Consider the following 72,089-nt stretch of genomic DNA (forward strand, 5'->3'; position numbering starts at 1 on the left):
CTGGAAGCCAGGGGTTGGCCGTGTTTCTGCAGCTGGTGCCATTTTTATTTGCTCATTCTCTCTGGAGAGCAGGATGGGATAGCCTTCAAGAGTCCCCTTTAAAAAGATGCTGGTATTTCTGGGAAGAGGTTCCTTCTCAATCTTTCCCAAAGAGCATTTGTTCACCGAGGACAGTGGGGTGGGGAGAGGGGAGAGGAAAGGGCCAGAGGATGGCGAAAGACAGGAGGATGAGAGGAGTGATTACTAGGAGGTACTTAAGCTCATGTCTCAATACTGAAGTCTCTTCTTGTGTCCAGGGGAAGACCATAGAATAATAAATTGATCCTTATAAAGAGTCAAGACATGGTTAACAAAGGCAATAAACAGAACACATGGGCACCAGTGTCGTTGATTTTATTGCCTTGCTAGAAGAAAATGCGGCATAAGCTAAATGTTACCCATCCCATGCTGTGTTTCTTAGGAAACTTCCTGGCTTGTCGTCAGCTTGTAAGGAGAGTATTTCCAGTCTCCATTTGGCATAGACTAAGCACACAATAATCCAGGACTTCGTTTGTGTAACTCTTCTTCACCCCCTGGGTCCTCAGGGCACCCTGACCTGCTTTTTCTGGCGGTGTATGCTGCTCTGACCCAGCCCTCAAGCTGCCCAGATAGGGGCTTCCTGTCTCTATTCCCTCAAGGTACTCTTGACTCACAAGTTACTCCCAGACTCAGCAGTAAAGACGTTTTCAGGTTGCCATTTCCCAACCTCAGCTTTTTGGGAGTAGTTATTTCCTGGTGTCTCCCTACCAGCCTCTGAAATAGACCATCCCAGATCAACTCCCTTTATTCTCTCTTCTTCTCAGAATAAAATATTAAGGAAGTCTTCCTCAATCACTCATTTACTTTTTATTCCTTTCTAGATACTCAACTTATTATTTTGAAAACTGAGAAATTAAAGGAAAGAATTAAGTCCCTGACCTCCTTATATGAACTGTGCCTCAAGGTCACTGTGACTTCCCCGGTGGCTCAGATGGTAAAGCGTCTGCCTACAATGCGGGAGACACGGGTTCAATCCCTGGGTCAGGAAAATCTCCTAGAGAAGGAAATGGCAAACCACTCCAGTATTCTTGCCTGGAAAATCCCATGGATGGAGGAACCTGGTAGGCTACAGTCCATGGGGTTGCAAATAATCAGATACGACTGAGCGACTTCACTTTCACTTTTTCAAGGTCATTGAATAATTTAAAAGGGTCATTTTCTCTCTAGAGAAACTATTTTGCTAATAAGTGAGAAGGAACGAGAGAGTTAATAGGTTAATGGGTCTAGGTAATGCTTATCAGTGCTGCCATAATCACAAAATAGGGATAGCCAGACCTTATGTGATGGAAGTATACACCACTACTTATGAATTAATCTTGATAAGATATGAACCCAAATCTGATTAAGCCTCTAGATCTAACTAATTTACAGGAAATGCAGGGATCAGTGACTCTACAAGAATGCAGTCAGGAAAACTTGGGAAAGTTGTTGGACAAACAACTCTGATTTTTTATTTCAAGAGGAAAAGAGGGGAGTGAAGAATCTGTAGATTAAAAGAGACTTAACAAGCATGCCAACCAATTGCAAAGTATGGACATTATTTTGATTCAAATTCAAACAAATGAATGCACTATGAAAAAAATTTAAGATAAGCAGAGGAACATAGACATTGACTATTTTTAATGATATTAAAGAATTATTGTTACTTTTGTAGTGGAATAATAGTACAGTTATTTTTTAAAAGAAACCTTATATTTTAAAGATGTTTTATTTTAAAAATATATTAAGTGTTATGGTATCTTGAATTTCTTTCGGTATAATCCAGAGGTCCACGGGGGAAATAGGGCACACGTGTAAATAACAGAAGATTAGGTAATGGTTTAAGCTGAATGATAGGTACATAGAAATTCATTATGCTGTTTACTTTTGTACATAATTGAAAATTTCCACAACAAAATGATAAAACCTGTAAGATAAACCCCTGGAAGAATGGACATGGAATGTGTAACTTCCCAACCCTTAGAAGAGATAAAAATGAATAAGAAAACAAAAGGCAAGAAAAGGGGAAAAGTAGGGGAGGAGCGGGAATCTAAAAAACATTTCAAGGAGAAAACACAAAACAAGATAGCAGAAACATATCTAAAAGTGCCAGTGATGATAATAGATGGAAACAGCTAATTAATCTATTAAAATATAGATTGGGGAATTCCCTGGGGGTTCAGTGGTTAGGACTCCTCATTTCCACTGCAGAGAGCCTGGATTCAATCCCTGGTTGGGAACTAAGGTCCTGTAAGCTAAGCGGGCTGCCTTCCCCCACACCCAAAAGACATATTGGGTTAAAAAAATTCAACTTTGTATATACATATACATATATATGTATATATAGATACACACACACACACACATATATTACAAGAGAAACCCTTAAAAAATGAAAAGGAGGAAAATGAAGAGATAGAAAACTATCTACTAGGCTAAACAAATGATAAGAAGCTGAAATTAGGTAAAACAGTTCAATAAGGTAAGAATGAAATGCATTGAAAGGAATTAGTAGCAAAGTGGCCATTGGTGATCGTGACAAAAATGGTTTGGGGTCACAGTGGGGACTCAATCAGATTGTGTGTGACATGCAGTGAATGGCAAAGAAGTAGAAAGGCAGAAGGAACAGAAAGGGCAAGCGGAGGAGGCACATTCCTAGTTGGGGAAGAGGGGTTACTTATCGTTTGTTTACCAGTTTGAGCCTGTGTAAATACTGATGCCATGAAGCCAGAGGAGAGAGCCAAGGAAAAGAAATGGGAGAGAACTGAGGGGAAAGCAATTGTGGGGAGCCAGGCTGAGATCCAAAGCACCAGGAGAGACTTTAGCAACAGACAAGAAGAAAACATCTATTTTATTTTATTTCTAATTTATTAATTGGTCCATTACACAAACAATACATGAATGCATACTCAAAAACATCAAACATTACAGGTAAAGCTAATGCACTCCACCAAACTACTGTGAACAGTTTGGTTAGTACCCTTCCAGACCTTCTCTATACATTTTTATAATACACAATTAGGTACTTAAGATGTACACTATACAGTATTTGTGTGAATGGGTGTGGTATGTGTTTTAACATCAGTGGTACCATGTGTATTTCATGTATTAGCCTTCTATTTTCCCCTAAACTTTTAAAAAACTTAACATTGTATCTTAAGAGATCTTTCCATGTCAGTGCATGTAGGACTCTCAATTCTTTTTCACTGACGCCTATCTATAACATGTACCATGTATAACACGTACCATGCTCCATTCCCTAGATGCATATTTTGGTTTCTCCAGTTTTATAGTTACAACCAAAGGAACAACAGACATCACCGTAGAAGCTACATTATGAATAAAAGTGTGTAAAGTGTGTTTCATTAAAAATGGAAAAATATTGGGTCATAGGGCATGTGAATTTAAAATTGTAATGGATACCATTTGGTTGTCTCTAGAAGTGGCTGTGCTAGTTTATATGCTCCCTGGTAAGGTAGGAATCCTGTTTCCTCATACTCTTGATTTATATTTTAAATATTTTGCCAATTGGATCTGAGATAGTCTCTTGTGTTTTAATGTGCATTCCCCTTATTTGTCTAAAGTTGGGCATCTCTTCACAATCTACTTGCGAAACTTCTTGCTTACGTATTTTCATAGGGATATTTCTAAATATGTGTATGTGACCAAAAAGCGTGAGTCCTACTGGAATTAATTTTTGTGAGTTAGAGATCTAAAATTATTTTTTACCAAAAGGTTATGTTATCTTAGTACTATTTGCTGAATAATCCATTCTTCCCTTATTGATTTGAAATGTCACTTTTATCATTTACTCAACACGTGTGTTTCTTTCTGGATTCTCAGCTTTATCAGATTTAATTTTGGTATTAGGTACCTGAGTTATTATTAACTTGGTTCACTGAATGGTAGCTGATTTTGTCAGCTAAGATAATGAATGTGTTGTTTATGAGACAATAGAGGATTTAATTCATGATACAAGAATTCTTTTTATTTAAATCAATTCTGTTATCTACAAACTTAGAGCATTAAGAAATGTGTAAACTTCTCTTTCAGACTAGTTCCTTTCTTAGGGGATACCTTGCAGGCTAAATATAGAGATGGAAGGTCTTTTCACCAGGTCCCCTCTTTATAGAAGTATTTGATGTTAAAGCTTTTTGGTGATTTCAAGTTGTTTCCTGGTAATGTCAAAGGGTTTCACATGGCATGGCAATATTACTGTTCATTTATAAGAACGTTTCATTCCACAAATGAAATGAGGTCCACAAATCATGAGATATACTTTGAAAAACAATGTGATGCTCTTTTACTTTTACATTGGACCATGAACTCCTGAAGTGTTTAAATCATGCCTCGTTTTTCTACTCCCAAACATTCCATTCAGGCTGCAGGCAGTGCCTGACTTGAACTAGAATTGAATTGCATTTCAAGAGTGTTCCTATAAAATAAAAAAACAAAACTCAAGTTTCTAAAAAAATAATTTAGGGGCATAACAAAGTTATGCATATTTTTTTCTGTCCATCTGCCACTTGATTATATATATTTTGTGAATTTTTATTGTTTTCTTAAAGTAGGAACACTAGAATTAGACACTGACCTAACAGTTCACACCCAAATGTGAGAAAAATGTTCCCTTGCTGTTCATGGACTGCCTCAGGTATGATCTATCTATAGATACACTGCTTGCCTGCTAAATGACAGCAAGAACTGAGATCTGGAAAACATTCTGAATTTAAGTGGGCAAGCATACTTTATGGTTGTTATACAGAAAAATATCAGGCGTGCAAAAGAATGAATTAAGAAGGTAAATTCAACTTTTTATGGGAAAGTAAAAGTGTTACATGTGCTATATTTTAAAATTCAGTTATTTTTAGGATCAAAGTTAGCACACCTTTTCCTTCTTTCAGAGGAGTGACTTTGGCTCTCATGGGTAATGCCTTAGTTCATAAACTTCAATGCTCTGTTTAATAGCTCAACGTAAGACATTAGACCTTGGGAAAACTCCCTGAACTATTTAATCTATCAGTTTCCCTGATGAGGAGAAGGAAAAATAAATCTAACTTACATGGTCCAAGAATGTTGAACAAGTTCTATGAGCCAAGTAGATTGTGCCAGTGGAAAATAGCAGCTTCTTACTTTACCATTATCAATCCTGAAAGGCTGTCTTACTTTTATTTTTGATGATTCTGCTAAAAACAAAAAGGCCATCTAAGACCTTTAACTTTCTTTGTATAGTGCCCCGCTTACCATTTTTATTTGTGAACACGTCAATCCAATTGCAGTGAACTGAAGGAAATCATTAAGAAGCACTTTTACAAGAATCTCTCTACTGATGAAAGGAATACATGCTTATAAAGAGCTGATCTTACCATAAAAATTCTGAAACCTGCTAGAGAAATCAATGAAACTGGAATGCATTCTGGAAAGTCAAAAAAGGGAAAAAACAGGATGCAAATATACATCTCTAAATAACAAACTATTAGTATTGCTAGAATATAGAAACACGGATTACTAGCCAGGAGGTGGAAGAAAATGTCCAGTTTTGCTTAGGCAGGGGCTCATAGGGCAGAAAGAAACCTGAACTGAACTGTGTCAAAGAATGAAAGGCTACAGCCTAGCAGAACCCATTCTGATTTGGGTTGTCAAATGTCTGCAATGGAGGTAGAACCCATATTATCCTTTCTGGGGAGGAAGAGAGAGCTCTGAGGGACACACCTTGAATTCATCCTTCTGGGCCACTCTAATCCCTAGTCACTATAAAAGGGCTAAATTCGGTTTACCTTTAGGACTGGATTTACACAAAGGCATTAAAAGACAGCCAAGGCTGGTCTAGTCCCCCCTACCCTTTATTTAACTTCTTGAAATTCCTTAAACAGGAAACAGACTTTCATTTCATAGAGATATATGGAAGCAAAAGTCTTACTCAAACTAAGACTTAGAGTTCTCTCTGATCTTTCCTTGGCGCAAGAGGCACCTGATGCTAGGAATGTAATGTTCATCATGGAGGCAAAGATGATACAGACAGACTCACGACCAACTTCCTTCATGAATGTCAGAAGATGGCCTATGCAATTTTGCCTATCCATCATTTCTTTTACGTAGTACTACTGTCCTTCCTAAATTATGTCAGCTTTTAGTTTTACCCCTCAACGACCTCTTATGCACTGCTGGAATGATTAATTTTCCTGAAATGAAATTCTAATTACAATTCAATTGCTTAAATTCACTAAATCATTCCTGCTTTCCTAATCGATGCGACTACCCAGGTGAGTGAGGCAGTCATTGACTGCCTGCCTCCTAGGAAACAAGCCTTGCTTATACTCTTTGAGCACTGTTTTACTTTTGTGACCTTCAAGACTAAGGTGTCACCTTTTTGAGAAATCTTCCCCAACAAAGCCATCCTTGATGGTGCATAACAGATCTTTATTATTGCCATTGTATCTCTTGGTTTATCTATATCCTTAAACTCTGAATGTTGAAGGGTGGGCTTTGTCCTTTTCAATTGAATTCAATTATTAAAAAGAATTGAGTCACATCACTAAGTGCCTGCCACTGAGCTATAACTTCCTTAAAAAAAAACCAACTTCATCTTAAAAATTTGCTTCCAGAAAATCCAGTGATATTTTAATTTTGGTTCTACAAAGAATTTTCATGAACAGATATTTTGGTTACTATAATCTGAAGTACACTACACCTTTTCCCCCTTCCATTTTTTTTTAAAGGTCCAGAAATGACTAGTGTTTAGAACTTGGAGAAATACCCTCATCTCTGACCCATGACAGAATAATGAGTTTTAATTGGCCATCATTGAGGGCTTGATAATAAAGCATTGCTGTCTTTATGCTTGTTATGCTTAGTTCAGAACACTGGAAATAGAATTGGCAATATCCAGCTATTTTTGAACAAAAAATTATGAGTTAAAATAACCATGTATATCTCGCAACCCCTTTTTTGGGGGGTGGTATAGTAAGCTATAAAGTAACATTGTAGCTACCTAATTTTTGGGGGGAGGGCAATAAAGTTTGTACATATTGCCATATCAGAAACAAAATGTCCTATGATTCTGCAGTTGGCTAAAGTAAATAAACAGAAAACCTCTGTGGTACCCTGGCCTATGAGCATTTCACTGAGAAAATTACAGATGGCATTCATACAAAGACTGTGCTCCTAAACTAGCATCTTAGTAAATTGATATTCCAGCTATGTGTTAATTGGAGACCCTAAATATCAGAGGTAAAACTGAAATTTAAAGATTTAATCAATTGGAGGAATGCTTGATGTTGCTTTAAAATACAGTCTATCTGATGCAGACAAGCATATAGATTTTCCACGCTAAGTTGTCCCTGACTTTGGAGTGGGGGACTCATGAGAGTAGGTATGGATATACAGGTTTCCTTTCACAGGTCCAAAGGGAAGGCAGGGGAGTTGGGAAGCAAACAACAGGCACTACTATAGTTTTGCATTTTCTGAACATGGCACCATTAGTTATCTTCTCATGTCATTAAATTGAAGTTTGTTAATATTTAAGGCTCAGTACATTTTTGCCAACTTACTTTTTAGACATTCACAGAAAGCTTGCCTTTCTACATTAAGTCCTGCTATTTAAAGACAAATAATTTTGTTAAATATTAATTTGTATTTTTTAGATTACTAGAGGTTAAACCCTTAGAAACTGCCATTTATTTCTTCTGTGAACTATTCATGTATTCTACTGTGATTTAAAAAAAATGTAATCGGAATAATTGCTTTTAATTACCATTTTAAACATATGAATCATTTCCTTTATGACTATTACTTAGGAATTATAGCGTTTTTCTACTCCCAACACCAAAATTGATATTTTCACAAAAATTCCAACTTCTTCTAATACTAGTTTTTCTCCACCTGTATTAAATATACTGTTCGCACTTCAGGGGCACACCCGGAGAGCCTTTTGGTAAACATTCCAACACGGAAGTTTCACTTCCTAGATCATCTGATACAGCTCTACTTAGCAATCTTACTCCATATCTTCGGGTTGCTTCTTCAAGCCTAAGGACGTAAGTTCCTTTAGTTATTTCTATTAACATTAAAGTTCTGTTTTTGCTGAATATATCCTGCAGCATAAGTAGAATATAAAATAACTGGAAGTTCCATGTACACTCTGATTTTATGCATTTAGTTTGTGGCTTTTTATTTTAAATAAAGAACATTTGTCTTCTTTTAATGCAGAGAGCTAAGTATTGATTCTCAGTAACTCCTGATTAGCTAGTTGGCTATAGATATAGAGCATCTTAATTTCTACAGGCACCTTTCTGAATTCAAGTAAAAGTTTTGGTAGACAAGGATTTCCTACTTAAATGTCACTGACATAATATGAGTATCGAGTACAAATATTGCTCACTGTTCTTGCATTCTTTAAGTTATTTTACCTTGAAGATTTAAGAACCATCCTTAAGTCATTAGTAACAGGTTTCCATTGAAGGAATATCTGGAACTGTGAAAATACAAATCTAATCAAATTAAATTTTGAACACATATAGAGCCAAATATTTCAACAAAACTGCAGTTTAATTTCAGAAAATGTGTTAAAATATATATTTATACATCAATTTCTGACATACACTTAATGTGTTAGTATACACAAAATGATGCTTTCTCTTGAAACTGTATTTATGAAATGTACATTTTAATTTAAATACTCAGTATACACTGCACTTAATCTGCATGTTGCATTTATTAAATACATTAAAATCTGCAATGTAACAAAACGTTTTCTGCATACGAAATTCAAAACACCATTTTAAATGAACAAAAGATGGCTCACTTCATTTTTATTTTTACAACTAGTGTATAATACACTAGCTCAGCTCCACCACACTACCTGTTCGTTCTTTTTTATTTGACATTGTTCACAGACTAGTACATATTACAATAAGAGTGCTGGATAAAAACATGAGGTACGAAAGTGGTTCAAAGATTATAGGTCATGCAGATCATGCTAGACAGCAAAGAAAATTGTGACCGAGAAAACACTAAATAAAAATACATAAAGAATGTGCATTATAAAAAAAAAAGAAAACAAACAAAACTCCATTACACAGCTTTGCTTCTTTGGTTACAAAGTAGGTTGAACAATTTCACAGCTTTTTATTCCCACCCGAAAAAAGTCATACGAAATGTCAAAAAGCAGAGGAATCGTGGCAATTTCTATTAGAAAGTAGAAACAAATGAACAGTTTTCTTCATCAAAATAGCCCAATTATTTATTATATCACAATAACTGGTGACTACCTGTACAGTTGCACTATGTTCTTCATACTTACACTATACAAAATTTACATTCAAGCTGGGTCTTTACTACTGAAAATAAATACCGAAGGTAAATTGCCATTAGTGTTAGAAATATGCCAGGATTCTTTTGTTCAATTATTGCCTAAACGTTTTATCTATTAAATGCAATCCTGTCTTTCAATTCCTTTACTGATACTTATAATTATTCAAAAAAATTAAAAAAGTTCTGTGACATTGTTCATGTACATTATGAAAATAGCAGCCCTGTAATAAATAAAACACAAATAAATGAAAACTTATGTAGGCAAATGTTACTGATATTGAAAGAAAAGTGGCTCTTTAGATGAACTGTTATTTATAATATGATAGAAAGGCTCAGGGTAAATCCATGGGTAATAGGAAACATGGGAGAGCCACCAAAGCTCTTAAAAGACCCTACTCGTGTGCACCAGGTAAAATGCAAACTCTGCTCACTTTAATACACCTCATCTATTACTCTCCTTGTGTACTGATGACAGAAACTGGACACCAACAGCGCTGCATGACATCTCAGAGAGGAAAAGCTCTTGTAGAATGATTGTCTAATACTGAAAGGGCCAAACACACAACTGAAGCATGGCTACTTGCTTTCGTATAAAGTGGAAAGAACACCAGTGGCACACAAGGATAGATTGCTTTCAGTTTTTTTCTTAATGAGGCAAGAAAGCTTTATGCTGAGGAGACATTCGGCTGCTGTGGAGGTTGCGTTGGCTGCGGAGGCTGTGCTATCACTGCTTGCTGTTGAGAAGTGCTACCAGGATTGGCCTGTTGGGCTGGGAGTTGGGATAATTGATCATTGTTTGAAAGAGATTTTAACAGTGCATTTTCTCGTTCAAGTAAAGAGTTTCTTTCAACTAATTCTTTTATTTGTTCCTTTAGAACTTCCACTTCTTCTCTTACTGCATACATCAAATGGCTTTTCACCAGATCCTGTGAAAAACAAAATTAGGAATGTCAAAAAGGGTGAAAGGGGAAGGAGTTGCTATCTGGTTCTCCTTATAAACACAAGACGATTGTGTTGTGCCTTATAAACACAAGATGATTTTATGCTGATTTTCCTGCTCTTGCTTTTTATGTTTCTACTGTTTCCTGACCAACCCTGAGGAAGATGGGGTGGAAAAATATCTAGTTCCCAACTGGGGCAGCAAGTCCAAAATTTTCTTTTCAAAGTCTGGAGTGATTAAAAAAAAAAAAATACCAGCTCCTTAAATTTTCAATTAATAAAGCTTAGAATTAAAAAAAAGTTTAAAATCATGTACTTAGATGTCAGATGAAGAGAACAAAGGAAACTAAACTGCTATTAAACTAGTTATAGTAATGCTTTAAAAAATAAAGTGACCTGCAATTTCCAACTTCAAAATCTTAGGATTAAAAAAAAAAGCAGACTAATGGCCTTTATTGACAACCTATTTATAGTTTTAATAACTTGAATCAAAATACTTTTTATAATGTTGAATATAAATCTTTAAGAAAAACTGAAAGTAACAAGAAATCAGAACCAGAGTCAACAGAAACAAGTCTATTTTTTAAAGCTGAGTAATACACTCTCTGTCCACTGGACCACCAGAAAAGTCCAGGTCTCTAAGTTATTCTTGATGCTGAGATATTTAGGGGATCAAATGCACGTTGATTATATATATCCCCCCAAATGGTCCTTATCAATAGCGTAACATGAAATGTAAGATATTCAAGTAGGAAAAGTATTTACTCCAGTGGTATTTCTAGACTAAAAATTCTCAATGTTTTAGCATTTTCAACTAAATCTTATTATTGAAAAATATACTTTGGTCATCTTGGTTTAAAGAAATTAGATACTTGTTTTTTAGGACTGATAAAACCCAAGAATGTATGAAATGAGAAGACTATAAATTTTTACTTACCATTGCTTGTTCTATTTTGTTGTCAATGGCTACACCACCTCCCCCAGATGCACTGGAAAAAATTAGAATATTTCATTAAATTATTCTAAAAAAACGTAAGCTCCCTTCCAACTCTTAAAGTAAATAAAAACATTTGTGTTTTACTTAAAACCAAAATAGTAATTTAAAATAGACTATTAGTCTATTTTCAGAATTTCATACTCAAAGCTCTCACTTTGAAAATGAGGATCTCAGCAAATAGGTGATTTCTAAAAATCCTTTGTAGTTTCAACATTTCCAACTTGCCTATGAAATATATATGCTACTTTAAAAATTAACTCCCAGTTCTATCCAGGAGTTCTCAATTCAGTGACCTTAAGATATATTTCAAATGAGCAGTATCTGCTCCACATCTCTTCATTTACTAACTGTATGTTCTAATTAACTTTCATGCAAAAATTTCAGTGGTTACTTATTGCAGTAGATTCAGATGATTACTCCTATATATTTTTATATTTTTAATATCTCATTTTTAAATTTTAAAAACTGGCTTGTAAAAATTATTCAGAGGGCTTTTGGGCAAACAGTACTTGGAGGGTTGGTTAACAAGGAACTCAACTGTCTGGCAGACCTGCATGCTTTGACTGTAGCTTGCTACCTGGCAAAAATCACCAACTAAGGTATGTGGTTTAGACCAAATTTTCCTAGCAACAATTGGAAACAGTTTAGCTGGTAAGTATATCTCAAGTTCAAGTATCATTTTAGATGTATATGATAATGACACAGAAGGCTGAATAATTATCCTCTTTGGCAGTTTATATTTTCCTATGTATAAAGCAAGGACCTATATCCTTTTCTTGCTGTTTTTGTAAATTTTAAAGAACAGTTATTAGATATTTCTAAATCTGATATATTAATCTACTGTTTCAATACAGGAAAAGGTCTTTATTTTTATATAAAACTTTACTACACATTCTTCATTTAATATTTAGTGATAAATTTAGGTACTAATATATCTGAAGACTATTTTACTTTAGATGATGGGGACCCTCAATGTTATATCAGATTGAGGCTCAGAAATATCCTATCTGATGTAGTGGTACGTTTTATATTGTAATCTAAGTAGACATGGTTACAATCCTGGTTTTGTTACTCACTACCCTACATCAGTAAATCATCTATTTAGCTTCCTTGGGTCTCAGTTTCCTCACCTGTAAAATGAAGGGGTTGGTATCTATGCCTCAGTGGCCTTTGAACTTTTTAATCCTCTAAACTCTTGAGTCAATGCATGGAAAACACTAAGCTTGTTTATCTGAGCATTTACAATATTAATAATAGGATACTACTTCACTTCCTGCTATTGCTAAGATGAAAAGGAGCTTCTGTATACCTAATAACTGGAAAGGATATATAGATCATTAATACTTATATATGTTAGACTTTAAATGCTTGTAGAGACTAAATATGGCTTCATGTAACTATAAACTACAGAACTATATAAACTTTAATGTAAAGTTCAGTTCAGACACCATACGGATAAAGTCACCAATACTGGCCATAATTTGGCAAAAAAGATGGTAATAGTTGGACACGACTCAGTGACTTCACTTTAACTTTTCACTTTCATGCATTGGAGAAGGAAATGGCAACCCACTCCAGTGCTCTTGCCTGGAGAATCCCAGGGACGGGGGAGCCTGGTGGGCTGCTGTCTATGGGGTCGCACAGAGTCCGACACGACTGAAGCAACTTAGCAGCAGCAGCAGCAGGCATTTAGATTAGAATTTGCCTGAGAATCCCAGATTATACTTTTTTATTCTGTATCAAGGGATAACTGAAATCATTTCATGACTTAAATAAAATCAATTCTTTTAATATGTCAGTTTAAAATAGACTATTGTAAATGCTAACTTTAATACCAGTTTTACATACTAATGAGCAAACAAACAAAAAATCTAAATAAATCTCAAACTCTTAAAAGATATCTTTTCTGACAATTAAAATAAAACCTAATCAGTTTTCAAACCATTTCCTCAGCTAAGGAACAATAATTAGCATCATACTCTTTGTTGATAAAATAACCTCAAGTTATTTTAACCCCAGTCCTGACATATATATCCTCGCACAGTTCCAATTCACCTGGCTTTCTTCTACTTGTTTCTTAAGATGTTCACTGCCATCTCGTCTTGAATGCCTTCTAGTTTCCTAAGGTGAACCAATATTCCATCCCTTTTGTGGTTTCACTAAAATAATCACAAACTTTTTACAGTGCATAACCATGAAATTCTGGCCCCTCTATATACTCACTGTGAATTCTAGGAAATTATTTAACCTTCCTAGATCTCAGCTTTTTTTTTTTAATCTAAAATAAGGATGGTATCTTCAGGATTCTTGCCTGGGAAATCCCATGGACAGAGGAGCCTGGTGGGCTACTGTGCACAGGGTTGCAGAGTCGGAGGTGACTGAGCAAGGAGCAAGGATTATAAACCCCAATTCACAAAACTCCTGTGAGGATTAAGTGACTTTAAATAATACTACCACTGTTAACTCTATCAGACTGAGCTCTCTGAGTGAGGTTCATTATCATCTTCACCTCTGTGAAGAGAACAGTGCTTGGCACATAGGAGCTCAGGTGTGTACAGAAAGAGTCAATATGACAACAGTTACTGCATATATTAGAAACAATTACTGGTTCATATTAGGAAGCCATTATATTTTTTTGAGTTTAAATAAATCAGTAGTTCTCCGTGTGGTCCCTGAACCAGGAGCATCATCAGCATAATCTGGGAACTTGTTAGAAATTCAAATATTCCAGTCCACTCAGACCTACTTTTGAGGTGGGATTAAAAAAATCTATTTTAATAACTCCTCCAGCTGATATGCAAGAAACTAAAGTTTGAGAACTACTGCTTTAAAAATAAAGATACAAAATGGGCTTCCCAAGAGGCTCAGTGGTAAAGAATCTGCCTGCAATACAGGAGACTTGGGTTCAATCCCCTGGACATGAAAATGGCAACTCACTCCAGTATTCTTGCCTGGGAAATCTTGTGGACAGAGGAGCCTGGTGGCTCAAAAGAGTTGGACATAGTGACTAAGCAAGCAAGCACCAATATGGTAGTTTTAAATAAAAACAAATAGGAGGGTATTCTATTTGATGATCCCAGAACATGGGATCAATGAGGGTAATAAGGTGTTTTCTATTGTGTTCAAAGTCAACATAGTGGTTTGGGGTTTACAATCTTTTAAAATGAGAATGATTAGCTGCAACAGAATGAATAATTTTCTTTTATTTGCTTCCTTGACCTAACATTACAGTATTAGGCCTTGTTTTCTTTCTTACTGCATTCACTACACTAACTGGGCGATTAATAACCAGTTTCCGAACTTGAGTTCCTTAAGAGAAGGCTTCCTAACACTTTGTAACTATTCTGATAAACTATACAGTGCTACAAAAGGGGGTAATTTTCATAAAGAAACTTTCTGTTTACTATGGGTCACTCTTTTAAAATAAAGTCATAGGTGGATTAGCATTTATTAGATGAATAAAAAATTGTGGGTACTGAGGGAATGGACAGAAATATAGAAATGTGAGAAAAAACACAAGAATGACTATTACTTTTTTATATAATGAATGTTCGTTTCTTGGAATTGTGGCTCCCAAGGAACCAAAAGGAGCTTGATAGTGCTCTAAATAAATTACAATCACATTCGTAAGAAAAGTAAAACTTGAGAGAAACTGAAAACTTAAGTATCAGTGTTGGATGGACTTTCACGCTGTTCATCTTTTAATTTACCACAATTGGTTCCCCACCACAGTTTTTCTCCCCAGGCCTGCTTACTCTTATCACATTAGATTACTTGCAACCTCACTGAGAAGACAAGGGGCCAGATAGGAGACTTCGCTCCGTCTTCACAAGTGTCTTACATTTGCATCCTTCTTAATAGGCTAACTCTTTCATCCATGCTCTCAGCTCAGTGACTGCAAATCATCCCGTCTTTCCTCTCTAAAAATTAAAACCAGTGAAGGCAAAGTTAGGCTTAACTTGATCTCATATTGAAGAAAAATTCCTTATGAGAAATCAAAATTTCTTTATTAATGTGGAGAGAGACATCATGACTACTGTTTAAGATAAAAATAGTGCACATTTCTTCACTATTACACTTTGACTACTGTTGTCTTTCTTCTCAATAGAAATGCCGTTTTAAAAATTATTTTTTGGCCACACTGTGCAGCACGTGGGATCTTAGCTCCCCAACTAGGAACTGAACCTGCGACCCCTGTAGTGGAAGAGCATAGTCTAAAACACTGGTCTGCCAGGGAAGTCCCAAAAATGCTTATTAACAAAGCAACAAGGTAGAGGAAAGGAACACAGATGACTTCTCACTTCATGGCAGCACACACACTTTAGTGAGTTCTTACTCTAAGCCTGAGTAATGCTCTCACTTTACAGTTGAGGAAACTGAAGCCTAGTAACTTACTCAGACACAACCCGAGAAAGTGAAAGTGAAAGTGAAGTCGCTCAGTCGTGTCTGACTCTTTGCGACCCGTGGACTGTAACCCACCAAGCTCCTCTGTCCATGGGATTCTCCAGGCAAGAATACGGGAGTGGGTTGCCATTTCCTTCTTCAGGGGATCTTCCCGACCCAGGGATCAAACCCAGGTCTCCCACATTGCAGGCAGACGCTTTAACCTCTGCACCACCAGAGAAGCCCACCTAACCTAATTAATGTCAAAACACATGCTTTTCCTATCACAACATTAAGACTGTGAAAGGAAGAAAGCAACTATCTATAATGACCTAAAAGAAATACAGAGTTGTGTGCATTGTGAAAACTGCTTAAACTTAGTTGTGAAACCACAAGCATGGATCCTACTATGTTCATAACATGCCATTTATCTTATCTAGCATATTCCTAGAAGAGATTCAGGTCTGAAAACAAGGTAGGTAGCTTCTAGGAAAAGGCACCTGCTCAGTGATCTTTAGACAACCAGCATAGTTTGATTCTCTGCTAAGGACTAAAATGTTCTTTTGTTAGAAAGTTGAAGGTACCTTAAGACTATACAGATCCATATGCAGAATATTATTTTAAAAATTACCCTGCTTTACTCAAAGACCCTCCTAATCTTCTCTGTTGAAGCACAATACAATTAAAACAGGAATTCCACAAATCACAAAATAAAATGTTGTGTGATAAGAACTTATTTGACTGAACTGGCAATCTCATACACTAAGGTTCAAGCACCTTTACCCAAACCAGGTAAAATCAATTCTTTTTAAACTTAAAAGTAGAAGCTATAGTCTTTCTTGGAGGCCAGTCCTCAAGAATCACATACTGTTTCCAATGCATCACTGACAATCTTCATCCCCTTGCCCACCACCCATAATAAGCTCTATATCATTAGTGCTATAAATGGTTTAATTCTAATCTGGATTACACTTTGCCTCCTCTCAAAGAAATGTGTGTTTTTACTTTTAGAAAGTAATTGTTAAGTAGCTGATTGCAAAAGAAGAAATCCAATGAATCTACAGCTCAGCAAGCTTATCAAGGTTAAAAAAACAAAAAACAAAAAACTATTACCCTTTCTGTAAAGTGAAGTCGCTCAGTCGTGTCCGACTCTTTGCGACCCCATGGACTGTAGCTTATCAGGCTCCTCCATCCATGGGATTTTCCAGGCAAGAGTGCTGGAGTGGATTGCCATTTCCTTCTCCAGGGGACCTTCCCAACTCAGGAATCGAACCCGGGTCTCCCGCACTGCAGGCAGACGCTTTACCGTGGGAGCCATCAAAAGGAATTTTAAAAACTATTTACATTTTCTCACAATTAAGAGCAAGTAACAATCCTCCTTCCAAAAAAGAGCCTACGTAGATAAAAATTCATACAGACAGTCTCTGGCTAAATGCAAACCTCTGTGGTTAAGAATAAAACTGTAAGACAAAATTAACAGAAAATTAAGCTAAGAACTCAAATTGTATGTACCCTAATTATTAACCGTAAGTTCTAACAATGTAAAAACAATCTGTTTAATTTCATGGTTTAAAAAACATAGGCAAAAGTCCCCATGGAGATTTTATTCTTAGTAACACAAAATAAGTGATTTCTGTGGACCATAAAAGCTATTATCATGCTAAGCAAGCAGGTAAAATGGCTATTCACAAAACTAAACGTTATCAAGTACTCAATCTTACTGTGAAAAAAGCTTTTTACCAAGGAAATATTAAAAACCCAGCTAAATATACAAAGATTGATATTTGTTTTTAGCATCTATAAAAACCTTGCTCACCAATACCGTTAGCATATTTTACATTCATCTAATTAATTTCAGGTCAAAATCTTGAAATTTTGTTTCAGAAAAGAATATTTAAAAAAAGGAAAAAAGGATACACACTGTGGATTATACCAATGTCAGTTTCTGGACTTCAGGTGTTATATTATAGTCATGCAAAATTTTACCATTGGGGGAAGAACTGGGTGAAAGGTTACGTAAGACCTCCCTGTACTTCTTTTTTTGGGGGGCAACTTATCTATAAGTATTCCAAATAAAACTTTTAAAGGAGATACAAGTACACAGTAAAGAATAAATTCAGTGAAGGGAAAGTGAAAGTGAAGTCACTCAGTCATGTCCGACTCTTTGCAACACCATGGCCTATAGCCCACCAGGCTCCTCCATCCATGGGATTCTACAGGCAACAGTACTGGAATGGGTTGCCATTTCCTTTCCAGGGGATCTTCCCAACCCAAGGATTGAACCTGGGTCTCCCACATTGTAGGAAGATGCTTTACCATCTGAGCCACCAGGGAAGTCAAATAAATTCAGCGGGTACACACAAAAAGGTATACCATCAATATAAAGTCCCTCTCCTACCTCAGATTCCCTTCGTCCAAGTCAACCACATATCTGTATCAGTGACCTTAAAAATGTCCATTTATGAAGGAATTCTTTCCTGTTTTGGAGTGGGAGAGGCCTTTCTAACTATATGCCTCAAAATATATGAAGTACTTCTATAAATCTGTAAGACAAGAAACCCCAATAGAAAAATGGGTAGAATACACATGAACATTCACAAGACATTAAAAAATACTCTATCTCATAACAAAAATACAGACTAAAACTATGTGATAATATTTCCCTAAACACGCTGGCAAACATTAAAATTTACTGCAAAATTAGTGAGGCTGTGGGAAAATGGGCCTTCTCTTACTGTGCTGATGAAAAATGGTATAATGGTATAATCCTTATAGAGAGCAATTTGGTTACATCTAATAAATTTTGCATGTACATACACACCCTCACTCTTCAAGTCAGCAATACAAGTAGGTATTTATCCAACAGGTATTTTTACATACATAGGAAAAATGTACTGACAAAATTACTCATTACAACGTTGTTCGTAACAGCAAGGTTTCTGACTAGCAATAGGGAAGGGGTTTAAATAAATCATGGTATAGCCATTCATTTAATACTAGCCATTTAGTAAGGGGAAAAACCCACAAAGATGCTGTTCTGTGTACTGAGATGGAAACTGTATGATGTGTATATATTATCATTTATGTGAAGAGGGAGATTATGTATTTGCTTGTATATGCAGACAGACTGGCAACACACACAAAGAAAGTTATCTGTTTGCGAAGGCAAGGCACAAGGGGAATAGGGATTGAAGACTACTTTCACGCACTTTGAAGAATACTGAAAAACATTTTCCAAAATGAAAATGATTCATAAAGGAGTTATTACAGTGTGAACCTAAGACATGACCAAATGGCAGACAGGAAACAAGAAAGGAAGAAAGGAGGGAAGAGGACCAACAACTCCACTTGCTTTTGGAACTTTTTCTTTCTGAAAGATTAGGTACTATGTTTAACACAGGAAACTATTAATATACATGATACTTGTGATTTGTAAAATTTATTTCCTTGGCTTAGGGTGAATTAAAATCACTTAAAAACATAACTCACAGTATAGTTATTTCTGTTTAAAGTGATGCTGGTAACTAAATAGTAAAAGTCTCTCAGATAAGTATCTAAGATACAACAGGCTACATAAGCTTACACAGTGTTGCATTAAAAAATGAATTCCAAATAAAGTATTAGTAAGATCTTTTTTACTTTTTTCCAGATTTCTTTACACTTCAACGTTATGATATTTTGGAGGAATTATTGTTTGATAGTAAAATTCTGATATAATTATATACATATTTTTCTTGAGCTACTCTAAGGAAACAACTTAAAAACTAGCCAAACTAAAAATATTTTTCTGTTAAAACAGTCAAGATGGAAGATATAAGAATTTAGTCAGGAGACTTATATAAAAGGAAAACAGCATAGCAATTTTACCATTACAGTGCAAATATTCTAATAAACTAAGAAAGTTACCATTCTATTTGAACCCGGGTCTCCTGCATTGCAGGCAGACGCTTTACGTGGGAGCCATCACGGAAGCCCTAACATTCTATTACTTCAGGTTAAATACTTAAATGTAACAAGTACATGAAAAATCATATCTACATAAGATAAATTACATAAGATAAATGAGCTTATGCACTGTTATTTCTTATTAGACTAGCATTAGGCAAGGTTTGACACAATGAAAAAGTTATTTCCTTCCTGAGTCAGACTGAAAAAAGAAAGGGTGTGAGAAAGGGGTAGGAGGGTAGCATTTTCCCCAATGTTGGAGTGCTTACATTTAAAGGAGACTCTCTTGAAAGAGATTTCATTTTACTGTTTACAAAGCAGCAACTGGTAATTTGGTGATGGCGAAATTACAGGGGAGTGAAGGACACATAACGGAGGTGTTTAAGCCTAAGTTTAAAATTTGACACTATAGTCCTGGCTGACTTTACTTCCTGGAGACTGGGAAAACAGTATACGACTGACAATTATCTAGACTGAGATGGACACTGGTATCTGAGAGTAAAAAAAGGAGGAGAGAGATTAGGAAGGCATTTTGCCCAACTCATGTTCAGAATAACTAACAAAAACCTATTTAACATAGTTATACTGAAAAATAACATAGTGGATATAGTTCCACATATTCATTTTAGATATTCTAAAGCCATTCCCTTTAGTCTGCCGGGACAGAAGCTGATAGTTAATCAACATCTAAAAATATTAAAATTTGGTGATTAAAGTACCATATAGGTTAAAGTTCTATAGTAAAAGTTCTATGGTTTCTGATACTTAAGACCTATCTTTCCTACAAAAAACAAAACTTCAATAGAAGAGAAAAATTCAGTAAAAATTCTTAATATTAATGAAGACATCACAAACACATAAAAGCTCAAATTTTTCCAGCTGTGTTAGGAAAAGGATAAAGATTAAGAAAAATACTTTCAGGGAAAGAACTACGATTAACAGCCATTTTGTAGATAAGATCAAGTCTCCTTTAAATGGTTAACAATATGGCATTCATTCCCTTTGACTATGAGGAAATAACACTGTTACCAACTAAGGAAATTTTCATGGTGTAAGTATATGAAAATGAACAAAACTGGAGAAAGAACATAATAAAAAAGAATATCAAGGGCAATAAAAACAAAAATGTAAAGCTCTTAAGATTTGCATTTCATTTCAGAGGCCAAGAAGCATTGAATAAATTTTTACCTAGCAGTGGGCCTATTATAAAACAACTTTTTATGTAGCTAAATTCATCTACAATTTTTAAAGTAACTTCAAATTCTTCAGCAATCACATACAAATGGGCCAAAGTGTGTGTGGCAGGAAAAGTCGGGGAAGAATCAAGAACTAGCTTACTATATGTTTCTCTAATGTTAACCTTTACATTATCCCACCTCACCTCTCCCCAACTCCAAATGCCTGCAACTTTTGAACTGAAAAGTCTAAACTCCTTAAGATGCCCCGTGGTTTACTTTTATTCTCTTTGTTGATACTGCTTCTCACTCTCTAAATACTCTACCATTCTTTTAGAGCTTTCAGCTCAAATATTTTCTCTTCTGGAAAGCCTTCTGTAACTCTTCCAGAAGTAATACAGTAAGTCATACTTCACACTACATTTGCAGCACTCCGCATATAGGGTTTGTTCTAACAGTTTCATCAATCTCCTACCACACAAAAGCACTAACAATCTACCATGAGGCTGGCAGACATTTAATAAACAGTGCTACAGAACTTAAGACTCAAAAACTGTATACTTGGAATTTGAGTCCTGAATACATTACCTGCTATGCTGACTGTGGGGCCTTTTTTCCTGTAAAGTTGTAACACGAAATAGCTGTACTGGATCACCTCTAAATCATCTCCTACACTTAACAGCAAAACTTTTCCAACATTTCTTGGTATTTAATAAACTTGGGTAATGGTACTATTTTAACCAAACACAAAACAAATAATTGAGGAAACATTCCTTACTCTCATTTCTCATTTTCAATTTGAAACTAAACTTGCTATATGTTCTTGCTATTATTAATGAAATAATCCGTATACCTAGGTAATTCAAATACTTTTGGTGGTAACAGGTGATAAATTCTGAACAAACTTCTGCCTCTTATTTCCTAATAGCCAAATCTCAGTAACATTTACCTTTCTAGATGACACTTTTGTAAAAAAATAAAATAAAAATCGAATCTGTCTCCTCTGCACACACACAATGCTCAACAAATATTGGGTGAAAGAACATGAAGTTAGAAGTTTGTGTTCATCACAGAGAAGACCACTACATGTGGAATTAGCAAATACACATTGCAACTTAGCCTCACCTCAGGTTTACTATGTCCAGAGGCAAGTTACTCTTATTGGGCTTTTTCCCTTCATTATTTAGTTTTAGAGACTTTTGAAACACCCTAACCACTTCAATGTGGTGGTGTGTGTCTTTGGGTGGGTAGGGGAGGGGAGGGAAGGGAAGAGGGGTGCAGATTCAGTGAGAAGAAAGGATAGTAACATTTAAGACAAGTCTTAAAAAAGTTACCCAAGCAAGTAAAGGAGTAAAGGGAATAGCTAGACACTGCAAAATGCTCCGTCACAGGGATTAAGCAAGGGAAGATGAAAGTTTTATAACTCAAGCACAGAGAATCTTTGAGAAATCAGAGGGATGATAAAAATGAGAGTCACCTATAACATAGAAAACACCAAGAATGACTGCAGTTTTTAGTATGGAACAACTCAGGAGTGGGGAGATCATTAATGTGTCATAAGAAAGATTGTTAAGATTTTTTGAGGGGTGGGGAGTGAGTGGCAAAGAAACTTGCAGATGGAAATGAGACATTTTAAGCTACATTTGGGACTGCTGAATCTGAGATATAGATCACGATGAAGAAACACAAGTTGAGAAATAAGGTTACTAGAAATAGGTATGTAGAACTCTATAGAGTAATCTTTGGCAAGGAGTCTAGATTTGAGAGTTGTCAGAATGTGGCAGGTAGCTCGAACTGTGAGAGATGAGCCTAGTTAAAGAGTGAAGACAAACAGGGCCAGGACACTGGAGATCAGCAGGTAAAAAGCTACAGAAGAAGGGCTGGGCAGAAACTACCCTTTCTTGAGAAAGCTAATTATTTCTTTCACTGAATATCCTCGTATTTGTCTCTTCTTTCTCAAGCATTCCACATATTAATTTTTTAAACTAAGCAGCTGTTCTTGAACAAATCCTCTCAATCCCATTTCTGCAATGAGGCCTAACCAAATGAGTCAAAATGAGACTATCCCCTTGAATATCAAATGCCGAATATCAAATGCCAAGTATCAGTGAAGAGATCATAATTTTTGCTTGTCTTACAGCTAATCTCTTCATTTATGTCTGCAGAGATGTTATTTAAAAAAGCTTTTATAGAAAAAGCATAATTCTATGGACAATATATTTGACAAAGTAAAACTGTATCAGGTTAACCATTAGGGTTATCTGACTAAAACTCAGCTTTTGTTCCCAGGTTAATAATTAACCTTTCTTTACCATATTATATCCCTTCCTAATCTGTCCCCAAAGTCCAATAATAATAAATAAGAATGGAGGTTATCAAGGAACTGTTTCAAAATAGGGATAAACCCAGAAGAATAAAAGTATCATGAGGTTTTTAAAAATATAGTTGCTTCATTATGAATTAGACTAAAGGGACAGCTCCAAGCATGGTCATTACCCTTCAATAAAGTGAAGAGAATACTGTATCAGGGAAAAAAATATCTGGTCTATTTTACTTTTAATAAATCAATTAATTTTTGCATTTGGGATGTCTTAAAAATATAGGTTGGCCTGGGTTTGAGCAAAGAATTAAGTTGCTCATCTTCAACAAATCTAAGAAGAGTACTGTGAAGGCATGCCCTGAAGATTTAAAACTGTTTAGGTTTCACTACCGTTTGGCTTAACTGTCTTTTGCTCTCTGCTTCACTCTGGGGGTAAGACAGTTGACTTCTTAGCAGCTGCCTAAGCAAAAGGCTGAATTCTCCAAGAGTAATAAAGGGGTTTAAGAACATAGGCTTTACAACTAGACAAGCTCGTTTTAAAATCCCAACTCCCCTACTCACTAATGAGGTGCTCTTAGTAAGTTAACATACTGAAACCAGTTTCCTCATCTGTAAAATGGGTCATGGTTTGTACCTACCATAAAGGATTGCTGTAAAGATTGTATGAGACTTTTTACAATAGTAGTACTTAAAAATTTTTTGTTCCTTCTATTGTTTGGATCAATTTGGATTTTGACAGTGTTTAAGGTTTACTATCCCACTGTATCTTGGATTAAAAATGAAGCAGTAAGGTATAAACAAAAATTATGATTAACATTAAGAAACAGCCTTTATGGTCTTTCCCAAAGAAAAATAATGCTAGTTATGCTTTAAATCTACTTGATTTCTTTGTACTTCTTTGTTTACTTTGTACTCTTTGTTAAAGATGCAATGCAGTCACAAAATATATGCTAATCAAAATTGTGTGACTTGAGATTTAAACTTACACCAATGTCTATGAAGCACAGCATTCCTGTGAATTGAACATTCGTAAAATTCTTTGATAGGATCTTAAAATTTCATTGTTTAGATATAAATAATCTTAACTTACTGTAAAAAACTTTTCCAAAGCCACTAAAATATAACTTAATCAGTTTAATCCAACATAAAAATTTCCAAAAACCAGTTTAACCAAAAATATTTCACGCCCTTCTTCTAGTGTTACGTGACATTTCAACAATAAATATTACTAACAACTCAAAAGAGTGGGATAAAGTATTGTTTTGCTTCTAAACTACATTTCCCTTAGTTGAGAATCACTGCTTTAGAATTACTTAACTCAAAAAAGAGATTCTTGGACAAGAAAGAAAAGTATAAAGTAGCAGTATTATAAAATTTAAAGGGTTACAAGGTTTTCTCACTCATGGAGAAATAGGCTAAAAAATGCACATCTTCAGTGGCAAAAAGTTTTAACAACTAATTACTTTTTCTCATTTCTTCTTTTTAATCTGGGCCCTTGGCAGTGAAACTGTCATGTCCTAACCACTGGACCAAGTCAGCTTAAATAAAAAGCCAATAAACTTTTTTCTGATATTCTTTTCATCTGGTTGTTATTCACTGAAAAGGAAGAAAGTATAACAGTTTCTATATAACATAGGCAACCAAAGTAGAGAAACTCTAAGTATGAGGAAAAGAAAAGTCAGTGCGCTATGGATTTTCAGGTTACTTCTGACAAAATTATGCCAGTGAAACTTAGCAGTTCTATGGGGATGACAAAGTCATAGCAGACTTTGTGGAAAATAAAGCTGGACTTTAAAATTCAGTCATAGGGAAGATGAAAATGAAACCAAAGGCTATCCTGAAAGTGGAAAGAGGAGCTCAAAGGCTTGCTGGTTTGGTCAGGTCAGAGAAAGCTGACAACTCAAACTGTCGTATCTTTTAAGTGTGTATCAGGAACAGGTAGAAGTTCTAAGTGAAGTAGATCCAGGATTCTGAAGACATTTCAGATATACTTCACTCTTTTTATACTGATGATCAACGCACATATAAAGCAGTCCCATGAAACCCTTGTATCACCTCTAGAATCAGCAATTAGGAAGAGAGGAAACATCTTGCTATCTCTAAGATGTTAAGCAATGTCTCCTTATCCACTGAAAAAGAACTTCAGAACTAAAAACCATGACTTATGGCCGTGAACTGGAACCCATATTCTTGACTACAACTGCTATGAAAACTAACAGAACTAACTACAGAATATTCTCAGTTCAATGTTTCCATAGAATTTGTAGTACAGCTTACATTTTTACATGAACCTAACCTCTCTACTAAATCTTTAAATGAGGCAAGGTATTTTTTTGCTTCACATTTTAGAGTCTCTGCTATACAAGAAGGGTTTATAAAAGGTTGAAACATGAAATGGAAAAAGAAAGAAGACCAGGAAGCTAAGATAAACATCACCGGAGGTGTTCAAAGACTAGATGACAACTTGGAAGGTATGTGGTAGACATAATTTAAGTATAAGACAAGTGGTTTGACTAAGTGACCACTACATTCCCTTCTAACTCAAAGGATAATAAATAGGACCAGATGCTAGGATTCAGTGAGATGATGCATTTGTGTCTGGCACATGCTAAATACTTAACACGTTAATTACACAATTTGTATTAGTAAGGTACAGTTTCATTTGTTTTTGCTTTAAGCAGTAATATTATCATAGATTTACTAAGCCATATTTAGACACAAATATGTGTCTCTGTTACAAACACTTAAAAACAGGCTAAAGGTTATAAAGTTTGGAGTTCATCTGAAGATAAAATTAAACCAATGAAAAGGACTTGCACCAAGCAGTTGCTCAACAAAAAAAATCCCATTTTTCAGACCCCCCAAAAATGAATGTTACATAAATATTTAAGAAGTAAATATAAAATAAGTTTCTTAATGGTTATTGACAACTAAGGGCAAATGTGATGTAGCTTAGCAGGGATTTTTACATTTGACTCATCTTCCTATCCCAAAATTTGCAGTCTGAAGTAGCTTTTTAAACTGCTGATGGCGTTTCCTATTTATAGATCCTAAATACTAAAGGGTGAACTCCTTAATGGTTACACTTAGTATACTAGTATTCCAGTAAGTACTAAAACTTTCTAATACATATATACTTGTTTATAATTGTAAGCATTAAATTTAAATGGAGGTTATTTTACAATGCAATAAACAATTTTAGATAGTAAGCAACCTATCAAATTTATTTTTTGGCAAGTGCTTTAAAAAATGGTTTTATAATGAGGATGACCCCCTGCTACTAAAATTCATAGGAATTTATGTATTCATATCTTCATACAGTATGATATTCTCCCTTATCTTATCCTTCAAGTTTTCCAGGGTTACTCTCTAGATCTGCATACAACTGAGAGCCCAGGTTCCACTTAGAAAGCTAGATCCAAACCCTAGTTTCACCACTTAATGGCTATGTGACCTGAGAAAGTTCCTTAATCTAAGTTTTCACTTTCCTCCTCTATAAACTGAGGCTATTGATAGTATCTATACATCTGCTGTGAAAATTAAATGAAATAACAGGTCAAAAATACTTGGCATGTTATCATGTTGCGTATTTTTACTTAGCAGTCCTTGACATATAGTAATCCCTAAGTAGCAAAAAAAAAGACAACTACTCTGTGGAGAAATTCAATCAGCACTTGATCACAGAGACTGAAAGGATTTATTCTAAACTAAAAGCAATTAGGCTATGATTTGTTCCATCAGTCTAATGATCACTCATAATAAACTAGCCTTGGATAAATATCAGTAAGAGTTACAGATTAGTGTACTCATTAAAAATTTCTTTCATAAGTCACGTATTTGCATGTCTAACAAGGCCTGTTCCTTAGACACAAACATTCACTAGCAATGTTACCCAACTGTTTTTGAAAACCTGGCAAATGCTCTGAACCTTTCACTGAAAACATACATAACGTTCTATCCAAAATTCCACAGGCTTCATGACCCTCTGAAGCCTACCCACTGACTACTAAATATAGATATCTTACTAAAGAAATTAGAACTTATTAAAAAATAAAAATGAAAAACATATATAGAATAAGGGACAACTGCTATTAGTTTGTTGTATTTCCTTCCAGATTACCACTGATTGCTATTACTGGTTTAAGAAACTTTTAAGTTTATATACAAAATATGATCAAAATGAAGTCATGGAATACTATTATCTGAAGCAATTTAGAATATAATTAAAAAGAATTAGTATGAATGTGTACAAAAGAGTAACATACTTCTGATTAAGATTAAGGTTAGAAATAGATACCATAGTCTATTTAGATGATGCTTTTTCAAATACCTGACAGACTTGCAGAATGTGTACCATATTTTAATGAAAAATATTAGTTCTAATATTTTCTGTATAACCTTGGAAATATATCTTAACACAGATTCTTTTTATTCATATGCAAATATGATGATCTGATTGAGCATTAAGATATCCTAAATCTAAACTGTATTATCCTAATCTAAACCATATTATTTTAAGAGTTCCCCTACAAAATACAGCTATGTAAAACAAAGCAAAATTAGAAGACATATTATAATACAAGTTTACAAATTTCTGCTTTCTAAGCAGAACACAATTCTGAAAGGAAATGGTTTTTCAGGGTATACAAATAATGTATAATGACTTCTGATATATTATTTTCATCTGATATTATCATCTTAGGTATTCTCAATTAAGAACTGAGAGAGTTTCTTCAGCTTTTATTTTTAGAGACAGCATGAAAAATGCCTTTTTTATGAAAAATAAAATCCTATAATTAATTTAAATTATATTTTATGAAAAAAATGGATGTAAAATGTATTTCTCAAATATTTCTTGGGATATTAACTAGAAGGTATATGGCGTCCCTAATTATATTGTAAGCATCTACAGCAGATGCGATAGCAATATTTAAATAATCATACTATGATATAGGATGTCACTTTATTTTTTAAACTGTTTATTAAACACCATTGCAAAGATACAGCCTGAAAGGATTACATACTCCAAGTATTTAAAATTCCAAGTTTTAACGTATATATTTAATACTATACTCTTACGTTATACCATGTGCTCAGTTTGTTCATAAATATTCAGCTCAATACAATAACATCAGGTATAATACATAAAATCTAATCCATTAAGTCTTACCAATTTATGACCTGATGAGACACTCTTGTGGACAACATTCAGTCCTTAGAAGCTAGAATAACCCTTCAACCATGTGAGGGCATCACAACTTTTAAACTTTCGGCTTTCGATCATTATTATGTCACATTCCTCCTCCGATGCTGAATTCTAAAAAAAATTCTAGCAAAGAGTTTAAGTAAATACGTGTTTGAATCAAATAGCCTTTAAAAATCTTTTATAGCAAAGGTTTATGTTCTACCATGATTACACAACTGATATTTTGTACTTTTTTTTTTAATGTAAAATAATTTCATATTTGATCTGGATACTTCAAGCTTTAAATAACATGGACTTTCAGGCCATCAGGAATACTTGTCAGTAAAGAGTCAAGTAGAAATGTAACCCATCAAAGGTTTAAGATCATGATCCAGAAATTATGATTTAACACCATAACCTGGTATAGATAGCTTTGTAGTCCTGCAGAATGGCACTTCAGTTATACTGTTTGGTCCACAACCATACCAGTTTCTAGACTTACACAGCACAGGTGGCTGGATCAGTAATAATCTATATCAATCATTAAATGCTCAAGACAGCATTTAACTTAAATCCTAAATCCAAGTCTATCTTTATCATCCCCAGTTTTAAAATTAGACAACATGATGGAAAGAATAAAATTTTAGTATGTGTTTTATGTAATAGATATAACAAATGTATCCTACTCAAAAGTAATCCTACTGCTCATCTGTGTATGCTGCTGCTGCTAAATTGCTATAGGCATGGAAGAAAATACGGGGATAGGAAGATTAAATAATTGTAAAAATTACTTGAGAATATAATCTTAAATTTATTTAATTTTTTATAAAAAAGCTTTCAATTGGGCACCTGTTTTAATCATTGGAAGGTAATATTATCATTTTCTGCTTGAATTTTCTGTTTGATAAGAATGCTGATATATATTTTTAGTCGGCAGTAAACCATAGAAAGGCAACCCACACATTTATGGGGACATTTCTGCCTACATTAAACCCCGAAATAAAATGGCATAATGGGGTAAAGGGGAGGGGGAAAGAGGAAAGCCCTTATTGAGGAAGATCAGATGTGCAAATTTATAAAAAACTCAAAGACAGCATTGTAAAGGAAACTCTGCAGCCATCTCCAGAGATTCTGACTCAAATATAGGGGGCTGGAGTTATGCTGTTATAAACACACACGGTCATTTAAAAGTCTTCTATGTAATCTGAAGGTCTACTTGAATTTTTTCAATTTACAAATAATCTTTCCAAATGTAACCTGACAACACATTTGACTTCAACAAAATCAAAGATTTTATTTTCAAAGGACAGCCTTACAATGTAATCACCTGGTGAAGGCAAAAATCCTTATTTATTAGGATAAACAATAGTTGAAGGTTGCGGTCATTTCATCAACATTACTATCAAAATGCTTTTAGAATGTTTTCACGCAACTCTCATCTCCTATCAACCAAAATACTACCATAATTTAAAAAACAAAAGAAGTTACTTTAATGATTTACTTTTTTGAGGGACAAGTCCCATGAGAAGATACAATACACAGCCATAAGTAAATGCTTCTTGAACTATATAATCAGTAATGCTGGTAAGCTGCTTGTCTGTAAGACTTTGATGAACTGGTCATTTAAATGGCAGACTACTCGGTCTTTTAGTAAAGGACCTACCAACAAAAAGCACTGTCATGATAAATGCCCGGAAAAAAATCTCTGAAAGATAGAATTAAACCAGCCATATAAAGCAGATTTAATTATTTGTACTGTGACACTCATAAAAATGGTACTTTAAGGTTGCATGTATCATACAAATGTATGGGAAATTTAGGATGTAAGAGTTGTACACATTAAAAATATACAAAACTTCTGTGTCAATTTTTCCCCAAGCATGCATTCTCAAAATTAGTTCCTACCAAGAACAAGGCTCACAACTGAGGAGTTTCAATCACTAAATTCTAACATGTAGGAAATTCTTATTAAAAATTTGAAATAAAATTGAGTAAATAAAGTGCTTATACATTAAAAGAGTTAAGATTAATTTAGATATCCTTTAAAATTTAACTTAGAATTCTCCTAAAAATGAATGTTTATTTAGAAGTTATTCATAATCTTGAATCTCTGGCAAGATTGCTATAAAAAACAAATCTTGAATATTTCCTATAGTTATCATTTCATTCTTTAATTTTTGAGGAAAAAATTTCTGTTGAACTGAGAATGAGCTATTAAATGTTCTTTTAGCCCAGCAAGAACCAGGCTAAAGTTTACCATCATTTAGCTAACTTTATGGAAAACTTATATTAACAAAATAAAAGAGTGAGCATAGGGGCAAAGAGGTAGACCATTTGTAATTTCCAAGTCATTATCTGAAAACTTGTAAGTGAAATCAGACAAACCTATATATGAGTTCCTAAAGGAACTTGCTATTTGAACGCATGTCCTTAGCTTCTTTTGGTACACAATTTCACTTTCAAAGTATAAACAACAATTCTTTAAAAAGTTCACTACACTGTTCTGTGATTTCCTACACGTTATAAAAATCAATGCTTGCTTCTCTATAAAAGGTCAGAAATGCTTATTTTTTAATGCAGAAAGGGGGTATATGGACCAACCCCTCATGCCCCTGATAATTACATAAGGACTTTCCATATGTATAAGAGAAACCAGGCTAGAAATATCAAAGATAAACTTATGGAAAAAAAATCAGTACAAATGTACCTAGTAGAATAAGAATACTGGAAAGACAGTGTTTCAAGAAATTAACATAAAAAAATAATATAGCTTTGGAAAAAGAGCTTTAACAAGATAGTTATAGATAGATCGATCATGTTTACTCACAATGATTTATACTTCTCTTTCAAAAAAAAGTTTATACGGGATACCGAAAAAAAAAAAAAACCCCACCAAAAAATTGAAATTGGGGGTGGGAGAAGATAAAAACGGAAAAATGTATTACTCAAATATACGCAATAACATTCTGCAGGCTTTGTTAACAGAAAGCTGCATATTTGACTTTGAGCTTTGTTAAGAACAGTTAAAGTGAAAGTGAAGTCACTCAGTCATGTCCGACTCTTTGCAACCCTGTGGACTGTAACCTACCAGGCTCCTCCATCCATGGGATTCTCCAGGCAAGAATACTGGAGTGGGTTGCCATTTCCTTCTCCAGGCGATCTTCCCGACCCAGGGACTGAACCCAGATCTCCCGCCTTGCAGGCAAAATGCTTTAACCTCTGAGCCATCAGGGAAGCCCAAGAACAGTTAACATAAAGCAAACAGAACTGTTCTTAAAATTTTAAATATCATCATGTTATGTTTAAGAGTTAACAGCTAATGTTGTGAAACAAACTATGTTATGACCATTCCAGATATGTATTTAGCAACATTTTCTGGACTAAGTTAGTAATATCTAAGAAACAGTTGCTGTAAATACTGAAATTTTCTGAAGATTAATGGTTAATAGACACTGTGAACAGGAGTGGGATTAGTCAGACACAACAACTCTTTTTCCCTTCTTGTTCTCCTTCTAATGGTGCACAGGGCTAGAAGGAGAATACTTCTTTACCTTGATATTACCACCAAGTAGACATGTAGAAAGATGTTTTTGGCTTCCAGGATATAGGTTACACCACCACTATTTCCATGCCAAATATCACCATTAAATTAAAAACTGAAAAAAATACCATGCGGACCCTCCATATCTTTTCCTATTTATAACCAAAATCTTTACACTTTGACAATAACCAGGAAACAGCATAAAAATGCTATTTGAGGATATTTATCAATGAATACATATTCTAAATTATTACCGTCTATCTAAATTTGTCAAATGTGGAAAATATTTTAGAAGTCGTCAAGTGAAACCTAAACATAGAAGCTAATTTCTAGTAAGCAAATGCATATAAATGATCTATGGCAATCACAAAAATCTAACACATTTCCTGATCTGCATGATTTAGAATATTAGTCAATTACATGCACACACACAAAGAATGTCAGTTGGAATGGAATCAGTCATTTCTTTTGTCTAACTACCTACCAACCCAAATCTTGCTGAAAATAAAAATATTAAAGTAATTCCACTTAATATTTCTTTCTTCTCAATAGGTTGCCAAAACTATCTGCAGGTTTCAGTACAGACAAAAGGTATGAATTCATATTTTTAAACTGTTAGGAACTAGAATGGAAAAAAACCTCCAAACAGATGTTGTATGTTTGATCTGGTTCAACAATTTCAGGCTATATTTGAATTTCCTTGTCATCTGAACAAACTCAGAGTCTTTTCTTAAAAAGCTTTGCTACAGAGTTCTAGATTCTGCAGGGAAAAAAAAGAGATGGGTTTAGCAAATTACACACACATTGTTCTGTTCAAGGGTTTGATTTACTTAAAATCTATTCGGTGAAAAGTTAAACAATTAATATCAACAATAATAAAGAGACCTTACCAACTATTCCCATGTTTTAAAACTGCTTTTCAAGTTTCATCCTAAAAATAACTATCATAATCTTTCAGAGTAGGTAGGTTGTGGTGACTTATATGGAGAAAACTTACTAACTAAAGAGAAAGGCAGTAAGCACATGCACAAAGAAGCATATCATAATCGATGAGCAGTTAATAATTTCTCATCACCAATTCTGAAGTCCAGTCACGTGCTGAAAATAGTATCAGCATGTCAGGTGTCCCATTCCTGTTAGTCACAGAAAAGCTGACAGGAGAACAAATGCTTAGGATCCACTGAAACACGACTTCAGACAACGAGATACAGATCTATGGTTAAAAATCTAGCAGCAAACAATCCACCGTAAGCAACTATCACAATAAAACTAGGAGGATAAAACAGACTATAAAGGACAGCGATCACGTATTTCGTAAACCTAAGTGGTGAGTAAGAATGTCTTCATATTATTAAAATCCCAGCTTAATGTATAAAAACCATAGTACAGAAAAAACTGGTATATGAATATACCTCAATTTCTCTTGTAAGGGATACACCCTCATTAATATCTGCATGTTCTCCTTCCTTTGCTGCTCCTTACTAAACTTTAAGAAATATGACTCTTCTTAAAAACTTCTCCCATCCCAGTAGTTGTTTTAGCTGGATTCTAGTCAGCACACCCTTTCATCTCTCTCCTTTCCAACCCCTGTAACACAGACTGTAAAAAGGACATGCATCTGTAAAAAGGCAGATGCATTTTTCCCTGTTATTCAAGCAGAACACGGGCACTTCCTTTTTTAGTGACTATTTAAATGATCTTAAAGAAGACAGATACAATATTTATTTATATAAGACAGGAGAAAAAAGACAAATGTTTCATAATTAAATGTAATCTGTGATCTTTTTAGGCTCTTTGATCAGGTAAAAAATGGTCATGAAGGACATTACTGGGACAACCAAAAGAATGTGTACATGAACTGTATGGTACATATCAGGTAAGTCTAACAAATCTGAATTTGGTAGCTATACTATTTTTACACAGTAGGAAATATATGCTAAAGTATTTGGGGATTAATGAACATGATATCTGCAAGTTACTCTTAAATGGTTCCTAAATAGTATGTTAGGGTGATAAAGCAAGTGTGACTAAATGCTAACAAATGTCAAATCTGTTAAGATTACTGAAATGCTTTTGTACAGCTGACTCTTGAACAATATGGATTTGAACTGTGTGGGTTCACTTAACATGTGGATTTTTCCAATAGTCATACTACAGCACTACACAGTCTAAGGTTGGCTGAATCCATGTATACAAAACCACAGATATGGAGGAACTCTGTGGCTATGGAGAGCTGACTATTAAGTTACATAGGCATTTTCAGGCATAGAAGGTTGGTTACCCCCTTATCCCTGCATTAAGGGTCAATAGTATTATTCTTGTAATTTTCCTGTAAACTCGAAATTTTTTCAAAATAGAGATTCAAACATTTTCCCTTCTTTTTGGGTAAAAATTAATATTCTTAGAATCTTTTAGTCTCTAAGACCACTTATCTTCTTCAAAGTTTCCCTCATTCTCTAAATGTAGATAGTGTTGCCCAAGGCCTGTCCTCCTGGCCTGCCCCCTTTCCACTACTCTGCTCCTAGAAAACATGAGCCTTTCCTAAAGCCTGAATTCTAGAATAAAACAATAATATAAACTAAGAAACAAATAAATAAAAGATCCTTCAATCTCTTCTAGCCTTAACTTCTCCACCAATCTGCAGGTTTGCAGCTAGAGCTGCACCCTGAGTATTTCCACCTTGACCTTCCACTGGCTCTTCAGCTCAAAGCAAAATCTCATTACTATTTTCTTCTTCCCAAACCAATAATTTCACTAATACTAGTAATGATACCACTATTCCTTCAGTTAGGTCTGGCAAAGTCAAATTTGATTGTTTCCCTGTCATACCTAATCAGTAGCAGAATTCTTTAATTCTAACCTTCTGATATTCCTAAGTGCGAGCGCACCAAGTCACTTCAGCCTTGTCTCTTTGCAGCCCTATGGACTGTAGCCCACCAGGCTCCTCTGTCCATGGGATTCTCCAGGCAAGAATACTGGAGTGGATTGCCATTACCTTCTCCAGGGAATCTTCCCAACCCAGGGATCAAACCTATGTCTCTAATATATCTGGCATTGGCAGGCAGGCTCTTTATTGCTAGCGCCACCTAGGAAACCCCTTTGTTCATCTCTATTGCCTAATTCAGACCTTCATCACCTTCCTAATATCTTTTGATCTCTAACGAATCTACCATCTTTTCTCTGTCATCTTCAAATGTTTTACGCACCAATCAAATTTAACCATCCTTACCATATACTTCCACAGTGGTTCACAGTATTTCCTCTAACCGCAATGTGCCTTCTCAGTCCTTTAACTCTGCATGACCAAATTCTGGGGCTTCCCAGGTAACTCAATGGTAAAGGATTTCCCTTCAATGCAGGATCTACCCAGGGTTTGATCCCTAGGTCAGGAAGATCCCCTTGAGAAGGAAGTGGCAACTTGCCCCAGTATTCTTGCCTGGAGGAGCCTGGCAGGCTGTATAGTCCATAGCGTCACAAAGAGTCAGACACGACTGAAGGAAGCAACTGAGCATGCCTGCACAACTGAATTCTACCCAGTCACTGGTTTCCCAATTTGTGGCCACAACTTAATTGCCTCTGACATGGGAAATCTGTCCTAATAGGGAAAGAATTTTATTAACCTTCCATTAACCTTCCAAAGGTCTGTTAAGCCTCCATTCCTTAAATAAATACACAGCTCTTTGAGGTTTTCTAAAACTAATGGGCAACAAAGACAAAACAAAATGAAGCAGATCAACTTCAAAACTTTTCTTACCTCTTTTCTTCCTTTAGAACTAAGCGGCACAATAATACTCTGCACAGTAGGGATTTTAAAAGTAACTGGCTCTTAACCTCAAACATTCCTAACAGCCAGGAAGACCGCTTTATTATTTCTAGTGATGGCAGGGCTATTTCCCAGAGGACCCATTTTCTTTCAGAAAATAAGCTCAAGTCTTCCTACTGAAATTCCCACCTGGCTGTCCAGGTGGAATATAAATTAGATTTTCTAGTTAGCTTTGTATTTAGAGGAACCAGCCTACAGAAATGAAGTACAGTAGGTCTGTCACCATCTTTTCCTATTTATTCTAGTTATATAAATATTGCCTCACATTACATTAGCTTTTGTGGCAGGCCTGTCATCTGCTAAGCAGTAACTATAAAACGCAGCCAACTAGTGTATCTAGATACTTTTTACTCTACCTATTCAGCTACGTTTCAACCTTCCTGAGTTTACATACACGTTCTTTCACTTTCTGAATTTCTGCACATACTTTAGACGGTTAAATTCACAAATGCTATCATCCAATAATAGCTATGACTTCCTGCTTTAATGTCATTTGAACATTTTATAAGCATGTTCTTAGGTTTTCATCTAACTCTGAGATCCAGTCCTAAAAAAGGTTGACGTGCTAAGTCACTTTAGGTCATGTCCAACTCTTTGTGACTCCATGGACTACAGCCTGCCACGTTCCTCTATCCATGGGATACTCCAGGCAATACTGGAGTGGGTTGCCATTCCCTCCTCCACGATCTTCTCGACCCAAGGACTGAACTCTTACGTCTCTTACGTCTCCTGCATTGGCAGGTGGGTTCTTTACCACTAGTGCCACCTGGGAAAAAGATGACAGGCTATTAAAAACTTCCTCTAATTTTTAGTATCTCTGATTATCCTCTACTAGATACCCTTAATTGGAATTGGTCAAAATACAATCAGATAATAAATTATATGAGTACTTAAGGTACAAATTATTAAGAAATGTATCGGATATGGTTACACAACAGTTTGGGCTCATATCCTCAAAGTACTTACAGTGTAATTATCAAGAGAGCACACTAACCAGTTACAATCTCTAACAAGTAGCCCACCATGGTTAATTCTTTGAAACTTGATTTTTTTCCATTTGGGTTAATAAGTGGGTGTTAATGATGTAGCCAAGCTTCCTGGAGGAGGACAGAACAAATTGTCTCATGGTTTAGTTCTGATTTACTCCTAACTTCAAAAGTGTAATCTCATAACCATAGGAAATGTTGGACACCTTTTCTAACACAAAATTTTTTGTTGTTGTTTCCTTGCTAAGTTATATTAGACTCTTTTGCCAACCCAAGAACTGTAGCCCGCCAGGCTCTTCTGTCCATGGGATTTCCCAGGCAAGAATACTGGAGTGGTTGCCATTTCCTTCTCCAGGGAATCTTCCAACCCAGTGATCAAAGCTGTATCTCCTAATTTGGCAGGCAGATTCTTTACCACTGAGCCACTTGGGATACTCCTAACACAAAATACTTGATGTTACTTAATAAGAACATTTTTTTTTTTTAAATTTTAAAATCTTTAATTCTTACATGTGTTCCCAAACATGAACCCCCCCCCCCACCTCCCTTCCCATAACATCTCTGTGGGTCAACATTTTAATTCAACAATCTAGAAACCAGATATAAATAGAGAAAAGTAAATAATCACTATAAAGACTTAACTGAAATCATCAAGTAACCGAGTAAAAGACCCAAAGACTTATTCACTTTAAGCTAATAATTCATGTGTACTACTTTCCTTATTCATTTCTCTTTTAAATTTTGGTGCTGTCATAAGGAAGGACAAAAAGACTCAAACAGATGGTGTACCTAGCCACTGTTACTTTAACTGTTTAACTACATTTTAAGTATTTTCTTCATTAAGGCAGAAACATTTCTAAGTGTTTATCAATAAGGATAAATCCTTACAAGCTACCTGATTTTTTTCTTTAGTCTACCTGAGGTAAAATTTCTTCCCTTTAGTACTCCTTCATCTTCCTGACTCGATATTTACAACAGGGTAAAAGTTGTTTGCTATAAATTCTTACCCTTAGCTTATGCACACAAAGGACTCCCAATGAGAGCCTATCCCCTAGTGATTATCAGGGCAACTTTCTAAACTAATCCTGTGATGCAACAAAGCAATGCCAATAATTAAGTTTGGAAAGTTGGTTTTTTAAAGAAGAAAAATAGGAAGTCAAATTCTCAAGTTACTCTTCTGAAATGCCAACGGGCTAGGCTATCACTAAACACTGGCACAGGGCTTAAAAAGTGAAACCTGGAAGCTACATTATTCATTTTAATAAAACAGTCAATGCAATTAATTTGGGTTTCCTAAGAAAAAGTTGTATTATTTTAGCTACTAGAATCTACTGCTCTTTATTTGGTGATGGTTTCAGCTGACTGATTCCCTGAAGACTCTGCAAATGACAAATGGGAAAGACAGAAAATGATGGCACCTACAGGAAAAGGAAAAGGAAGGCTTGACAGGAGCTTTGACTTTAGTATAATAACTGAATAAAGCACTGGATATCAACAGAAAGAGGAACTATCTAAATATAGGCAGAGGCAGACTGACACAAAGTCTCTCAGCTTGCTAATTCTAATTTAAATAGTAGAGAAAACAAAAAGGCCATTAGATAGCTCTAAGTCAATGTGAGAAAGATATATCAGTACCTATATTTTGATTAAAGATAGTCTGCTAAAAGAATTCTAGGAAAAAAGATCCCAGTCTTCTGAGTAAGACAAACCCAAGGATCTTCAGATATCTAGGGCAGGTTTAATAAAAATTGGCACAGGGCTTAAAAGCTGCCCCTACCGAAAATGATATCCAAGATTTCATAAACGGGAGCCTCAAATACCATATATATCCACACTGATAGACAAATTTATACCTCTTAGTGAATAAATGATGTAAGGACTGTACAGCCCCTTAAATCCTTTAATGGATTCTATTTAATAATATCATCCTTAAAAAATACTGACTTGCCAAATTAGTAATACTTAAAAAAGCTTAAATTTATAATAGTCAAAAATGAACAAGGCAATAAGGTGAGATATTTTTCAAAGCTTAACACACATTAATCTTCAACCTCTGTCTGCAATGAAAAAGAATAAACAGTCCCACAATACTTTACCAGGTATTAAACTACTAAAAAGTTTATAGATATCTGCCAATTGAAGCTGTAGATGCTTAGAACTAACAAAGCCAGCTACTACTCCTCTTCTCAACTGAAAATTAAACTAGATGAAAAGCTAAAAGGAAACAACTAGTCAGTTTCCACTGGGTTGAGTTTATCATCTTAGTAACAACATGTCAATTTACAGTGAAGAATGGCTGATCTAGAATAAAAGTTCTGATTATATTTTGGCACTAATACACTATAGACAACTATCCAAGTATCCATTACACTTCTTTGGCTCTGGACAAAAGAGGCTCCAAGGAAAAGAGAAAATATTTTCAACCCATGAGAAACTATAGATATAGCAACTTGCCTCACTTCTGATACCTTAAATATTTCTAGGATCTAAAAAAGAAAACAGATGTATTCAGTGGTAACAGATGATGAGGAGGCAACTTGTATGGCTGCTTGATAATGAAAAGAAATCTTTTAATTAGATCCAAATTATAAAAAGTAAAGTTTAAACCTTCCTACATCATTTTGATGAAAATAATAGGTATTATTCATATTGCTATCATGGTAGCTCATGAAAGTTAGCTATTTCAAATAAATTATCATATATCTAAAAAACATTTTATAACATTTCTAAGAAGAGTGTGATTTTTCCTTTCTAAAGTACTCACCCTGGCTACATTGGTAAGCCATCTGAATGATTAAAACTTCATGCTGTTTCATGCCACAATTTACATTTATGTCTTGATATTGCTATAGCTGTACAATTTAAAAATTGAATCTATAAATACAGCACTATACATTATAAACTTCTTGTTCTATAAGCAACCATTTTAAAACATTTTCAGTTAAGTAAGGAACACATTATCAAAAAGATAGTTTGTTAGAAAATATCCTGAGTGATACAGTAAATCAAGCCTAAGAATTAAAAGACTGTACAGACCATGTCTTAGCATGACATGTACATGCACGCAGCAATACTTTATTCTAATGAGAGATGGAATTCAGTCCATGAGTGTTATCCAAACTATGCCAAAGGACACAAATGTGCTGCCAGGCAGAGTTAAAAGAATCTAACAAAGCTTTGTGTGAATTTTAAAAACATTGTTTGCACTCAACTTCTGTTAATTAGACACAGACTGATGGAGTGCTAATAAATATTCAGCAAAATAAGTGAACAGAGCATATACTATCTAAAATGTGTATTAAGCAGAAAGATAAACCAAAGTATCTTTTGCCATATGTGAAATCCAAGACTTCAGTCTATACTTTAAAAAGTTACAAAAAAAATTTATACAACATTTCTGTGAGAAAAACTATTTTAGGGGTTTATAAAACTGTAATCAGATATAGTGAATTCTAGTAAATAAGCTGAAGGTTAAACTTTCTTGCCAAGAATTAAACGATTGCTACTTTAATACCTTAGTCTTTTCCCTTCCCCAATTTCTTAGCACGAAGTAACATTCTGCTTTGAGTCACTGAGGCTTTTTAGAGAGAAATGATATAAAACAGCATAAAGTTAACTGTAGGTTTTTTTAAATAAGACGTATTTTTATATTAAACACACATGGGTAAGGGGCTATTTCATGTAATAAAATCCAATAGAGTAAGCCCTTCAAAAATTTAAAGTGCAAAGAAAGTATGTTCATATTCTATTTAAAATACATATTGTCCTTTTGGTTTATTTTGCTGCTTTATCTCATGCTAGATACCATATGATTTCCCCCCCAACATAATAAAGATCAGTTTTAACGATGAGAAACTGTGCAAAGCAATTCATGCATACACTGTTGCATGTATGCATTTCATATGCAAGTATTCATACCTATCCCAGAGGTTCTTTGATTCCTGAACCGTGTTCAAATGGAACGCTTGGTAGAAAGCAGTTGAAGGATTCCTGTGAGACCCAAGAATCAAATGGAAATGAAGTTGAGAAAGTACAGTAAAATCACTACTTTTCAAAAAAAGAAGGAATATTTTAAATTTCTAACACAGTGTAACCACTTTAATAAAAAAAAAAACCCCACATTAGCTTGATTAAAAACATTTCAAAAGAATTTAAAAGCTGGACAAAATCCAGCAGACCCCAACAACAATGCAGGAAAAGAATGGGGCAATACAGGTAAAATTAAATACTAACTAGCATCCAGTTGTGTGTGTGTGTGTTTATATGCCTATAAGCATGATCAACTCATAGCTTAATCAGCAACTATTTTTTATCAGATGCCTTTATAAATCCCTACACATGTCAACAGTTTAACAAAGCTGTTCTCAGGTATAGTGTTCACATAAAATAAATTAAACCTTCATAATATAAAAATTCTTCACAGGACCAACTTGATAGGATTTGATGGTGACCAAGTCCTTTTCTTGGTTGAACTCTGCACAACTTCCACCTTCAGAGTCCATTTATGTATGGTTTCCCTGGGTTAAGACAAAAAATGATGCTGCAACTAGAGGGGAGCTTTCTAATTTCTTGCATTTGTACAGTGTCCCCTTAAGGGGTAAGAGCTTATATGCCTTTATCACCATCCAGTTCTACTAATTCCCTGGAGAAATATTCCCTAGCGCTATCCTACAGAATCTTGACGGGACAAGCTCCCAGCATGCTTGTTTCACTTCACATCTCAGAAGTTGTTTCTCAGGTGACTGCCAGTTTCTCTGCCACCCCAGCATATTTCCAGTACCCCCAGCTCCCAACCTGCACACCTGCCATGCCACTTCCATAATTCCTGATGCATGCTGTAGCAGAGACACAGCAGCAAGCTAAGACTAAGCAAGCTAAGTGCTGATTACATACCAGACTCTGTTCGAAGTGCTTTACATTTATTAACTCAATACTACAACAGTCTTAAGAGTTAGGTGCTATTTTTATTCCCATTTCATGGACATGGGAACTGGATCAGAGAGAAGAACCTGATGAACGTCACAAAGCTAGTTAAGTGGCAATCTGGTCCCAGAATTTATACTCAAACTACTATGCTAAGCATACAGCAGAGTTAAATTTTAACCTTTCTAGGTCTGTCTCTTTATCAGTTAAATGGTGATATTACCAGTTAGCCTTGCAGGGTGGTTCAAGAACTGAGACTATATATAAAGTTCCTGGCATTCTGTCAATGCTCAGTAAGTGACAGCTATTATCTTTATCATCAAAATGAACTTCAGATACAACAGGGAAATTCTGAGATCCTAACTAGTGCCTTAGGAGAGTCTGAAGTACAATAAGAAAAACTATTCCTAAGTTCTACTGGAATAACAACCAAGTATCAACAAGTATCACTGATCACCAAATAAAACATTCAACAGTATTCCATGATTACAAAATTCAAGTTAAGATACATTATCTGCTGAATTAAAAAAAAAAAAAAAAGACCATTTTAAATTTTAACCAGAAGGCACCTTTCAGATGATCCCAAACTAAGAAAAGGCAGACAGACACTAGATGCTGAATTTAAAAAAAAAAAAAAAAGACCATTTTAAATTTTAACCAGAAGGCACCTTTCAGATGATCCCAAACTAAGAAAGGCAGACAGACACTAGATGCCAGCATGTCACCAGTTCAACTGTTTGATTAATTAGGAGTCTTCAGTATGTGTTCTTTTCGCTTTTCCTACTTTAACTCCTTTCTATTCTTTTTACTACTTCTGCACTTTTCTCCTGACTAAATCCAAGGCAATTGAAGGCACTGACTAAACTGACTAGTATCAAGAATTAAGAAGTTGCTATTGTTTAATAACTTGCACCCTCTCTAGATGTATTTACCGTGGCTCTTTTTTTTCCCACTGTACTTAGAAAATCTGTCTGCCAAATTAAATGAAAGCCAACTAAACCAACTGAAAACTCAATTTGGCTTTCTTTAGCAGTCTCACCCAAGATCATATGGGAACAAATTTGCTATTCACACAGGTCTGTTTGGAGACCTTGGGTTTAAAATAAACAAAGTGACACAAAGAGGAAGGTAGTAAATACAAGAAAATAACAAAGAGTAAACTTAAAAGTTACCATGTAAGTCTGGAACTAAAAATTCATTAAAGAACATTTACAATATATTTTTAAGGGTGATATACTTTAAAAGACCATTAGATCCCAATTTTGGAAAAATATAAACATATATATTTAATTTAAATTAAATCCAAATGCAAATAAATTAGTTTTAAATGAAGTCACAAGACTTTAGTTATGAAATTCCAGCATTTTAGCACAGATACTAATAATGAAATGTTTCTCATAAGTCAAAGGCAGAAGTGTAAAAGAATATATCTGCAGTTAGATGTGTATCCTGGGGACAAGAAAGAAAAAAAATCTGTGAAATACAATACTATAAATGTACTTAGTCTTTAGAACATGTCAACAAAAACATTAAGGTTGCAAGAGCTGGCAGTTAACAATTCCTTTTCACATATATATTCGAAATAAATAAGCCATATGGATTTATATAATCTATGCAGTATAAAAATTTTTAAATAGTTGAGATTCCAGGGATAAACATTTAGATAGTCTTAAAAATATTAAATTTTTGGTTTCTGGAAGACTTATGCTGGGATGTTATCCATACACGGAGAGCTTTTTAGCAAACAGCAACAATTAATCTCAAAACACTGATTAGCAGGCACAGATTAAAGGAGTCAAGTCTATGAAACCTAGTTGATGGCGAATTTCAAAAGGGCCATTTGTAATACTGAAGGGTCAGATCAAAGACTTTTGTTTTGGAATGGCGTAAAATTGAGGAAATCAAGAGTCCAAGGAAAACACTGTTAATGGGGAGCATTTCAAGTTTATAGTCTATGATATTTGAAGGCATCAAGAAGCAACTGATATTAAAAATTTGTTAGAAATACTAAATTTTTTGGAGATTTGGACACAAATGCTCTTCTGCTCAAGAAATAAAATTTGAAACCACTTTTCTAACATATTTGATGTTAATGTAAACTAAATACAAAGTATTTATATATAAGATACTAATTTAAAGATAAAGCTAAAGAAGCACTTCTTCAAAGACTGAGGTGTGGCTTACTCTCAATTTATTTCAGCCTGCTACAGGAAAACATTGTTTTCCTATTTGTAAAAAATTTTAAAACCAACAGACAATAAACATTCTCTCTGAGTTTATATACTGAGTAGTCTGTCATGATAATTATCAAGTACATGAATGTAATACCTGAGAAAGCAAGTTAAATGTGACATATGTCTACCTGCTAAACTAAGATACTATCTCTGTAGGGTTGCCAACTATAATGGCAAGAAAAAACATATGTACCTCAACTTTAGAAATCTCTAAATAGAAACCAGGGAAACACAGTAAGCAAAGGAACAAGCGCCATCTCTCCAACATTATAATCTACAAACTTTAAATGATTTTAAAAACATTCTTTAGGTAAAAGGTTACAACACAACAGATCAGTGTCTACAGATGCTTTTCCTTTATCCTATCTCATAGCCAGGAAAGTAATAGAATTAACCCTGGGAATATCCAAGAGCTGGCTATGGAGTCTGAAAGCCTGAATCTGACCCTATGCCTTGTTTGACTTAACAGCTATGTGACTCAAATCCTCAGTTTCCTTAATCCATAAAAAGAGGGAGAAAAACAGTCACTACAATCGCTGAAAAGATGAAATGAGATTATGTATACATAGGCTCTAAAACAATTAAGCCTGGTCTGTGTTTAATACAGGGTTATGATTTCTAAATATGTTATATAAAAATCAACTTTTGGTAGAGTATATTAACACATACCAAATAGTTTACCATTATTAAGGTACTACTGGGGCAAACAGAATACTTAAGGCAAGCAGAATGCATGAACCTGGAGCCAGGTATATACCAAGTTATTTAGTCCATTCTATTGGAGAATTCTACCTCTGGGATTCAGATCTCCCCCAGGATTTCCTTATATACAACTTTATCACAAGATTTTAATTAAAAATACAATAATCACTATAAAAGGGTATTGAAATGGTTCCAAGATACATACTACTTAAACAATAAAAACTTCAAGAAACTTCAAGAACAGCAATCACAAACTTAAATGGTAAAAATCTCAATTTCTTTCTGTGACATTTAAGCCCTTAAACATTCTGGTTACTGTCAAATTAATCACATCATGTTCCACATCGGACAGTCTTACTCTTCCACATTGTTACACAAAACTGCCCTCCTACTTGGAAAATCATCTGCTTCTTTCATCAGTGACCCAATCTGAGTGACTCTTTAAGATTCAGTTCAAAGAGTTAGCTTCCATAGAATGCAAAAGTAATAATGGGTTGCTTCTGAGGACAGAAATTGGGTAGAAGAACAGAGGTGGCAGAAAGGCTTTCAATTTATACTTGCATATTTTGAATTTTAAACTGTATAAATATATTACCTATGCAGAGAATAATTTAAACAGAAATCAGTCTAACTATTCCCTCCCTACACAAATCTGACTTGATGTCCTAAATTGTTCGCATTAATAACTTAAATATTCCATCACAGCCTACAATGAAGTATACAATTGCTAATTGTTTCCATAAATCCCGAGATTTTAAAGGAGAAGATAAGTCTTATTTCTGTATCTCAGTTTGTACTACTCAGAAAACGCAGAGAAAGCTGAATGACTGACATATTGCAAATGTTTCTCCTGGGCATTCAACTTGCCTACAGAGTATTTGTAAACTTCATTTTTTGGGTCACACATTAGTCTAAGGGCAGGAAAAGGGTTTTACCAAGAGGAAGGTTTAAGTTGGCAGCTCTCTCATGTATGGACTTAGGTAATCTTAAAGTCTGACCAAAGGCTCAGGAAAATAAGGAAAACCAAGAAAATTAAATGACTTGATCAAATAAATCAGCTAAATGGTGGAAAAGCCAGGATTAGAACACAAGTTTCTGAACCACTTATTATATCATGACTTTTTCTGGCCTGAACCAATGTCTCCTTTTCTCTAATTATATCCATGCCATGCAATTACATTTTTGGATCAAAACCGAAGACTCTTGATTCCATCATCTTTAATGGTCACTCATGATATGCCATATGGTAGATAACTAAACACACTATAGATTATTTGATCAAGAGCCCCCTCTCCTTTGTTTTCAGAAGCTAGGTAGACCATATAACATGGATTTGTTTTGGTTTACTTATAATACCAATTATTGAAACTGAATTCTAATTCTATTTTAGAAACCAGTCAGCCTTAAACTTTGAGTATCCTTCATACACAGATTAAACAATTTACTTGTGTAGCAATGAAGATGGATAGCCTAAATCTTTACCGATAACATTTAAAACACACTAGCATTATTTATAATATTGACAAATTAATCAGTTTCTCTTCCAGATACCTATATTCTTTAATCAGATTTTAGTAAGAATTTATGGGAAAGGAGGCTTTAAGTAACTTAACATTTAGACTTCACTTATTTGTCTTGCCTACTATGATGAGTATAAATTATCAGGACGTTTACTAATTGTCTATGTCCATGGTGAACATTATTAATTCAATGATCTACAAAATTTTTACATAACCATCATATATAAATGTACAACTTAAAGAATATGAGTTCATTCTTTTTTAACAAAAGGTAGTTTGAGTACAAAGACATAAAACTAAAACTAACAACTTTAACCTGACTTGAGGCTTTAAATTTGAGTGGTAAGCAGTGCAAAGTAGCATAGATGAAATTTAATTCACCTGATTTAAAAATAGAACCAATCACATACTTTTTAGAGGTAGAGCAGATAATCAATATACCTTAATGTTACCAGTCAAATCTGAAGAGTATACATTAAAATATTATGAAAAATCATGAAATGATGTATAAGAATGATACAAATTACTGTTCCTAAATCTTTACACTGGAGTCCCAATTTTTACCCTAAGCAAAACCAGATTAAGAATATAACAAATACTGAATAATCTGGTGTGTTCAAGAATTATTCTGGTAAAGACCTAATTAATTATACAAATGATTCAGGAATGCATATTCTTTGTGGAGGCAGAAATTTGTATTACATGATTTAAAAGAACAGCTTCAAATCATAAGACTGATTTAGTATAAAGAAAAAACTTAAGGGATTTATTACAATTTAGAAATTTTGCTACACATATCCCTTCAACACTGTCAACAATTAAGACTTCTTATTAAAAATCTGCTCTTCCCACTAACAAAAAGATTCCTTAGAACATTATTATTCAGGCGACATTTAACAAGATATACCTGTTTTTGTAAAGCCTCTCTTCTATTTAAGGAGTAATTCAATTAAGAAATAAACAGTATCTTTCTGGAAAAGGAAATACATACTGGTCTAAAACAATTATTAAAAGAAGAAAGTAGACCACTGTTCCTTACTAGTAACATGGTATGGTTTCTATTCCTTTTGAGATCATATTTCATATTATTTCACTATATTTACTTCTGTCTTGGTTATCTGCTATTACTTCCTACTCCCTAAATCCCTCAGCTTCTACCATTTTAGGGGAAAAAAAGTCAAGATTCTTTTATACTCCCCTATCAAACCATTCCTCAGGGAAGAGATTCATTTTGGTTTCTTTACCATTTGATTGGTGGGGCAGCTCTTTGTTACTACAGGACTCTAGAGAGGACTCTAGAGCACCCTCCAACTTCTGGTGCTGAGAAAGACTAAGTGTGTTAGTCACTCAGTCGTGCCCGACTCTTTGCGACCCCATGGACTGCGGCCCACCAGGCTCCTCTGTCTTGAGATTTTCCAGACAAGCATACTGGAGTGGGTTGCCATTTCCTTCTCCAGGGGATCTTCCCAACCCAGGGATCGAACCTGGGTCTCCTGCACTGCAGGCAGATTCTTTACCGACTGAATTACCAAGTACCAGGTTATAAATCTAGTATCATGTTTTATTATTTCCAAATTAGTGCTATCAAAATTCCCAAAGAACAGACTGGTCTTACATTTATTCTCATAAGGGAGAAAACATATACTCCACTACCAGTACTGAAAAAAAAAAGAAAAACTTCTCACTATAATTCAAAATACCCTCCATCACTTCCAAGAAAAAGACTGTTAATAAATGTTACTTGGCAATGTATCTTATCCACACACATAAAAGCCCTTATATTTTCTAAAAAAAGTTAACCAACGTTCAGTCCATACAATTTAGTTCACAGAAACTTTTAAACAACTGTGTCACCATGAATAAAAAAGGCTATATGCCTGCTGATACAGTTCCTGGTTTTAAGAATTTCAGGCACTTTTTGATCACTGGCCTTTCTGGAAATGTATCATAATTTCCTTGACTTAGAGCCAGGTTTTATGACTAAAGCATACCAGTGAGGCACTCTGATGAACGCATCAGTATCAGTTTTTATACTAAATAACAATGTCACTCATATGATGTCAATCAAACTTTGATTACAAAATCCTTAGGAAGAGTACTTAGGCTAAGATGGTATCTAGTATGTGATTTAAACATCAACTATAAAGCCACAAGGCAAAATTCAATATTGATAAGGAACCATAAGCTCCCAAAGAAATACAGATTCAAGTAAGGAGCTTTCACTTTTAAAGACTAAATGCAGTTAAGTTCTTTCAGAGCTCTGGGAAGTTACTTACAGGTTTTTAAAACACAGATAAGAGTGACAGTTTTGCCTCCCGATACACATTTACTAATTCTCTTAAATGTACAAAAAAAAAAAAACTTCATTAAAAAATTATATGTATATCTCATACACATATCTATATATACAACTATACAAACAAAATCTGTGTTTATAGCACATACCAGGACACACCACTTAACACTCACAATTTATACTCTTTTATCAGCAGTCATTAGCAAACTACACAAATAAAACTATTAACAAGATATAAAGATATCTGCCACTAGAGGATCCTTACAATCAGGTTTTCAACAGTCTTTTGGTTGCAGTTGACAGTTCACAATTGCAGCCATTCATGAGTTCCTGGAATGTGGCCTACAGAGTTCACATTGGGCAGTTATCTATGGAAAACGATCTGTGGTGTATTCCTTTTCCAAAAGGGCCAGTAATATTTTGCACCTCCCCCTTTTACCATAGGAATCTGTTAAGTCTATAGGTAGGTTAAAAATTTTTTGTAACATTTACTGTAGATATGTCTACGCATTTTTTATGAATCATGTTTTCAACCACTATTATATTCTCCAGTTTACGCAAAATCAACTTAAATAATCTCAACAACTGACCATTAAGCTAGAATGATATAAAATGTTATGCTAATTAACAATATAAGCTCAACAGGCAATGTCAACTGAGAACTTCAAGACTTTTCTTACTTGGCATACAAAACCATCAGCCCCTTTAAAGATATGAATAGTATATAAGGTCTGATTCTTTAAATTAAATGGTCTCAAAATGAGACAATATAGATCCTTGTATTAAGTAACAGAACCAATATCTACTAGAGTGTTTAATATATTAACTTAAACCACCTGAATCTTTTTATCTTCCATTTACCTTCCCTTTCCCAAAGAAATAGTGTTTACTGACATCTTAACGGCTTTTTAAAAGGCAAACATCTTTTAAAAAAACATTTAAGGATCTGAAATTTGTCAACCTATTAATAATTACTCAAGACCTCTCACACCAGTATTTTGTTTACATCTGAATGACTGCAAATAAAACAGTATGAAGATTTTAATTAAAGGCAACTTAAAATCATATTAAAGATATTTAATGTGATTTTTTTAGTACTATCTCCTCAACAGTACTCATCTCAGTAATTTAAACATACCACTGGAAAAACTGTTCTTTAATTTCAAGCATACACCTTTAAAATGTGCTTTTACAAAGGCTTTCCATTAAAAAACAAATTTAAAAAGACCCCAAAACTATTTCTACTTAATGGATTTATTCCTTCACCAGGTGTGTTGGTCCAGTGACAAAGCAGTCAAATGTGTAAGATTACATCTTGGAAACTGGCATGTTAAATCAGAAACCAATGGAAGACTATAGCAAAAATTAGAAATGCACATTTGATAAGCAATGAAGACTTAAAGACTGGGTGGGGGAGGGAAGTGCCACATTTAAAATAGGAGGATACACACAGGAAAACCCCAGCACTGCTTAACTGTTAAAATTGATAAGAACACTGATAGAGTAGTATCTGTAATTCAGATAGTCATATGTTTGGAAATAAGATTCTTGAAATTACCAACTCTTTTAATAAAGAGAAGAAATAAATGCATCTTTGACGTCATATCCTAAAGGATACAACCCAGAGTTCCCATTTATCAACAGATCTCTCTGCTTCATACCATATCATCACATTAAAGTTCTGGCAAATGTAACTGAAAAAAAACTGAGAGGTATGAAGGAGAGAAAAATACATTCAATTCACAGGTGTGCATGTGTTTTTGAGGTGCTGAGGGGCTGAGAAACCAGTCATTATTTCTTGAAGAGATATGAGGTGGAGGGATGTACAGCACGAACAGAGAGGTAAGCAAATGATTATTTACCAACCCATCAAAAAATTGGCTTCTGGAAGCTAGAAAAGGGAAGATGCCTGCTGATTATTACCAAAGGTGAACAAATAAACTCAAGTGGCATTTCAGGTGTGCACCAATGTGTGAAAAGTGAAATATGGCAGAAAATGTAGAGCAGGATTTTTCTGAGTGGCTTGTGGAATCAGTCTTTATTTGGTAGTCCCATCCACATAAAATTTCTCAGTGACTAGTTGAGCTCACTTATGGACATGTGGTATTCTCTAAGGGTTCTCAAAAGACAGACACCCCACAAGCAAATCTCCTATAAAAAAAGATGAACTTTGAAGAGAGGATGAATTTCAGTGAGCATTTCAAACCCACAGAAGTATGTAACAAAAATACAAGGGTAATTCAAAATGAAAAGAATGTGAAGAATAAGAAGAAAAAGTTTTAACAGGTCTCACGTATTCTAGTTAATCAGAAATCTATAAAGGTACTTCTGATCCTTTACCACACGTAAAATTAAACCTTTCTCAAAACAAAAACCCGAGAAAATAAATTTCTAACTGTGAAGTAACTGAAACTTTCTCTGTGATTTTTAAATGTAATTTTTGGTAATAAGCTAGTTTTTTAAAATTCGCATTATATATACTAAGTCAAAATTTCATGTGACATTTCCTCAAAACCACTTAAAATCCTTATTAAATCATAACCAAACATCAACTGTAGTGGACTTGGTATGGCAATACACCAATCTGTCCTTGAACTGTTTAAAAAGCATCCCCCCTAAACAGAGGGAACCAGTTGTTAACGTTCATATTTTTACTATAAAATCACTCTAATTTTTAAGAACTACAGCTTTCCCTTCTGTCAGAGTCTCACATCTCCCCTTTCTACAGTAAAAAGATTGATGGAAAATAAGAACATCTTTCCAATACACTTTCTGCCTTTAAAATAAAAAAAGCATCTTAAAAGTCATTAGGAAGCCTCCTGACCAGTCCTCTTTTATTAAAGGGCTGAAGACAGGATCTTCAAAGCCGAATTTGACATTTCATCATTATCTCTCCACCCTTTCCAGATACACTAGAGATACCTTACATGGTTCTTTCTCTATTACAGGGCCTCCTGGTTTTCCAGAATGGTAAAGTCTTAACTCATTTATGTCTCAGTCTCAGAACTCACACTGACAAAACACTCTCCCATTAAGTGTTCAAGTGTGATCGACATCTAATAAAGGGACAATCGTACGGGGCATAACCTACTAGCTACCACTTACAAATCGAGAAGATTAAACTAATATCCACCCTTTCGAATCAACAATGTTGCATTCCTATCCACTTTGGTGCTTATAAACAGCTATGACATCAATTCTATCATTTTTACATCAGTAATCTAAAACGAATGTCTTTTCAAGAACCGATAAATCAATTTCATTAAATACAAACTATCTTTTATATTTAGAAATGTTAAGGTCCTCGAATTGGAAAAAAGAAACAAAAGAATCTCCCACAGTTGCATCCTAAACTACAACGTTTGGTCAAGCATTCCCATCAAATATTTCAAATAAGATTTCCATACCTGTCTTCATCACCATCAACAGGAATAGCTATGCTGAATACAGAGGTGGCGAGACTGTTCATAGGTGTTAATTGAAGGGGATTTGCCAGGGCATCTGCAACAGGAGGCTTCACAACAGGCTTATTTTCAGCAATGAGAGAAAGTGGTGGTTGAGGTAGGGGTTCTGATTTTCTTCTAGTATCGTCAACTTGCCCGACTAAAGGCTGGGTCTGAGTCTGAAACTGGCTCAGGTCAGACTGCGGTAGACTCGTCGGGGCACTGGCTGTGCCAGGCGCTAAGGGCAGCCCCACGTGCTGGATGCTGCTGCCACTCCTGCTGACCGGAGGCTGGCTGCAAAGCTGCGGCGCCTGGCCCAGGGGCGCGGGAACATTTGGCATAGTAACAGAAGTCGTCGACACACTAGGCACGCTGGGAGCGGGCGCGGCTGCAGGCACGTTGGCAACTCCGGGCACCACGGCGAGAGGGCCGCCGGGCACGACCGACGGCGCGCCGCTGCCACCCATCTGCGGCAGAGGCGCGGCCTGCGGCTGCCCGACCCCGGTGGGAACCAGGCCCGATGGCGCCGTGCCTCCCACAGTAGCCGGGGGCACTCCGGCCGGCTGACCCGGCGCGGCCGGTCCTCCGGGCGCGGGGCCCAGCCCAGGGGCCACCGCTTCTCCGGACAAGGAGGGCGCACCCATCATCTGCGCGCCAGTGGAGGCGGCGTTCTGGCCGGTGCCCGCGGGGAGACCGGCGGCCGCGGCGAGACCCGCTGCCGCGCCCGCGGAAGAGGGCTGCGCCGGGCTGGGCGGCTGCAGGCCGGCCACGTGCGGCTGCAGGTACTCACTCTGGCCGGCGGGCGGGACGGGCAGCAGATGGCCCGGCGGCATCTGAGGCTGAGAATACGCGAACTGCTGGGGCGGGGGCGCGGTGGCAGCGCCCACGGCCAGGCCGGGCTGCGCCAGGGTTACATTCGTCAGTGGCAGGCCCTGTCCGTTGGGCCCCGGTGGCCCGGCGCCCTGGGCCTGGCTGGGCGGCGGGGCTGCCAACCTCTGCGGCGGCCCGGCCGCGGCTCCCGGGAACAGCGGCAACGAAGCCGAGCTTGGAGCCACAGCCCCACCTACGGGCGGAGGCGGCGGCTGCGGCTGCCCAACGCCAAAACTCTGCGGCGGGGCCGGGGCGGGTTGGCTCATTTTCTCCGACTGGGGTAGCTGTGACACAGCAGTCAAGGAGCTGTCAGTTCCCGAGTCGGGCCCGTGCGCGCCTGGCATGGAGGCCACCACCACCACCACCGACCCTCCGGTGGCGCCCAGGCCGCTGTCCCGCTCCGCAGTCTGGTCAAAAGTATTGCTGTGCCTAATGCAATCCCCGGACCGGGTCAGGACGCTGCTATCGGAATCCCGCTCATAGTATTCCATACACGTCCATCGGCCGCGTCTATAAGGCTCCCCGCTGCCGTGGTCCAGCTTGATCACGCGAAAACGCGAACTACAAGCGGTGGGGGGCTGTGATGAGGCGGCAGTTCCCGGCGTGGCGGACGGGCCTGTGACCGGGGGGGCGCCGGGGGCCCCCGAGGAGGGGGCTGAGGGGGCGGCCGGCGACAGGGTGCTGGCCAGCACCCCGGCCACGCTCCGGGCCGAAACGGTTCCTCCTCCGTTGGCCGGAGCAGCTGTCGCGGCCGCCAGCTGTCCGTCCAGGAGAAGGTTGGGGGAGACGGTTCCGGGAGTCTCCGCATCCCCAACATTGTTGAGTGTCTCTTCGGAGGAGCTGCGCTCGCAGACCTCCTCGGGGCCGTAATCCGTGGCCCGAGAAACGTCGAATATCTCGGAAGAAACGTCCTCCGTGCGTGACTCATCCGGGTCGTCCAGGCTCTCGGTGTCCTCGGTGATGCTAGTAGCCACCTGGGCCGTGGTGACACTGGTGATCTGGAAGCAGCTCTTCTTCTTGGCCGGCATCTTGGACATGGTGAGGAAGGCTGGAAGGGCAGAGGCACCCGGCTCCTCCGCGATCTTGCCGGAAACCAGGAAGGGCAGAACACTGGCCCCCAAAGACAAAGTCCGTGTCCGTGCTGGGGTCTGAGGCCCGCCGCTGTAAGAGTCACGGGCTGATCCGGGCGCCGGTCTCTCCGTGAGACATCCTCCTCCCGTTTCCTTATCCGAGTCGGTCTCTACCGCTCTGCCCCCGTCTCACTCGTGCGGCGGCTTCTCCTTCCTTCTCGCCTCCCGCAGTCGCGGCGCCTCAATTCAATCCCCCCAGTGGCGGCGAGACCACTATCCCAGGGGCGGGTCGGCTGCTTCCTCCTCGCGTCTTCGGGCCGCCGTGGTCAATCCAGCTCCGCGCGGTCAACAGGCCTAGGCTGGGGGTGGGAGTGGGAGGGCGAAGGGGAGGCGGCGGCGGCGTGAGGGGCGGTGCTGCCCCGCTCCGGCTCTTCGAACCAGTGCCGGCGTCAGCTCCGGGCTCTCGGACGCCGAGGGAAGCAGGAGTAAGAGTGGCGAGTCCGGAGCCAGGGATTCCTGATTCAGCCAGGAGCCGCGGGCGGGTGGCGGAGCTTCGGCGCGGGCGGGCGGCCCTCCCTCCCCGGCTCTAGCCGGAGCTCAGTCCCAGGGACATGTCGACTGTCTCAGGCGGAAACCTGCTCCGGGGGAGGGGAAAGCCGGCTCGGTCCTCCCCTATACAGGGGGAGCCACCCCCGCGAGCGGGCGGTGGCGGCGGTCTCGGCCTTCCCCTCGAGGCTCCTGAGAGAGTGAGGGGCGGCGGCCGGCAGGCCGGCAAGCGACGGCGCGCCGGCTGTGTGAGGTAGCGGCGGTAGCTTCTTCGACTCTTCCTCGATGCGCCCGGTTCGCAGGCCCTGTAGAAACTGAAATTCAAACTGCTGAAGCGGCGGCTGCAGCTCCCTCCCCTCGGCCAAGATGGGGCTGAAATGGCCGCGCCAGGGATGCTGGGAGGAGCAGCAGCCCCGCTGCCGCCGCCGCTGCCGACTAAAATGCCGCCGCTGCCGCAGCCACCGCCAGCGCCGCAGCCGCCGCCGTTCCGTGACGCACCGGCGTCGTGACGTCACCACCCCGCCCCCTCCGGTTTCCTGCAGTTTCGCGTGGAGGCTGGGGGGTAGTGGGCGGGGCTAAAGGTTAAACGGGGAGCGGTGTTTTTTTTAATTTAAAAAAATTTTTTTAATTTAAATTTGCCCTGTAGGTCTTTAAGAGTTGAAGAACTAAAGACTCTTAAATTCCAACTCTAGGAAAACTTACAGCCGCGCCAATTGAAGGTTTTTATATCGGTTTATTCGGAGACATTGGAAACTGGAGGTCATGTGCTTGCTGTGTCTAATGTTTAGCAAAATCTTAGTGAAAGAAGGCGATAGGAATGGAGGTTGGGGGATTTAGCTAGGATAAAGAGGCAGACGGCTGGAGGAACCGAATCACTTATAAAAAGCCTTTCCTGCAAATGAATGTTATCCACTATAGTCAGAAGAGTGAAATGTTGAGAGAAACGGGGACGATTAACCAAGAATAGCAAGCCAGATTGAGTCAGAAAAAGGATCTTTCAGCCAGAAATTTTAGTGTCCAACAATGGCATCAGGAGATGGTTACTTGCCCAGGATGAGGTCAGTTTAAAAAAAGATTAGAGGTTACCAACATATTCCTAATTTTCTTGAGTTTGTTGTGATTCCAGCATCGAAGAGTTCGTTTAAACATCTTGAGACTGTTTTTACTTTCAGCATGAAATCAGCTTATGGGCTCCATAAATGTAGAACCTACTGCGTTAAATAGTTGTAGTTCTTTCTTTTGTTTATTCTGAAACTCTTAGTTAGAGCCAGAGTGTTAGATGGTTTGGATTGGGCCGTGAACAATCTGAGCAAGTTAGAAAGCACTCTTTCCTGTCCAAAAAGCAGCTATGCAAGTACTGGAGAATTTACCATCGTTTAGTTACTCTCTGGCAAAAGAAAATGGTAACGTCATTCTTTTAAATAGTTGAAAAAAAAAGAGGAAGGTGGCTCTCTGACACATCGTTTAGGTAAAATCTAAAGTGTCTTGATGGAATTCAAAGTTTAATATCTATTACAGCTTTAGCAATCATATCATGACTGACGTAAATCAAGGTAATTATTGTATTCAGTTCTCTAATCTTTGAAGAATAGAAATATTTTTTATCCCAAAGGATCTTTTGATAATTTAAAATTTCAGAGAACTGTTTAGGTCATTAGTTGAAAATAATATACAAGGATATGTCTATGTCATTAAACTTTAGGAGACATTGTGTATTTCAAACCAAATGGCTGAGGTCAGGATGTGAAATAAGACAACATAATAAAATTCCTGCTTCTTAAGGGGGTGGGAGAGAGTAAAGGAACCAAGGGGTAACATAATGCTGCTATTGTGGCAAAAATAGCTAATGGAATGTTCATTACTAAATCTGTAATTTCAGTAATTGTTAGACAGTTTTCCATCAATAAGTTAGATCAACTGGTTACATCAAATATGAGTTTATAAAAACTTCATTTTGGATTGATTTTCTAGATTGTTACAACTGAAGATCAATGGGTGATATTATGTGTGCAGCTTTTGGAAAAGTAAATATTGTATGCCTGCTTGTCCAATTACGTTATATTATTACAGCAACTTCATATATACATATATGTCTATCACTTCATTTCAGTTGCTCATTCGTGTCCGACCCTTTGCGACCCCATGGACTGCAGCACGCCAGGCCTCCCTGTCCATCACCAACTCCCAGAGCTTACTCAGACTCATGGCCATTGAGTTGGTGATGCCATCCCACCATCTCATCCTCTGTCGCCTTCAATCTTTCCCAGCATCAGGGTTTTTTCAAGTGAGTCAGCTCTTCACATCAGGTGGCCAAAGTATTGGATTTCCAGCTTCAACATCAGTCCTTCCAATGAACACTCAGAACTGATCTCCTTTAGGATGGACTGGTTGGATCTCCTTATAGTCCAAGGGACTCTCAAGAGTCTTCAACACCACAGTTCAAAAGCATCAATTCTTCGGCGCTCAGCTTTCTTTATAGTCCAACTCTCACATCCATACATGACCACTGGAAAAACCATAGACTTGACTAGACGGACCTTTGTTGGCAAAGTAATGTCTCTGCTTTTGAATATGCTATCTAGGTTGGTCATAATTTTCCTGCCAAGGAGTAAGCGTCTTTTAATTTCATGGCTTCAGTCACCATCTACAGTGATTTTAGAGCCCTGAGAAATAAGGTGTGCCACTGTTTCCAGTGTTTCTCCATCTATTTGAAGTGATGGGACCGAATGCCATGATCTTCATTTTCTGAATGTTGAGCTTTAAGCCAACTTTTTCACTCTCCACTTTCACTTTCATCAAGAGGCTCTTTAGTTCTTCACTTTCTGCCATAAGGTTAGTGTCATCTGCATATCTGAGATTATTGATATTTCTCCCAGCAATCTTGATTGCAGCTTGTGCTTCCTCCAGCCCAGTGTTTCTCGTGATGTACTCTGCATATAAGTTAAATAAGCAGGGTGACAATTAACAGCCTTGACGTACTCCTTTTCCTATTTGCACCTAGTCTGTTGTTCCATGTCCAGTTCTAACTGTTGCTTCCTGACCTGCATACAGATTTCTCAGGAGGCAGGTCAGGTGGTCTGGTATTCCCATCTCTCTCAGAATTTTCCACAGTTTATTGTGATCCACAATTTATTTATTTGGCTGTGTCAGGCCTTAGTTAGGGTGCTTGGACTTGATTGCCCCATGGTATGTAAACTCTTAGTTCCTGGACCAGGGATTGAACCCATGTCCCCTGCATTGGAAGGTGGCTTCTTAACCACATCAGGGGAATCCCCACATCAATTTTTCGATTGCTTGTTATGCTACTCTTACATTTAAAGGAAACATTTAAGATGTTAAGTAATCCATAAGACTATTTCTCCTTAAAGGATATATTATGAAATGAAAGTGATGACAAAGGTAACTTAGAAGACATCAGTAATGGGCTATATTTCTAGTAAGGATAGAGTTAAAGATGTTAAAGGCATCTTAGCAAAAAATAATATCTATAAAGTTAAAATTTTTATTTATCTGTTGAAGGATTTTTGTGGGTTTAAACTAATAATATAGTTCTCCTGAAAGTAAGTTTTCAAAAGCTTTTAAGGCCCTAGCTTCTGTTATACATTTTCTATTTTAAAATGTAAGGAATTCACTGCTTAAAATTTCTATTAAGAAATGAAAAGAATTTTGCTTTATGTAAATAAGTTTGAAATTTTATATAGAACAAAAAATCATATAACTCTGATGAAACTACAAAAACCTATGTAATTTCTGGTTGGCCCACAAAAAATTAAAAGCCGACATGTAACTAAAAGCAGGATATGCATGCAAGTATGTATGTGTGTGCTGCAAGGGGGGGCACTTCCTGAGTGGCTCAGTGGTAAAGAATCTTCCTGCCAATGCAGGACACATGGGTTCAATCCCTGGCTTGGGAAGATCCCCTGGAGAAGAAAATGGCAAACCAATCTGGTATTCTTGCTTGGGAAATCCCATGGACAGAGGAGCCTGGTGGGCTACAGTCCATCGGGTTGCAAAAGAGTCAGACACGACTTAGTGATTAAACAACAACAAATGTGTGTGTGTGTGTGTGTAAAGTTCATAATAAGTAACTTGGTAGTATAACTCACTGGAACTGGGAAGCTCCCTGGAGTACCAAAACTCAAGGCTAGCTGTATTAAGGCAACTATCCTTGTTTCTTGCCTGACCCAGAAACTGCAGGTGGAAACTGTGGGAATCCTTGGTTACTGCTCTAGCACTTCTAACTTGACTGTTCTGTGCTTGATTCTTCCCTCAAAGACTTAATTTGAAGCAATGTATGAGAAGCACATTTAGGAAGAACAATGCAGGGAGGAAAATGACTTAGAAACTAAGGAGTATTTCCACTGATTGGGAAAATAACAAAACACGAAAGAATTATGGCAGAAAGATCTTTTCATCATGTGAGAGCATCATACCCCCAAATTTTACTAGGTTATCATCTACCCTTATCAATTTATTGTTCAGTCACTAAGTCATGTCTGACTCCTTGGGATCCCAAGGACTGCAGCATTCCAAGCTTCCCTGTCCTTCACTATTTCCCCGAGTTTGCTCAAACTCATGTCCATTGAATCAGTGATGCCATCCAACCATCTCATCTTCTGTCATCCCCTTCTTCTCCTGCCTTCAGTCTTTCCTAGCATCAGAGTCTTTTCCAATGAGTTGGCTCTTCACATCAGGTGGCCAAAGTATTAGAGTTTCAGCTTCAGCATGAATGGTTCCAATGAATATTCAGAGTTGATTTCCTTTAGGATTGACTGATTTGATCTCCTTGCAGTCCAAGGGACTCTCAAGGGTCTTCTCCAGCACTACAGTTTGAAAGCATTGATTCCCAGATGGAAAACTATTTTATAGTCACAAGATCCTGGGATGTAAACCAGAGATACTCAAGAAAACTTGACTTTTTTTTTTTTCTCAATGAATGAATATTATATTTAAAATAGTAATAGTATGTAATCTAAACACTCTGGGATAGAGAAAAGAAAGCTATACTTTCAGTAAAAATGAAGCAATTGCCTAGGTAAAGAGAAGTAACTCTTTAGAGTTAATACTACCAGTCAGACAATGACATTTATTGAGCATTATCTTGTGTGAATTAGGAATTGGATGGTTTTTATTCCAGCTAAGAAATTTTTCTGGAATTTAGAAATAACTTGTATTTATTTTCTATACTAAAAAATTTTTTGTTTTTTTTTTTCTTGACTGCACCATGCAGCATGTGATACCTTAGTTCCCTGACCAGGGATCAAACCTGCACCTCCTACAGTGGAAGCACAGAGTCTTAACTACTGCACTGCCAGGGAAGTTGCTATTTTCTATCATTTTAATCACTAAATTGTTAGAAAATCGCAAAGTGGAGGACTAATTTTCAGGTTCCAAGAGCATTTGTTAGAAATAAATATCGGTTGTCTAAATAATAAGTACTTCATTTATTACTCTGATTTACCTTGGGTCTCATTTCTGGAATAATATCTTATTACTAACCCCTTACAGTGAAGCGATGTTATACTATTTTCCAAAAAGGAAAAAGAATGTGACAGAAGAGGCCGAAGGCTAGTGAAATTCCATGAATACTTTTATAAAGAAAAATATAATCTGATAATCTGATTGAGATGTACAAATTTAGAGAATGAAGTATGTAAAATTTTCACATTTAAGAAAAGTTCTATTAGATATTCTTCTAAAGTTTGATATACTAGCAAACAATGATGTCCTTTTTTAATATTGAAGATTTCCTTGAGTCCCAAAGATCTTTGACATTCAGGCAAAATATAGCAATTTGATGAAAGAAAAGGGTGCATCTTGAACTAAATAATAAATATAACATCCTATTAAAGCCTACTTTCTTTTATTATGGAACTTAATTTAGAAGCCAAAACATTAATTCTGTGGTTTTGAAATCTAGCTTAAATAAGAAAATCTATTAATGACTATATCCCCCCCCACCATTTTTTTTTAAACATTATGTTACCACTTGAAATAAAATTAATCTACATTGCCTAATTGGAGAGAACTTGAAATCAAGAGTAATCTCCAATTTTGCTGTCACTTTGTTTTGTGATCACTAAGAAGTCTTTATTAATCCCTCAGTTTCCGTTACTAAAAAGAAGCAACACTGTGGTAAAGGGGTGTTAAACTCCCAACCCCAGAGAAAGAATGGATGGAAAAAGATAATACATGTAGCACTGTTTTGGCATCTTTGGGAAGATAGTATCTTTGGTGTCTTTGGGAATGTGATGCTATTGGTAATAATATTTTCAATACAATTTGTTAATTAAAAACAAAGTTATGAGGTATACATGATTTTAGGAAGAAGACGTATTCTGTCATAGATGAGCTATTTATTTACAAACATTTAATAGCATATCCTTTGGTATGTGAATCATCACTGTCTATTCTGTCCTTGTGTATATGAAGTTGGTATTGCACAGTTGTGATTATGTATCATTTCAAGTGATGATATACCTATAATTTTAAGTTATGACTTTAACACTCACAAAAGAACATTCAAAGACATTGCCAGTTTCTAGACTTCTGGATTATAGTTCCCTCTGTGTGTTAATATTATCATCTTACAAAGTTTTTTTAAAAATATGTTTGAATAGAAACTTATATACATGTTATTTGGACGTAAAGGATGGTCTAAGTGTTTCCAGTAGTCATGTATGGATGTAAGAGTTGGACTATAAAGAAAGCTGAGCTCCAAAGAATTGATGCTTTTGAACTGTGGTGTTGGAGAAGACCCTTGAGAGCCCTTGGACTGCAAGGATATCCAACCAGTCCATCCTAAAGCAGATCAGTCCTGGGTGTTCATTGGTAGGACTGATGTTGAAGCTGAAACTCCAATACTTTGGCCAACTGATGTGAAGAGCTGACTCACTTGAAAAGACGCTGATGCTGGGAAAGATTGAGGGCAGGAGGAGAAGGGGACGACAGAGGATGAGATGGTTAGATGGTATCACCGACTCAATGGACATGGTTTTGGGTAGACTCTGGCAGTTAGTGATGGACAGGAAGGACTGGCGTGCTGCAGTTCATGTGGTCGCAGAGTCGGACACGACTGAGCGACCGAACTGACCTGAAGTGTTGTTGGCTAATAATCTGATGGTCACTCTAACCTGGCTGATGGGACTACTTTTAATTTAAAGGAACAAAAGGTTGAAAGGCACAGCTGGAATCTTGACTACTTTGTATTTGAAGTTGTGTTTTAATTCAAAACTAACTAGTTCTTTAGTCACTGGGAACAAAACACTTTTAGCATTTAACTTTAGAATACTTGATATCCAAATTTGACAGCATTCATTCTCATTAAAAGCTCAACTCATGATCCATGTTTGTACAAGGATTTGTGTGTTACTTAAAATGTCCGTGTAACAAGCTGCTTCTCTGCAAATTAATACTTCTCTTTCCATCTGTTGCCTAGGATCTTTGGAAAAGAAGGGAAATAGGGGAAAAGTGCAAAATCAAGGTGAAATGCTAACCGAAAGGTCATTCCAGTTATGGCCATCAAATCCCTAATGAATAATCATATTGTGATTATTGTGACATCCACTTTGTGGTACTTACCTATTTTTAAACTAAATTGACCAGATACAAATATATTTTCATCTTCAAATATTTAGGATATTTTCTATATTCATCTTCACCTTGTCTTTTTTGGATTTTGATACTAATTTTTCTTTTTTTGCATATTGCATATGTTCATTCACTGACTGATCTAATTCTAGATTTTTTTGTTTATAAAAATTTCATTCTTACTTCCTGTATAGGTACTCTGTCAATACAGTGGTTCTATCCTTGAAGGAAAAGATAATCAACCTTTTCCACAAAAATGCATATTCCTAAGAAAGAGAAATTGTGTGGTAATGATTCATTCGCATTATCCAAGTATTCTCCACTGAATTTCTTTCAGCTTAATTACTATGCTTAAATAGTTGTTTTTAATATTTCATCTGAAATATTATATTTTGATGAAAGAAAAAAAATCTCCTGGTAACATTAGCCTTATATTTTGAACAAACAGCTTTAAAGATTTTTTTTTTTAACATGGACCAATTTTTAAAGCCTTCAGTGAATTTGTTACATTGCTTCTGTCTTATGTTTTGGTTTTTATGGCTGTTAGGCATGTAGGATCTTAGTTCCCCGAGCAGGGATGAAACTTGCACCCCCTGCACTGGAAGGTGAAGTCTTAACCCTTGTACCACCAGAGAAGTCCCTGAATAAACAGCTTTAAATGTCTATTTGTTTCTTCATTCAAAAAATATTTAGAAGCCCACTATATGCTGGCCTCTTCTCTAGACTTGGGAAAACACTTATGAATTAGACTAGAAAAGGAAAGTCCCTTGTTCTAAAGGTCTTATGTTTTAATAGGGAAACAGACACTGAAAAGCAAAAAAAAAAAGTTGTAATTTCAAATATTTACAAGAGTTAAGAAGACAGAAAACAATCATGGAAGATGGAAGCCAGGGCATCTTAGGTGTGTGGCAGGTGGGCCTATGGAAAGACTTTTTTGAGTCAAGGGCAAGCTCATTGTCAATAGCCAGCATTTAAGGAGGAGAGACAGGTGCAGACAATGACCCTGAGGTGGAAACCAGTGTGTGGTGGAGAGGGAGCTGGAACCATCTGCAGGGAGCAGGGGCCAAGCAAAAAAACTTGTATTTTATTTTAAATATAATGGAAAGCCATGGGAGGGTTATAAGCAGAGGATTAACGTAACCTGATTTACATTTAAAAAGAAACCTTTTTGTTTTCTTAATCTCTTATAGTTTAGAATATGTTGTGTATTATGTTTAGACAAAGCTAAGCTAGCTTTTCATTATATAGTCAAAGACAAGTTTATAGGGCTATCATATTGTATCATACCAAAGTGGTAGAAATATCTAACAATCTATGTGACAGTTCTTATATACAGATTTAATAACTTTATATCAAAATGAAAGGTTAATACTCATAAGAAATCTTTTTCTCAATGAGACCCTAACTAACTTAATTGCAGTGATTTTGATTACTCAAGAAGAATGTGAAATGCCCCATATAAAGAAAAAGAAACCCCTAAACAATGGTGAAAAAAATTGCATTTTGCTTAAATGCAACATTAGATAACTGACAGAACCCCCTGACAAGAAGAACTTCTAACAAGTAGAGCTAATTTTAGGGAGGCTCAGAACTGAGCCTCATTTTTCCAATGAGATAAAAATATCCATAGATAAATCTAGGGACACTTTGAAGCATTCAGTGAGTCGTAAAAGAGCCACAGAGGCAGAATCCTTCTGGAAGAGGTAGGAGGCAAGGCCATATACATTTTGGTATTGCTGGGTTTACTGTCTTTACGAGATTACTACCTAATTTCCTTTTCGGGAGTTTTACTTGGTTTCATGGGCTATTTCTTTGTTAGCAAGAAAACACGAAGATAGCATTCTTTAAAGAAGTTTCCTCTGGTGTGTTAGTGGCCCCAACTGGCCTGGCCACTTTCTTCACCTCTTCCTTTGTCTTCTCCCAATTCCAGTCCTTTGTGTAAGAAGGTTAAATTAATTCTTACCATGCATGTGAAAGTCACACAGTCGTGTCGACCCTTTGCGACCTCATGGACTGTACAGTCCATGGAATTCTCCAGGCCAGAATACTGGAGTGGGTAGACTTTCCCTTCTCCAGGGGATCTTCCCAACCCAGGTCTCCCTCATTGTAGGCTGATTCTTTACCAGCTGACCCACAAAGGGAAGCCCCTTACTATGCATGCACGCGTGCTAAATTGCTTCAGTTTTCTCTGACTCTTTGCGACCCTATGAATTGTACCCCTCCAGGCTCTTCTCTGTCCATGGGATTCTCCAGGCAAGAATACTGGAGTGGGTTGCCATGTCCTCTTCCAGGGGATCTTCCTGTCCAGGGATCCAACCTGCCCCCACCCCCACCCCCAGCCCCATCTCTTTTATCTCCTGTGTTGTTGGCAGGGGGGTTCTCTACCACTAGCGCCACCTGTGACACTCTAGTTCTTATCATCAGTTCAGTTCAGTCGCTCAGTTGTGTCTGACTCTTTGCGACCCCATGAATCACTGCACGCCAGGCCTGCCTGTCCATCACCAACTCCCAGAGTTCACTCAAACTCATGTCCACCGAGTTGGTGATGCCATCCAGCCATCTCATCCTCTGTCGTCCCCTTCTCCTCCTGCCCCCAATCCCTCCCAGCATCAGAGTCTTTTCCAATGAGTCAACTGTTCAAGTGAGGTGGCCAAAGTATTGGAGTTTCAGCTTTAACATCAGTCCTTCCAATGAACACCCAGGACTGATCTCCTTTAGAATGGACTGGTTGGATCTCCTTGCAGTCCAAGGGACTCTCAAGAGTCTTCTCTAGCACCACAGTTCAAAAGCATCAATTCTTTGGTGCTCAGCTTTCTTCACAGTCCAACTCTCACATCCATACATGACCACTGGAAAAACCGTAGCCTTGACTAGATGGATCTTTGTTGGCAAAGTAATGTCTGCTTTTTAATATGCTATCTAGGCTGGTCATAACTTTCCTTCCAAGGAGTAAGCGTCTTTTAATTTCATGGCTGCAATCACCATCTGCTGTGATTTTGGAGCCCCCAAAAATAAAGTCAGTCACTATTTCCACTGTTTCCCCATCTATTTCCCATGAAGTGATGGGACCAGATGGCATGATCTTAGTTTTCTGAATGTTGAGCTTTAAGCCAACTTTTTTACTCTCCTCTTTCACTTTCATCAAGAGGCTCTTTAGTTCTTCACTTTCTGCCATAAGGGTGGTGTCATCTGCATATCTGAGGTGATTGATATTTCTCCTGGCAATCTTGATGACAGCTTAGTCTCCAAAACAGGGCCATCATATCAGAGTGCTTCCACAGGGATAGATGCATAGGCCTATGGAACACACAAAGTTCATCTGTCTTCCTAACTGAACATGGGAGAAGAAACACCTTGATGTTTTGCACTAATAGGCCCCTGTGTAAAACGTGAACACACTGGTATAAATTCCAAATAAAAAGGAAAAGGAAAGTTTGCTTACCTTATCCAATACTTTTGAAGCATACTATTTGTTATTTGAAGGCAGTTTTTTTGTTTATTGAAGAAAAAACTGGCAATCCACTCCAATGTTCTTGCCTGGAAAATCCCACAGATGGAAGAGCCAGGTGGGCTATAGTTCATGGAGTCACAAAGGGTTCGACACGACTGAGCAACTAACACTTTTTGTCTATTGAATTTAAGATGTAGATCATAATGATTTGACTTGCATCATGAAATGATCACCACAGTAAGTTTTGTGATCCTCCATCATCTCTCCTAGAATTTGGTGTTTTAGAAAGTATGATTATAAGGAATTAAGACTGAAAAGAGGGAACTATAGTCAAAATTTTGTAATAACCTGTAAGGGAAAAGAATCTGAAAACAAAATGTTTAAGAGCAGAAAAAACAAGACTAAAAAGAGAAAAAGGGTAGTATGCCAAGGTTATCATGCAAATTCTCTAAAAGGATTTCATATGTTTCAGTGTTGCATTTTTGTTAAATATTCTGAAACTCTTAAATGTTTTCACAATTTAATTATGAAGCTTATGAATATTGATCAAGTTTAGTTAGTCGTTCAGTCTTGCCCAACTCTTTGTGACCCCATGAACCGCAGCATGCCAGCCAGGCCTCCCTGTCCATCACCAACTCCCAGAGTCTACCTAAACCCATGTCCATTGAGTCGGTGATGCCATCCAATCATCTCATCCTCTGTCGTCCCCTTCTCCTCCTGCCTTCAATCTTCCCCAGCATCAGGGTCTTTGCCAACGAGTCAGCTCTTCACATCAAGTGGCCAAAGTATTGGAGTTTCAGCTTCAACATCAGTCCTACCAATGAACACCCAGGACTGATCTGCTTTAGGATGGATTGGTTGGATCTCTCTGCAGTCCAAGGGACTCTCAAGAGTCTTCTCCAACACCACAGTTCAAAAGCATCAATTCTTTGGCGCTCAGCTTTCTTTATAGTCCAACTCTCACATCCATACATGACCACTGGAAAAACCATAGCCTTGACTAGACAGACCTTTGTTGACAAAGTAATGTCTCTGCTTTTTAATATGCTCTCTAGCATATTAAAACTTTAAAGTTTTAATATTTAATATTAAAAGGTCATAACTTTCCTTCCAAGGAGTAAGCGTCTTTTAATTTTATGGCTGCAATCACCATCTGCAGTGATTTTGGAGCCCAGAAAAATAAAGTCAGCTACTGTTTCCACTGTTTCCCCATCTATTTGCTGTGAAGTGATGGGACCAGATGCCATGATCTTTGTTTTCTGAATGTTGAACTTTAAGCCAACTTTTTCACTCTCCTCTCTTTTGTCAGAAGGCTCTTTAGTTCCTCTTCACTTTCTGCCATAAGGGTGGTGTTATCTGCATATCTGAGGTTATTGATATTTCTTCTGGCAATCTTGATTCCAGCTTGTGCTTCTTCCTGCCCAGTGTTTCTCATGACGTACTCTGCATATAAGTTAAATAAGCAGGGTGACAATATACAGCCTTGATGTACTCTTTTTCCTATTTGGAACCAGTCTGTTGTTCCATGTCCAGTTCTAACTGTTGTTTCCTGACCTGCATACAGGTTTCTCAAGAGGCAGGTCAGGTGGTCTGGTATTCCCATCTCTTTCAGAATTTTCCATAGTTTATTGTGATCCACACAGTCAAAGGCTTTGGCATAGTCAATAAAGCAGAAATAGATGTTTTTTCTGGAACTCTTTTGCTTTTTCACTGATCCAGTGGATGTTTGCAACTTGATCTCTGGTTCCTCTGCCTTTTCGAAAACCAGCTTGCATATTGATCAAATTACTCTACAATAACACTTTGTTATTAGCGGCAAAAAGTCACCCAGACTCTTTAGCCTACCCTAGTAATGAATTTTATGTTTGGTTTACTTTTATTTCCAAAAATCAAAACCATTTTTAAAAATTTTATTTATTTTTTTAATTGATGGATAATTGCTTTACAGAATTTTGTTGTTTTCTGAAGCTGGTAATAAATAACCTGCCTACCAATGCAGGAGACGTAAGGACATTTAAAGATGAACATTTGTCATTATTTGATATTTTAAAAATGATGGTAAAATAATCAAGTTAAAAAACATTAAACAAAATTGTATCTCATCTTTGGGATAAAATTACATGTACACATAGGATAAAAATTTTGGGGAGAATATATCTGCACTTGGTGACTGTCTCTGGGTGATGAGATTATAGGCTTTTTTGTTCAGTTTTTTAAAATAGTTTCCAAATTTTCTGCAATGATCACATAAAATTTTCATCTGAATGTATTACTATTGTATTTTTAAAATGTATTCGCACACACTACCTAAACCAAAAGAGACTACATAAAGGTATAACAAGATATGAGACTACAATTTTACTTTTGTGTTAGATGGCACTTCATAACTGCTGTCCAAAGACAAATTGCCCCTCATAAGCACTATATATTTGAATGCCATCAGAAGATAATAGTTGGAATGATTAGTGCTTTTTCAGATGAATTAAATTAATGCAGAAACATTTTAAAGTACAAACTTACGAGATAAAAAAGGAATTGAAAGGACATGAATGGAAAAATATTTAAAATACAAGAAGTAAAGCTGAATACAATGGGTGTGTCAGGACACCTTTGTTACTGTATGCACTGCAGCTATCTTTCTGTCTAGCTATGTGTCCTTGCACAGGTCATAACCTCTTTGGGTCTCATATTCTTTGTTTGTAAAATAATCAAGTTGAATGAGAGGAATATTTTTGGTTTTGATGACTTTTTGGTTTTATCATTTTATAAATCTAGACTTCCAAAAAACAAGATTGGAGCCTGGTTTTGTGTGCAACAGCCAACATATACATGGATCCACAAAACATTTTTGCTTTAGCTTTTGTGTTGTTGTTCAGTTGCTAAGTCATATCTGACTCATTGCAATCCCACTGACTGCAGCACACCAGGTTCCTTTGTCCTCCACTATCTCTCTGCTTTTTTTTTAACCACCAGATACATCCACAACCGAGCATCATTTCTACTTTGGCCCATCTGATTCATTCTTTCTGGAGCTATCAGTAACTACCCTCTGCTGTTCCCCAGTAGCATATTGGACACCTTCTGACCTGGGGGATTTATCTTCCAATGTCATATGTTTTGCCTCTTCATATTGTTCATGGTGTTCTCCAGGCAAGAATACTGGAGTGGATTGCCATTCCCTCCTCCAGTGGACCACATTTTGTCAGAACTCTTCACTATGACCTGTCTGTCCTGGGTGGCCCTGCATGGCATGACTCATAACTCCATTGAATTCCATGAGCCATTTTGCTGAGACAAGGCTATGATCCATGAAAGGGTGCTTTAGCTTTGGGAACACTTGAATATGCTAGTTATTGGCTAATTCCCTCAAGGTACCCTCCTGAATCAGGACTTTTACACTTACTGTACCTTCTGCTCCTTCTCTGAGGTATTTGCATGACTAATTCCTTCACCTTCTTCAAATCTTTGCTCAAATGTCACCTTTTCAGTGTGACTAACCTGACTACTTAAAACCATAAGCTCCTCCCACATCCATCCCTATTTCCTGCTTTGTTTTTCTCTATTGTACTTATTACCTTCTAATAGATTATGTTATTTACTTCTTTTATTTATTGTCTATCTTCCCACACTAAAATGAAAAAAGGAGAGGGCAAAGTCTTTTTAACCTGTCTTGTTCATTCTTGTAGTTCTAAGATCTATAACAGAGCCTGACACATATTAGATTCTCAATAGATAGTGTAAAAAAAATGAATTTTCCATTTTTATAACATCTTACATCTTCATTCAGTATTATGAAAATAAAACAATATGCCTAAAATCATGGAACAGTGGAAAATTCACTGCAGTAACATGTATTTTTAAAATAAAAAATATTTAAATTAGATAAAGATTTTTACTGAAGCGATTTTAATTTTTGCAGAAATATCAGAATATATGCAAGCTATATATATTGGATCATATGTAGAAGTCCTTGAGAATACAGCATCTTTAGTATGCTGTAGAAAACAGAAGGTTGAAATTTTGATCAAGAATACATATTCCTTTGACGCTAGCCATTCTTAATTGTATTTAACTCAGGGCATATTGAAATATTTTAATATTTGGTATAATCAGTTCAGTTCAGTTCAGTCGCTCAGTCGTGTCCAACTCTGCAACCCCATGAATCACAGCACGCCAGGCCTCCCTGTCCATCACCAACTCCCAGAGTTCACTCAGACTCACGTCGATCAAGTCAGTGATGCCATCCAGCCATCTCATCCTCTGTCGTCCCCTTCTCCTCCTGCCCCCAATCCCTCCCAGCGTCAAAATCTTTTCCAATGAGTCAACTCTTCGCATGAGGTGGCCAAAGTACTGGAGTTTCAGCTTTAGCATCATTCCTTCCAAAGAAATCCCAGGACTGATCTCCTTCAGAATGGACTGGTTGGATCTCTTTGCAGTCCAAGGGACTCTCAAGAGTCTTCTCCAACACCACAGTTCAAAAGCATCAATTCTTCGGCACTCAGCTTTCTTTATAGTCCAACTCTCACATCCATACATGACCACTGGAAAAACCATAGACTTGACTAGACGGACCTTTGTTGACAAAGTAATGTCTCTGCTTTTTAATATGCTATCCAAGTTGGTCATAACTTTTCTTCCAAGGAGTAAGCGTCTTTTAATTTCATGGCTGCAGTCACCATCTGCAGTGATTTTAGAGCCCCCCAAAATAAGGTCTGACACTTTCCACTGTTTCCCCATCTATTTCCCATGAAGTGATGGGACCGGATGCCATGATCTTCATTTTCTGAATGCTGAGCTTTAAGCCAACTTTTCACTCTCCTCTTTCACTTTCATCAAGAGGCTTTTTAGTTCCTCTTCACTTTCTGCCATAAGGGTGGTGTCATCTGCATATCTAAGGTTATTGATATTTCTTCTGGCAATCTTGATTCCAGCTTGTGCTTCTTCCAGCCCAGCGTTTCTCATGATGTACTCTGCATAGAAGTTAAATAAGCAGGGTGACAATATACAGCCTTGACGTACTCCTTTTCCTGTTTGAAACCAGTCTGTTGTTCCATGTCCAGTTGTAACTGTTGCTGCCTGACCTGCATATAGGTTTCTCAACAGGCAGATCAGGTGCTCTGGTATTCACATCTCTTTCAGAATTTTCCATAGTTTATTGTGATCCGCACAGTCAAAGGCTTTGGCATAGTCAATCAAGCAGAAATAGATGTTTTTCTGGAACTCTCTTGCTTTTTCGATGATCCAGCGGATGTTGGCAATTTGATTTCTGGTTCCTCTGCCTTTTCTAAAACCAGCTTGAACATCTGGAAGTTCACAGTTCATGTATTACTGAAGCCTGGCATGGAGAATTTTGAGCATTACATTACTAGCGTGTGAGATGAGTGCAATTGTGCGGTAGTTTGAGCTTTCTTTGGCATTGCCTTTCTTTGGGATTGGAATGAAAACTGACCTTTTCCAGTCCTGTGGCCACTGCTGAGTTTTCCAAATTTGCTGGCATATTGAGTGCAGCACTTTCACAGCATCATCTTTCAGGGTTTGAAATAGCTCAGCTGGAATTCCATCACCTCCACTAGCATTGTTCATAGTGATGCTTTCTAAGGCCCACTTGACTTCATATTCCAGGATGTCTGGCTCTAGGTGAGCACACCATTGTGATTATCTTGGTCATGAAGATCTTTTTTGTATAGTTCTTCTGTGTATTCTTGCCACCTCTTCTTAATATCTTCTGCTTCTGTTAGGTCCATACCACTTCTGTCCTTTATCGAGCCCATCTTTGCATGAAATGTTTCCTTGGTATCTTTACTTTTCTTGAAGAGATCTCTAGTCTTTCCCATTCTGTTGTTTTCCTCTATTTCTCTGCATTGATCACTGAGGAATGCTTTCTTACCTCTTCTTGCTGTTCTTTGGAACTCTGCATTCAGATGCTTATATCTTTCCTTTTCTCCTTTGCTTTTCACTTCTCTTCTTTTCACAGCTATTTGTAAGTCCTCCCCAGACAGCCATTTTGCTTTTTTGCATTTCTTTTCCATGGGGATCGTCTTGATTCCTGTCTTGAACACCTGGAGTAACAGACAAATTTGGCCTTGGAATAGGGAATGAAGCAGGGCAAAGACTAATAGAGTTTTGCCAAGAAAATGCACTGGTCATAGCAAACACCCTCTTCCAACAACACAAGAGAAGACTCTACACATGGACATCACCAGATGGTCAACACTGAAATCAGATTGATTATAGTCTTTGCAGCCAAAGATGTAGAAGCTCTATACAGTCAACAAAAACAAGACCGGGAGCTGACTGTGGCTCAGATCATAAACTCCTTATTGCTAAATTCAGACTGAAATTGAAGAAAGTAGGTAAAATCACTAGACCATTCAGGTATGACCTTAATCAAATCCCTTATGATTGTACAGTGGAAGAGAGAAATAGATTTAAGGGCCTAGATCTGATAGATAGAGTGCCTGATGAACTATGGATGGAGGTTCGTGACATTTGATATAATAGTTTAGTTTAAATAGCATTTCATTTACATAGGGAAATGTAATAAATAGAATCATTCTAGGGGTTAAAGTCCTTATTTAGTTTTTAAAATATAGGTCTTATAGATATGTCACTATAGTAACAAACATTGGAAAAACGAGTCTATTTTGAATTCATAAAGTCTAAGTGTTACGGATTAATGAATACCTAGACTAAAAAAAATGTCTTTTTTATAGACTCCTTGGGCTTTGTTTTCTTCATGTTTGGTTTGGCTGCTCTCATTTACATACTTGTTCTCATTAGG

General features: G+C 36.9%; 1 protein-coding gene across 2 annotated transcripts; it reads right to left on the reverse strand.

The window, feature by feature from the left end:
• Window positions 1–8,692: 8,692 nt before the first annotated feature.
• On the reverse strand, window positions 8,693–54,619 carry TSC22D2 (TSC22 domain family member 2). Of its 2 annotated transcripts, XM_052639299.1 has the most exons (4): window positions 51,746–54,619; window positions 40,582–40,653; window positions 11,246–11,297; window positions 8,693–10,295 (listed from the first exon to the last, which is right to left on the reverse strand). In XM_052639299.1, exons 1-4 carry the CDS (start codon window positions 53,686–53,688, stop codon window positions 10,035–10,037), a joined length of 2,328 nt encoding a protein of 775 aa, XP_052495259.1. In that variant the 5' UTR covers window positions 53,689–54,619; the 3' UTR covers window positions 8,693–10,034. The 2 variants fall into 2 exon arrangements, with proteins under 2 accessions (XP_052495259.1, XP_052495260.1); XM_052639300.1 differs by lacking the exon at window positions 40,582–40,653.
• Window positions 54,620–72,089: the final 17,470 nt, after the last annotated feature.

This window comes from Budorcas taxicolor, chromosome 1, assembly GCF_023091745.1.
Source record: "Budorcas taxicolor isolate Tak-1 chromosome 1, Takin1.1, whole genome shotgun sequence".
Lineage (NCBI taxonomy): Eukaryota > Metazoa > Chordata > Mammalia > Artiodactyla > Bovidae > Budorcas > Budorcas taxicolor.

Excerpts from the sequence above, each read along its gene's own strand:
- TSC22D2 (XM_052639299.1), bottom strand. The coding sequence starts at position 53,688 with ATGTCCAAGATGCCGGCCAAGAAGAAGAGCTGCTTCCAGATCACCAGT. Across the intron at positions 40,654-51,745 it reads GTTGATGGTGATGAAGACAG|GAATCCTTCAACTGCTTTCT; the intron begins GTATGGAAATCT and ends TGGGTCTCACAG. Across the intron at positions 11,298-40,581 it reads TCAAAGAACCTCTGGGATAG|TGCATCTGGGGGAGGTGGTG; the intron begins GTATGAATACTT and ends AATTTTTTCCAG.